The sequence below is a fragment of the Notamacropus eugenii genome, chromosome 5 (genome assembly GCF_028372415.1).
Source record: "Notamacropus eugenii isolate mMacEug1 chromosome 5, mMacEug1.pri_v2, whole genome shotgun sequence".
Taxonomy (NCBI): domain Eukaryota; kingdom Metazoa; phylum Chordata; class Mammalia; order Diprotodontia; family Macropodidae; genus Notamacropus; species Notamacropus eugenii.
Genome location: NC_092876.1, coordinates 279,390,976 through 279,462,301, shown reverse-complemented (window position 1 = coordinate 279,462,301; position 71,326 = coordinate 279,390,976). Strand labels below are relative to the sequence as shown.

Here is a 71,326-nt window from a genome sequence, read left to right as displayed (position 1 = left end):
AAATTGTTTGGGTAAAAAAAATATGCTTTAATCTGCACTTAGACTCCATCAGTTCTCTCTCTGGATGTAGATAGCATTTATCATCATAAATTCTTTAAAATTGTTTTAGATTATTGTATTGATCAGAATAACTAAGTTATTCACAGTTGATCATCATGCAATAGTGCTGATACTGTATACAATGTTCTACTGATTCTGTTCATTTCACTTTTTATCAGTTCATATAAGTCTTCCCAGATTTTTCTGAAACCATCCTGTCCATCATTTCATATAGTATAATAATATTCCATCATAATTACATACCACAATTTTTTCAGCCATTCTTCAATTGATGGGCATCCCCTCAATTTCCAATTCTTTGCCACCACAGAAAGAGCTGCTATAAATATTTTTATAACTATGAGTCTTTTGACTTTTTCTTTCATCTCTTTGGTAGACAGACCTAGTAGTAATATTGCTGGGTCAAAGGGTATGCATAGTTTGCTAGCCCTTTGTACATAGTTCCAAATTGCTCTCCAGAATGGTTGGATCAATTCACAATTCCACCAATGGTGCATTAGTATTCCAATTTTTCCACATACCCTCCAACATTTATCATTTTCCTTTTCTGTCACATTAGCCAATTTGGTGGGTGTGAGGTGGTATCTCAGAGTTCTTAATTTGCATTTCCCTAATCAATAGTGATTTAGAGCATTTTTATATGACTATAGATAACTTTGATTTCTTTATCTGAAAATTGCCTGTTCATATTTACTTTAACTATCAGTTGAGGAATGGCTCATATTTTTATAAATTTGATTCAGTTCCCTATGTATTTGAGACCTGGGCCTTTATCAGAGAAACTTGCTGTAAAAATTTCCCCTCTGTTTCCTGCTTTCCTTTGAATCTTGACTGCATTAGTTTTGCTTGTGCAAAAACTTTTAAAATTTAATGTAAGCAAAATTATCCATTTTAATTCCTGTGATCTTTTTCACCTCCTGTTTAGTTCTACCCTTATCCATAGATCTGACAGGAATAATTTTCTAAGTTCTGGTAATATGCTTGTGATACCAACCCCTGTATCTAAATCGTTTACATATTTGGACCTTATCTTGGTATATGATGTGAGATGCTGGTCTATATCTAGTTTCTGCCAAACGGCTTTCCATTTTTCACAGCAACTGTTGCCAAATAGTGAATTCTTGTTCCAAAGGCTTGGATCTTTGGGTTTAATCCAATACTAGATTACTGTGGTCATTTACTACAATGTATTACATACCTAATCTAGTTCTCTGATCTACCACTCTGTTTCTTAGCTAGTACTGGATTGTTTTCATGATTACTACTACTTTGTAAAACAGTTTGAAATCTGGTGCTGCTAGGACCTCTTTTTCATTGATTTCCTCAATATTCTTGACCTTTTGTTCTTCAGATGAATTTTGTCTCTATAAAATAAATTTTGGTAGTTTGATTGGTATGGCACTGAATAAGTAAATTAACCTAAGGAGAATTGTCATTTTTATCATTTTGGCTCAACCTACCCATGAGCCATTGATATTTCTCCAATTGTTTAGATCTGTCTGTGTAAAAAGTATTTTGTAATTGTGTTCATATAGTTCCTGGGTTCGTCTTGGCAGGTAGACTCCCAAGTATTTTATATTGTCTATAGTTATTTTAAATGGAACTTCTCTATCTCTTTCAGCTAGACTTGAGATGTTTTATTGATTTCAGAAGGAAACCAGAAAAGATGGAGTGAGTAACATTATAGAGGATTCCAAGAGGAATAAAAGTGATAGGAGTGTAAGGAGTAAGTTAGGAAATAGAATAAGGAATGAGAAGAGAGTGTAGGGGAGGTTTTGGGAGGTGACAAACAGCTGTTTCCTAACTCTGTAGAGCTGGAAACAGGAAAAATTAGGTTAAATAGTGTGGTGTGAGGGAAAGCACACTGGCTTTAGAGTTAGGAGACAGGTTTAAATCCCAGATGCTACATTTATTAACCTGTTTGATCTTAGATAAATCACTTCACCTCTCTGAGCCTTAGTTTTTATATCTGCAGAATGGGAACAATAATAGCTATAATTCCTATCACAATGTGATGTTCAAATGAGACAATGTGTATATTTTCTAAATCTTAAAGCCAAATGTTATTATTGTTGTTGCTACTGTTATTATTATAGCAGGAAGGGGTACAGTTAAGCCAAAGAAAGTGGAAAAAGCACAGGAGTAAGAGACTAAATCCTGTCTCTGACACAACTTATAAGTGACTTTGGACCAATTATTTAATCTTCAGGGCCTCATTTTCCTCATCTGTAAAATGAAGGGTTTGGACTCAATGGCTTCTGAGGCCATCCACTTACCTGCAGCAAGGCAATCTTTTTACTTCTCTCTAAACAATTCATTCTCTCACTTACCACAATGGCTATTCTAAACTTCTTCATCTCTCCTCAAGGCTCCCCTGGCATCCCTTTGGCCCATCCTTCCAGAGGAGGAGTTCATCCATACGTCAATGAAAAGCTGATGCCATTTGCTGAGAGTTCTTTTCTCATTTCATATCATTTAGGAATCTTCCCCCACTATCTCCTCCAGCCCTGTCTCTCATGAAATGATGGCCCTTCTTGACAAGACAAATACTTACACGCACCTTTGATCCTTTCCTATCCCAGTCCTTCCCAGTCTATCCTGCCTTCTTCACAGGATTCTCCCCTTGATCAGCACCCTCTTTAATCTTTAACTCCTTTTCTCCTTAACTACTGGATCCTTTCCTGCTATGTGCAAACATACTCATATCTCTTCTACCCTTAAAAGAGCCTCTCTTGATCCTACCATTCTTGATTGGCTATAGCAGCTCCCATCCTATGTCTCTCCCTCCCTTCTTAGTTAATGAGTGGAAAAAATGATCTACATTCAAATCCTCTCCTTTCTGTCCTCTAGCTTCTAAACTCTCTGAAATCTGGCTTCCAACCTCATCATTCAACTAACACTTCTCTCTCCAAAGTTCCCAATGATCTTTTAATTGCTTAATTTAATGGATATATTTATTTATCCCTAAACTCTCTCTTGACCTCCAATCTTTGCATCATCAATTACTTTTTGTACATTTTGAACTGCTTTCCACAGACATCTTAAACTCAATATATCCCAGATTGAACTCATTATTTTTTCTCCCAAACCTTCCCCCCTTTTAAAGTAACCCAATTACTGTCAAGGGTGTCACTATTCTCTGCATCACCCAGGCTCACAACCTAGGTGTCACCCTCAGCTGAGCCTCATTCTCTCTAACCCCACATATCCAATCTGTTTGCCGACACCATCTTCTGCCTTCACCATATCTCTTTTATACATATGCTTTTCTACTCTGACATTGCCCCCCTCTATGGTGGTCCTCATTATCTCAAATCTGAACTTCTTTAATAGTCTCTGGATGGGTCTCCCTACATCAAGTCTCTCACTACTCCAGTCCATTCTCCACTCATCTGATAGTGCCTGCAGATTTGATCCTGTCACCCTCCTACTCAGTAAACTCCATTGGTTTCCTATTGCCTCCAGGAGGAAATACAAAATCGTGTTTGGCTTTTAAAGCCCTTTACAGCCTGACCTTTTCAATCTTTTTACACTTGACTCCCTTCCACATACTATATAATCTCATTACCACCAACCTCCTTGCTCCACCTTCCTATTCCAAGCCTTTTTCTCAGCTGTCCCCCAAGTCTAGGATGTTCTCCCTTCTCATCTTCTGACTTTATTAGTGTCCCTTCAAGACTCAGCTCAAATCCCACCTTCTACAAGATGCCTTTTGTAGTTCCCTTTCACTCTCTCTACACACACACTGACTACTTTCCTTCTGAGATCACCTCCAATTAACCCTGTGTATACCTTGCATATACATACCATAATTGTTTGCATGTTGTCTTCCCCAGTAGAATGAACTCCTGGAGGTGAGGGACTATTTTTGTTTTACTTCATATCCCAGAGCTTAGCACAGTGCCTCATTCACTTAATTAAATGTTTGTTGACTGACTGGCTGATTGACTATCACCCTATGAAAGAACTTCGTAAAAGCAGAGGTTGTAATATGCAGAGTGTGTTATTGGGGAGGCTCCTTTTGAAATCTTCTTAGGGTATCTCTAAAGCCAAATGAGACTCATCTGTGTGAGCTGGATTAGAAGAAGTCCACACTAGAGGCAGAGGATTGGATGAGATAATCAAATGGAAGCAATATTTTAATTCCATGCCTCATTATTTCTTCCCTCTGTCAGGGGAATAAGTTCACTTTCTCTCCCCAGCCTCTCAGAGCTTAGCCAGATGGGGAGTTTCTCAAGAACATAAGAGCCCAGAAGATTGGAATTACTTTTCTGTATCTGTGGGATTTGGCTGGATTGCAAATTAGGAAACTGAGGCAAGCACCACAGCTTCTGTCCAGTCTCCATTCACAGTCTTCCTTTCTGGTGGAGGTGAGAAGCAGGGAAACTTATACTGGGAGTCTAAGAAAGCAGTTGGGAGAGGAAGTTGGTTGAGATAGGTTTTAGGGTCCAAGGGAATTGAAGATGTGGAAAAGAGTAGCTGTTTGCCCCCCAAAAAACTCCCACCCAGATCGTCTCATCTGGGGGCTCACTAATGTTGAGTTGGGTTTCCTCCTGGTTCTCCCATAGGCTTCTACATTTTCTATAATCATAAGGTTACCACCCTTCCGATAGGAGTAGAGGGGACATGAGAGTGGGAGGGAGGAAGGAAGCTCCAGCTGATAAAGATGAATCTGCAGCTGCATACCACAAATATTAAATGCCTACATAGTACGTGCAAAGAACAATTAGGAGTCAACTCGGACAGCTTCCCATGAAGTCCTAGGGGAAGGCTTAGGAACTCCCAGCAGGAACACTGGGATGGAGAAGACTGAGGCAAGAGGGTGGGGGGAGAGATTTCTTTGATGGGGGTTGTTTGGGGGGAAAGAGGATGGGGAGCAAAAAACAGGGTGGAAGGGGAGTGGACAGCTGCTGCAGTGGTCATCCTTGGGGCCAGGAAACAGGACACTGAGACTGTGTCGGGGAGGAGAAAAGTAGGGAAGAGATTGAATGGGGGGAAGCAACGCCCCCTTCCCCTGCTCCAGATAAATGATGTCTCACTCATGTCCTCTGCACCTGAGCCAGGGCAGGAGGAAGGAGAGTGAGGCTTATCTGGAAGGGCATCCCCAGGAGTGGGGGGCCTCTTTGGGAAAAGGGGGGGCATGCTATTTTTAAACTTGGAAAAACCATGAGTTCATCTCTTAACTGAGTGCCAGAGGCAGCAAAGGCTCCATTGTGCAAGGGACTGGGTCTGAGGGGGGCAGAGAGGGACTGTACAATAGTGAGGATTATGTTGAGATTGAGAAGGGGAAGCAGGGGGAGGGGGGACGCTGCCCAGCATCTTCGTCACAGCTGGCCTACTGAACTCTGGAGTCCTGCCAGGCATGAGTGGGTGGGGGACCCTTCTCCTGCCTCCACCACAAACTGAGTTCTTAAGGGGTCCCTGGCATCCTTTGCCCTCATGGCGAGGGGAGATTTTCAGTGGAATTCCCACTGCCTGCCTTTCCCAGGGACCAGGAAGGCCTGTTCCCAGGCTCCCGACATTCCAGCTGCTCCCATGGGAGTTGCAGGCTTCTTGATTCCCTCTTCCCTAGTGTGAGAGAGTGTGTGTGTGTGTGTGTATGTGTGTGTATTTTGGGGGTAGAGGTAAAGGAAAGAGTGGGGAATTGGAGAAAGAGTCTCTAGTGATCCATCTGAGATTTATGGGTCTGGGCCCCCTCAATTTGGGAGGCAGCAGCTACTTTTGGATATGTCCTTCAGTGCCCACTCCTGATTCCTTGTTACCTCTGAACTTAGATGAATCACTCTTATATTTGGGATTTGGCACGGGTCATCAGCCCTTAGGAGTACAGGGGCTCCAGCACATACCCCTTCAAGGAAGGGGAAACCAAGCTCTCATATCTGCTTCCTGTGTCTGCTCCTGATATCCAACCTGATGTCCCCTCTTCTTGTTCTCCCTTCTCCCAAGCCTCCCACCACTGATTCCTTCTCTCCAAGCCTTGCCCCAACCCAACCCAACCCACCTGTTTGGACCTTTCCTTGGAACCTACTGCAGTTCTCATCAGGAACTCTGCTCAACCTGGGAAGAAAACATCCTTCCTTAAATCAGAATTGTCCCATAGGAGGAAAACGAACAAAGAAACGTCCCTTGTGGATGGGGATCTGATGGGGCACGGTTCCAGCTTGTGAGTACTCCTGCATGACGGAATTTCTGTGGTCTCACCTAGAACTTTGAACTAGGTTCTTGCTTAGCTGCTGGCCAAAGGGGAGGGAGGGCAACCGGGCAGCCGCTGCTGCTCTCACCAATCCAAACATTACCTTAAATGCTCACAGCAGCTGTCTCGGAAGCCTGGAGGAGGGGCTGGGATGGTGGGGGGAGGGTGAGTGGGAAGACACTAAACTGTGAGGCCCATTCGGAAACCTGGGATCTGGTCTTCTGCACTTTCTGAGGCTTATTCAGTTTCCCTCTTCCCACCCACTGTGGAAATTCAGAAAGATGAGAAGTTTAGGGAAGGGGGGGTAGTTATTTGTCCCCAGACCCTCATGTCTAGCGTGGGAAGTGGAGCTCAGAAAACCAGGAGATTGCTCTGACAGCAGCCATACAAAACAGCAGAAACCTCTACTCATTAAGGAAGGGAAAGTAACCAGAGGGCTTAGGTTCCAGTTGGGGTTAGTGAGCACAGGTGTATGGGTATGAGGGGCTGGGGTGGGGGAGGAGAAGCACTTGGGTGTTAGAATAAAAGTTGGGGTACTCATTCTACCAATCCCCACTCTCCACTTGCCCAAGCTTCTCATGTTCCTACTCTTCCAGCTGTTAGTTTGGGGATACCCCACATGAATGCCTGGGTCCTATCCACAGCACAATAGTACTTGTGGATGTTCTGGCTTGGGAAATCAAAAGATCATAGAATGTTAGAATTGGAAGGTGCCTTAGAAATCCAATTTTCTCACTTTTATAGATGAGGAAACTGAGGCTCCAAGGATGGAGTAACATGTGCAAAGCTACTTATCGAGTTTGAGTGTGGTTTCCTCTACTCTGTAAACCGTGTTCCCTTCAGTTCTAAAGGGAGGGTGCAGAGCTTGTGGTAGGTGGACAGACAGGGATGTTCAGGACTCTTGCATGAGCAGGTCACATATACTCCCAATAATAACAACCCTGGACAAGAATGTCTTCTGGTGGATTGCTTTAATCAGGCATAACAGGGGGAGGGAAGGAGCAACAGCTGGTCCAGGGAGCAAAGTCTGTGGGAAACCTGCAGAGGAGGTGACCCCTAATGCATTCCTTAATGGGATATCTTCTGTTTGTTCTCCCTCTCCCTCTCTTTCCCACCTCTCTCCTCCACCCCCTTCCTGTCTCTCAGTCTCCCTGTCTCTTTCCCTCCCTCCTCTCTGGCCACTTTCCCAGCTCCAAGGAAATTCTCTTCTCCCTTAAGCACCAAGGATGTTGGAACCCAGGATTTCCACTGGAGGGGGAGTGTGGTTCCACCTTTCTTCCACCCCCCCTTCTCATTCCTTCAGAAGACCACCATGTCAGGGGCAGAGCCAAGATGGTGGAGTAGAAAGACACACATATGCTAGCTCCCCCCCCCATAGCCCATAAAATATCTGTAAAGAAAGACTCTTAACAAATTCTAGAGCAGGAGAAGTGGAGAACAACAGAGTGGAGGAGATTTCCAGCCCAGGGTGACCTGAAAGGGTGGCGGGAAACATCTGTCACACCACCCGCGGAGCAGAGACCAGCCCAGCCTTGGCCACTCAGCGTGGCTTGGCTCTGGGAGGAGGCTGTGAGCAGGCCTTGGGGCGGAATCTCCAGTCCCAGTAGCAGTGGTTCCCAGATCCCTTGACCCACAGGTGCCAAAGGTCAGTGACAGGGTTTTTTCAGCTGTCTGAGAAGGGAGAAGGGCCTTCCCATAGCTCCGGCCTCAGGCAGCAGCCACAGAGGCCACACTGGACAGGCAGCAGCAGTTCCCACAGCAGCCCTTACAGCAGCGTGCATCCATTGTTGGAAAGTAAAACCCCTGGGGGCACTGAGCAGTTGATTCTTACCTCAGCCCTACGTAGAGGCCCTACAGCAGCTGATCTTTATCTCACACTGAATGGCGGCCCTGCCCATGCAGTTTATCTGAGTCTCAGCCCCTAGTGCTGGCTTGGTAGAACTGGAGGCAAGGTGGTTGTGAAGAGGAAACTCTGCTAAGATTCTGGGCACAAAAATCTCTTCGTGCTCCCAGACCAGTATACACGCTTGATTGTGCCACCTTGGAGGAACTGAGATCCCCAGAGTATACCCTATTCTTGACAAAGGACCCAAAGGTCAAGTAACTGGTTGGGAAAATGCCCAAAAAAGGGAAAAAAAAAATAAGACTATAGAAGGTTACTTTCTTGGTGAACAGATATCTCCTCCCATCCTTTTAGATGAGGAAGAACAATGCTCACCATCAGGGAAAGACATAAAAGTCAAGGCTTCTCTATCCCAAACATCCAAAATAAATACTCAATGGGCTCAGGCCGTGGAAGAGCTCAAAAAGGATTTTGAAAATCAAATAACAGAGGTGGAGGAAAAATTGGGAAGAGAAATGAGAGAGATGAAAGAAAAGCATGAAAAGTGGGTCAACACCTTGCTAAAGGAGACCCAAAAAATGTTGAAGAAAATAACACCTTTAAAAATAGGCTAACTCAATTGGTAAAAGAGGTTCAAAAAGCCAATGAGGAGAAGAATGCTTTCAAAAGCAGAATTAACCAAATGGAAAAGGAGATTCAAAAGCTCACTGAAGAAAAGAGTTCTTTCAAAATTAGAATGGAACAGATGGAGGCTAATGACTTTATGAGAAACCAAGAAATCACAAAACAAAACCAAAACAATGAAAAAATGGAAGATAATGTGAAATATCTCATTGGAAAAACAACTGACCTGGAGAATAGATCCAGGAGAGACAATTTAAAAATTATGGAACTACCTGAAAGTCATGATCAAAAAAAGAGCCTAGACATCATCCTTCATGAAATTATCAAGGAAAACTGCCCTGAGATTCTAGAACCAGAGGGCAAAATAAGTATTCAAGGAATCCACCGATCACCTCCTGAAAGAGATCCAAAAAGAGAAACTCCTAGGAACATCGTGGCCAAATTTCAGAGTTCCCAGGTCAAGGAGAAAATATTGCAAGCAGCTAGAAAGAAACAATTTAAGTATTGTGGAAATACAATCAGGATAACACAAGATCTAGCAGCTTCTACATTAAGGGATTGAAGGGCATGGAATAAGATATTCCAGAAGTCAAAGGAACTAGCACTAAAACCAAGAATCACCTACCCAGCAAAACTGAGTATAATACTTCAGGGGAAAAAATGGTCTTTCAATGAAGTAGAGGACTTTCAAGCATTCTTGTTGAAAAGACCAGAGCTGAAAAGAAAATTTGACTTTCAAACACAAGAATCAAGAGAAGAATGAAAAGGTAAACAGTAGAGAGAAGTCATAAGGGACTTACTAAAGTTGAACTGTTTATATTCCTACATGGAAAGACAATATTTGTAACTCTTGAAACTTTTTTCAGTATCTGGGTAGTTGGTGGGATTACACACACACACACACACACACACACACACAGACATACACACACACACAGAGCACAGAGAGCACAGAGTTGAATAGGATGGGATCATATCTTAAAAAAATGAAATTACGGGGTGGGAAATATATTGGGAGGAGAAAGGGAGAAATGAAATGGGGCAAATTATCTCTCATAAAAGAAGCAAGTAAAAGACTTCAGTGGAGGAAAAAAGGGCAGAGGTGAGAGAAAAAACATGACGCTTACTCTCATCACATTCGACTAAAGGAAGGAATAAAATACACACTCATTTTGGTATGAAAACCTATCTTACAGTACAGAAAAGTGGGGGAGAAGGAGATAAGCAGGGTGAGGGGGATGATGGAAGGGAGGGCAATGGGAGGAGGGAGAAATTAGAAGTCAACACTCTTGGGGAGGGACAGGGTCAAAAGAGAGAATGGAAGAAATGGGGGGCAGGATAGGATGGAAGGAAATTAATTAGTCTTACACAACATGACTATTATTGAAGTCATTTGCAAAACTACACAGATATGGCCTATATTGAATTACTTGCCTTCCCAAAGGGGATGGGTGAGGAGGGAGGGAGGAAGAGAAGTTGGAACTCAAAGTTATAGAATAACTGTTGAGTATTGTTCTTGCATACAACTAGGAAATAAGAAATACAGGTAATGGGGTACAGAAATTTGTCTTGCCCTACAGGACAAAAGAGAAGATGGGGATAAGGGCAGGGAGGGATGTTAGAAGGAAAGGCAGATTGGTGATAGGGGTAATTAGAATGCTCAGAGTTTTGGGGTGGGGGGAGGGGAAAAATGGGGAGAAAATTTGGAACTCAAAATTTTGTGGAAATGAATGTTGAAAACAAATAACTAAATTATAAAAAAAATTTTAATTCAAATAGAAAGCAAGAAAATTAAAAAATATGTGTTGTGACAAATATTTCCAATATAAAAGTTTAATTTGATATGAAGTAGTTGGGAAAAAAAAAGACCACCATGTCTAGAGTCCTATTCTCTTCCTGAATGACACCCCACAGCAGGACTTGGTAGAGCTCAGCTACATGGTATTTGATTAGATCCTCAGCTTCCTCTTCCTTAAAGCCAAGGAGTTCACCCTCACCCCCCCAATTAGGAGACAGTTAATTTTTACATAGAATTTTAAGGTGTTCAAAGTGCTTACCTCATTTTATCCTCTCAACAATCTTGTGAGGTCAGTGTTATTATTGTCTCCATTTTACGAGTGAGGAAACTGAGGCAGTCTTAATCACTGTTAAATGACTTGTCCGGGTCTCACAGCTATGTCTAAGGCAGGATCTGAACTCTAATCTTCCTGACACCAAGTCCAGAACTTTATCCACAGCACTACATATCAATATGCCAGCATGTCCTGTACTAAAAGATAAGACAAGGCCACTGCTCTCCAGAAGACTACAGATGGTGAAATGGAACTAACAATTAATGGAAGACAAATCATTAAAGAAGGGTTAAAGTTGCGTGGTGCACCCTCTAAGTGCTATCGGAGTTCAGAGAAAGGAGGACAGATCAATGTGGGAGACTTCATAGAGAAGAAGATCTAGCCCAGGGGCTGGGAACTTTAGCCTCAAGGCCACATGTGGCCCTCTAAGTCCTCAAGTACAGCCCTTAGACTGAATCCAAACTTCACCGAATAAATACCCTTAATAAAAGGATTTGTTCTGTAAAACTTGGACTCAGTCAAAAAGCTGCACCTGAGGACCTAGAAGACCACATGTGGCCTCGAGACCGAAGGCTCCCCAACCCTGGTCTAAGTTAAACAAGATATAAATAAGGGAAGATAGAGAGAAGAACAGATTGTGTATGAAAATAAAAACATGAACCAAGACAGGGCTGGAATGGGACCTGAGGGCTGCCTAGGTGGAGAGCTTCTGCTAAGATCTTCCTGAGTGTGGTGTGCAAATGAATGTGGACCAGAACAGATGCTAAGTAGACATAGTCATTCCTTGCTCCCTACCCACCCAGCCCTCATTTCTCTTTTTATTATGCATCTGTCAGCAGCAAATCTTATTTGGTGTCCTATTTTGGACTGGGAAGATACTCCCCACCTCCCTCCACCTGTCTCAGGTCTGCTTCTAGATTATAAACAACTTTAGGACAGAGTGTTATTTTTTATTTGCATCTGCTATAATGTGTCATACGTCAGAAACACTGAGTACTTCACAGAGTCAGGGTTGAGAGGGAGTTCAGGTGCCCAGCCTCTACACTACAGAATAATCCCCCCTACAAGACATTCAGCAAGGGGCTGGCCAGCTTTGCTTAAAGATGGGTAGTAGTGGGAATGCGGATAGGGCTAATTGTGAGGAAGTTTTTCCTGGCATCGAGCCTGAAGTTACCTACTCACTTCCACCCATTGTCTGCCTTTGAGGGCCAACACGTCTAAATACCTCCTTCATACAACTGCCTTTTAAGTACTTGAATTCGACTATTGGCTATCACCGTCCTGAGTCTAGTCTTTACTTCTGACCAAACATCCTCTGTTCTTTCAACCAGTTCTTATAAGGCCCATATGGACTCTCAGGCCTTCACCACTCTGGTCGACTTTTTCTGGATATTCTCTAGCTTAACACGGTCCCAGAACTAACAAATACTGTAGGTGAGGTCTGACGAGAGCAGAAGACAGCAGGATTCTCCTACCTCCTTATTCCTGGAAGCTAAGCCTCTCTGAAATGTAGCCCAAGATCATGTCTTTTTTTTGACAGTCATATCACATACTAGCTTGCAGTTTACTGAAACCCTGTGCCCCCTCCACCCTGCCCCAAATTTATCATACAAACTACTTTTTAACCATGTCTCTCCTATACTGGATTTAATAAATTGACATCAGAAGACTTTAATTATGTATTGATTTATCCCCAATAAATTTCATCTTATTATATATGACCCAGTGTTTTAGTCTGTCAAAATCTTTTTGGATTCTGACTCTGACATGCAATATATTAGCTATCCTTCCTAGTTTTATAACATCTATAAGTCTTATTAGGTTACATATTTAACAACATGTAGCCTGGGCCCACTTGAGAGCTACTGCAAGTTCAAGGTGTGCTTTGGGATATCTCCTCAAAATCATAGTTTCTGAGCCTTCACTGGCATTTCTTCTACCACACCAATCACATGTTGAAAGCAAAAGATATTTCATTAAATAGCAAAGCAAAGTGAATGACAAGGACAGTTCCTTCCAAACACACAGAGGCACATTCTTCTGAAGATTACAGCTGCTGGGAGAAGGAACACATGAGGCCAGAATGACAGGGTAATCAGAACAACTCATCTGGGTCTTACAATGTCATCAGACTATCAGCTGTGTTCTGAGCTAATATATGTTGCCATGGTCCTCTGCTTCTTCAGTCTCTGTTATACTGCCATTTGTGGCTGTTCCTTGGGAGATGCCATCTGGGTCTAGGCTACTGCCATTTATAGGTTCTCTGCTGAACTGTATGTACCCAATATAGGGACTTTTCTCCACAGGAGCAGGGTCTCTCAGTTCTTTTGTTTTCAACCCCAGGAATTCTTTAAATTTCTTTTCAAACCTAGCCAGGCAGAGAAGTCCTCAGGTATTGAATTTACTCTTGACCTGCTTTTCTGTCTCAGTACCTACTCTTTCAGTTCAGTTTACTCTGAGTAGAGTGCAAAAATTTCTTTCAGTTTCTATTATGTCATTGGTTGCTACTTAAATCAATGCAAAGCACTGGTGAGGGCGTGGGGGTTCACTTACTGAGACTGGATGGGCTTAAGGATAGAAACAGAGACTTTCTGCTCTACGTTCCTGCCAACAAAAGCATTGCTCTTTCCACAAATAAAAGGAGCATTTATTGATTGATTATCAATCAATAAGCATTTATGAAGCACCTAGTATGTGCCAGGAATAAAGGCTGGGGATGTTAGTACAAAGAATGAAATAATTAATCCTTACTCACAAAGGATTTACATTCTTTAAAAATTTTTAAAAATTATTTTAAACTTAAATACAAAATAACAAAAGAACATGTACACAGTACAACATAAAAAGAAGATTCAATATGAAACCATGAATTTCCATTTCACACTGCTTACTTGTTTAAAAAATATGTAATAAATACTAGACATTGTTTTCAAAACTACCCTGCTCTTTTGTGCTTCCTTCTAAGTTTTCTTTTGTTCACTGCTGTGCACTTTTTTCTCCCTCTTTCCCCACCCCATCCTATGAAGGCTGCCATTAGACACAAATATGTATGTGTGTACATATATACATGCACATACATTACAATGTATGTATTCATATATGTACATACATATATGTATGCATGTGTACATGTTCACATTGTATATAATACATATATGTGTGTGCATATGTACATATGTGAAAAACCATACTATACATACTTCTATTTATCAGTTCTTTCTATGGAGGTGGATAGCATCTTCCTTCATAGGTCCTTTGTAGTTGATGTGAATATTTATAATACTCAAAATGATTTAATTGTTCAACGTCGTTCTTGTAACAATACTGCTGTAACTGTGTATGATGTTCTCTTGGCTCTGCTCATTTAGTCTTCATTATATCATGCAAGCCTTGCCATATTTTGCTAAAATAAACCTGCTCATCACTTCTTACAGCACAACAGTATTTCAACACAATCATATACCACAACTTGTTTGGCCATTCCCCAACTGATGGGTATCCCCACAATTTCTAGTTCTTTACCACCACAGAGTGGCTATCAATATTTTAGAACATATCCATTCTTTTCCTTTTGCCCTAAACACCCTGGGAAACAGACCTAATAGTGTTATTGCTAGGTCAAAGGGTATACATAGTTTTATAATTCTTTGGGCATAATTCCAGATTGCTTTCCAAAATGGTTGGATCAGTTCAAAATTCCAGCAACACTGAATTAGTGCCCCAGTTTTTCCATATCCCCTTCAATACTTGTTGCTTTCCCCGCCTATCATTTTAGCCTATCTGATGGGTAAAAGATGTTACTCTGTGGGAGTCCTCACTCATAGAATGAGATCTGAGCAGAGTGGTTTTACACCTTAAAGATGAGCTTTGTTGAGAACAGGTAATCATGCCAGACACGGACCCAGATGTGGTAGGGAAATCCTCCAGGTCACTTAATTGATACTAGGCTTGGGTAGGGGGAGTCTCCTTACTGGTTCCAGAAATTGGGTAATGGTACAAATCCTAACTAAGCATTCCAAATATCAGAGCACAGTCACTGTAGTTGACAATCAGGAGCTGTGATGGTTTGCATGTTTGACATGGCAGATGAGTCAGGACAGTGGAAAAGCAGAGGCTATCTGTCATTAGGACCACTTAGTCTAAGTGCCTCCATATTGTAGTCTTATCACTTATAATTACAACTTCAAACAATACATTTTTTTAAAAAAAATCACAATGATTACAAGTTGATATCAACAAATAAATATATAGAAAATAAACAGAGATAACATTACATTTTAAAATGAAGTCTGTGGCCTGTAGGGATCCTTATATACCAGTACTCATTATATGCACTCCACTGTTGGCTCATCATTCCTATATTTTAAGTCATGTTCCAGAAATTCAAATCCCCTTTTCACAAAGCATCTTAACTACCCAGTTGTTCTATTTGAGTTTAACAACATTGGGGTAGAGAAGATGTACGGCTGAGGGGTGTCTCCTGGCCTTGGGAAACTCCACCAAGTTTACTTCTGGATGTAGAATGGCTACTGGATGAGTTGATCCAGTGCTCAGCTGAGCTGGACCTTTGCAAGGCTGGGTCAAGCAGGTCATTCTATTCTTGTGCTGGCTTTATCACCAAACTTGGCTAATGTGGGTATTGGCAGACTCTTTTACTGACACCCACGATGTCATAGCCTGATCTGTTCTGTCTCTGGATACTCATTCACCCAAGATCCAGAAAGAACAAACAAAAGAAATGGGCACCATTCATTCAGAGACACATGGCAACCAGGTGTGAGGGGCAAATAGCCAGGTTACCTTCCTTACCCCACCCCCAACCCAGTACCTCACAGAATTCTTCCTTCTCACTCAAAAGTGCCAGGGAAGACACAGGAAGATTGTCTGTTCAAACCTTTTACATGCACTCCCAATTCTGGAAGAGCCTTTACTGACTTACTCTCAGTTCTTCAGTCAACTAGAAAACTTTTCATTATCATAGTCATTCATGGTTCCTCAGCCACTTATGGCTGGGAACTGGCTCCCCAGAGTTCCACACGTTAGATTACCTGCAGAGAAAGTATATTGTCCATATTCTGTATAAACCACAGAGAAGGACAAATCCATGAATTCTCTAGAGACTGCGTTCTCTTTGACTAGTCCCTTGTTTTACGGTGTAGTTTTGGAGGGGAGTTGGAGAAGCTTCATGTAGGAGATAGGGCTTGCATAAAGCAAGAGAAGTATCCTAGGAGGTAGAGGTAAGGGGAAAGTGCATTTGAGGCATGTAGGTTAACAAGTGATATCATCAGAAGGAACCTACAAAACATTGCAAAGAATTATCTAGTTTTCTGCAACAGGGACACAGGTGATTTTCATTGCTACTGCTAATTAGAGTTATGGGCTTTGGAAAAGAAAATCATATCTGGGAAATAAACAACTGATTAAGAAAATGCTTTGTGAAAAGGGAATTTGAATTTGTGGAACATGACTTAAAATATAGGAATGATGAGCCAGGGGTGGAGTGCATATATATAATAAATACTGGTAGAACACTTCACTGGAATCCTGTAAATCTGATCGAGTGCTTTAAACTGAAAGGGGAATGGAAAGAAGAAATCTGCTTCCACATGTTTGCCAAACCAGATGCCACAGATTATATTAGGTGCAAGAGGAGAAGTAATAGCCCTAAGGAGGACCAAAGATTCACAGTAGACAATATCCAAGAAGGAAGTCAGCAATAAAATCCATGATTTAAGACTTCTACAAAGAAATACACGAAGTATAGGCAATAAACAAGACATGTTAGAGATCGTAACACAAGGAGGGAAACAAGCATGTTAATAAATATTTATATATTTTAAATAACAAATTTAGAAATAAATAATATAATGAAATAAATATATAAACAAATATTTAATAAATTTAATAAAAAATTTAATAAATAATAAGTGGCTACTATATGCTAAGCACTTTTAAAATCTTATCTCATTATATTCTCACACCCACCCTTGAAGGTAGGTACTCTTATTATCTTCATTTTGCAGTGAAGAAACTGAGCCAGAGGTTTGTGACTTGCCCAAGGTCACACAGAGAATAAGGTTCTGAGGTCAAATCTGATCTCAGATCTTCCTAAATCCAGGTTCAACACTATCCATTGTAACATTTACAGTTAACACTGTAACTCAGAAAAAAAATTGACCTCAGATCAACAAGACTTGGTGAGTTGTGATATATATGACATAGAGATATACTTGGCTACATCTGTGATCTAATTGATATGGGTCCCTTTTCTATCAGTGCAGATTCCAGCCTATCCATGCCTTCTTATCCTGCTTGATTCTTTTCTTTTCTTCCCATAAGTCTTCCGCAGAGGATCTATGGTGTAGGAAGCCTTTCTTTTGGTTTTGTAAAAATTCTCTGGGTATCAGTACTTTGTGTGTGCTATCCATCTGTTAACACAAGGTCTTTCCATGTGTCTGACCCATTCATTCCTTTTCCAATCATGCATTTGTTGGATATTTTTTGCACCATGTCTTGTGCACAAATTATTATTATTTTTTTTAAATGAGTTTAAGCTTTTATTTAGGATTTAGTTATTATGCCTTGTTCCAACTTCCATATCGTATTGTTTGGCAATTAGAGTTAGATCAATATGTCTGCTATTTTTTTTTTTTTATTTAGCTTTTAACATTCATTTTCACAAAATTTTGGGTTACAAATTTTTCCCCTTTTCTCCCCTCCCCCCCCAAACGCCAAGCATTCTAATTGCCCCTATGACCAATCTGCTCTCTCTTCTATCATCCCTCTCTGCCCTTGTCTCCGTCTTCTCTTTTGTCCTGTAGGGCCAGATAGCTTTCTATACCCCTTTACCTGTATTTCTTATTTCCTAGTGGTAAGAACATTACAGTTGATCCTAACACTTTGAGTTCCAACTTCTTTAGCTCCCTCCCTCTCCACCCCTTCCCTTTGGAAGGCAAGCAATTCAATATAGGCCAAATCTGTGTAGTTTTGCAAATGACTTCCATAATAGTTGTGTTGTATAGGACTAACTATATTTCCCTCCATCCTATCCTGTCCCCCATTACTTCTATTCTCTTTTGATCCTATCCCTCCCCATGAGTGTTGACCTCAAATTGCACTCTCCTCCCCATGCCCTCCCTTCTATCATCCCCCCCCACTCTGCTTATCCCCTTATCCTCCACTTTCCTGTATTGTAAGATAGGTTTTCATACCAAGATGAGTAGGCATTTTATTCTTTCCTTTAGTGGAATGTGATGAGAGTAGACTTCATGTTTTTCTCTCACCTCCCCTCTTTATCCCTCCACTAATGAGTCTTTTGCTTGCCTCTTTTATGAGAGATAATTTGCCCCATTCAATTCTCCCTTTCTCCTCCCAATATCTTTCTCTCTCACTGCTTGATTTCATTTTTTTTTTAAGATATGATCCCATCCTCTTCAATTCACTCTGTGCACTCTGTCTCTATGTGTGTGTGCGTGTGTGCATGTGTGTGTGTGTAATCCCACCCAGTACCCAGATACTGAAATGTTTCAAGAGTTACAAATATTGTCTTTCCATGTAGGAATGTAAACAGTTCAACTTTAGTAAGTCCCTTATGACTTCTCTTTGCTGTTCACCTTTTCATGGTTCTCTTCATTCTTGTGTTTGGAAGTCAAATTTTCTTTTCAGCTCTGGTCTTTTCATCAAGAATGCTTGAAAATCCTCTATTTCATTGAAAGACCAATTTTTCCCCTGAAGTATTATACTCAGTTTTGCTGGGTAGGTGATTCTTGGTTTTAGTCCTAGTTCCTTTGACTTCTGGAATATCCTATTCCATGCCCTTCGATCCCTTAATGTAGAGGCTGCTAGATCTTGTGTTATCCTGATTGTATTTCCACAATACTTGAATTGTTTCTTTCTAGCTGCTTGCAATATTTTCTCTTTCACCTGGGAGTTCTGGAATTTGGCCACAATGTTCCTAGGAGTTTCTCTTTTTGGATCTCTTTCAGGCGGTGTTCTGTGGATTCCTTGAATATTTATTTTGCCCTCTGGTTCTAGAATCTCAGGGCAGTTTTCCTTGATAATTTCATGAAAGATGATGTCTAGGCTCTTTTTCTGATCATGGCTTTCAGGTAGGCCCATAATTTTTAAATTGTCTCTCCTGGCTCTATTTTCCAGGTCAGTTGTTTTTCCAATGAGATATTTCACATTATCTTCCATTTTTTCATTGTTTTGGTTTTGTTTTGTGATTTCTTGGTTTCTCATAAAGTCATTAGCCTCCATCTGTTCCATTCTAATTTTGAAAGAACTATTTTCTTCAGTGAGCTTTTGAATCTCCTTTTCCATTTGGCTAATTCTGCTTTTGTAAGCATTCTTCTCCTCATTGGCTTTTTGAACCTCTTTTGCCAATTGAGTTAGGCTAGTTTTCAAGGTGTTATTTTCTTCAACATTTTTTTGGGTCTCCTTTAGCAGGGAGCTGATTTGCTGTTCATGCTTTGACTTCATGTCTCTCATTTCTCTTCCCAGCTTTTCCTCCACCTCTCTAACTTGATTTTCAAAATTCTTTTTGAGCTCTTCCATGGCCTGAGCCCATTGAGTGGGCTGGGACACAGAAGCCTTGATTTCTGTGTCTTTGCCTGATGGTAAGCATTGTTCTTCCTCATCAGAAAGGAAGGGAGGAAATGCCTGTTCACCAAGAAAGTAACCTTCTATAGTCTTATTTCTTTTCCCTTTTCTGGGCATTTTCCCAGCCAGTGACTTGACCTCTGAATATTTTCCTCACACCCACCTCACCTCCTGATCCTCCCAGCCAGTGTTTGGGGTCTGAGATTCAAATGCTGCTTCCAGCCTCAGGGCTTTGGGCGGGGGCAGGGCTGCTATTCAGTGTGAGATTAAATTCAGATGCTCAGGTGAGGGCAGGGCTGCCTCTCAGGCTCAGTTCCCTCAGGGAGTTTATGCACAGACCTTCAACAATGGATCCAGGCTCCTGCCTGCTTGGGGAGCCCTGGTCTGCCGCTGCCCCTCAGCTTCTGTCTCCCGAGGGGGCCCGAGCCATGGGGGCACCCCACTCCCCCCTCGACCCACCAAAGGGACTCTCTCACAGACCCCCGTCACCTGTGGGTGGAGGTACTTGTGTGGCCGCTGGAGATCCCGTCCCTGAAGCCCGCTCGGATCTGTTCCTCTCGGTGCCGCGGCCACGGCAGGGCTGTACTCAGCTCCCAGTCCCAGCGCCCAGTCCGCAGCACGAAGGACCTTTTAGGAGAGGTTTGCAGGTCTCTCCGGAACAGAAATCTCCCTCGCTCCAATGTTCTGTGGCCTCTGGGTGCAGAATTCGCCGTGAGTTACTTCTTTGTAGTTGTTCTATGGGTTGTGGGTTCGGAGCTATGTGTATGTGCGTCTTTCTACTACGCCATCTTGGCTCCGCCTCTTGTGCACAAATTATTGAAAATATACTACAACCTATTTATACCTACCTCACATTCCTCCACTGCCCTTTAGTTCATCTATTTAGAGTTCCAAAGAATCCATGTTTCATAGCCATCACTGGGAAATATTTTTAAAAGTTTGAAATGGACACTATAATTTCAGTTTTTACTTAGGAATTTCCATTCTATTAAGGCCCACCTCTTTGCAATTTAGGATTTTAGAGGATTGCCTGGGCCACTGAGAGTAACTTGTTCAGAGTTACCACTGGGGAAATATTGGTGTTAATTTTTTTTTGTTTGTTTTGAGTCAAGAAGCAGCTTTGGGATTCTTGAAAGTAAGGTACCGATTTATTAATGTAAATTAATTCTCTTATCCAATTCTGGCTCTATGTCCCATCTTTAATACTTATCCTTGATAGTAAATACTGACAGATTAAATCAACGCGCATCCAACTGTAAGAGAAATTATTATTATTAATAACCAATGATTTGGAGAGATCCAGAGTTCACTCCCCTTTTCTAAAGTCCTGATTTGAAAAAATTCAGTCTCTTGGAGGACATTGCTGATAATGTCCTAACTTTCTTGTTTAGACTTCACCCAGGTGCAGTGAACAGCCACTGTATTCTGCTCAGACTTTGGTGAGTCATAAATTCTTTGAATAGATTGCCCAAGGCTGGAGGTGGTCTGTGTACAGAGACAGTCTCTCTGTCCAAGGGTGACACAATGTCACTCTCAACTCCTCCCTGTAATATTATTCTCTCATTTATTGTTAACCAATCAGGGTTGATTCCCATCCTGGGGAACTCCTACTCTTAGAAGGGCATATAAACTATGAGCCCGCCTGCAATGATTGTTTTTGGTCTAAGAGGGATGGCCAAAATGACTATCTTTTTACTAATAAATGTGCTAGCCTTGTTAATAAAATGATTAAATTACCCAGAAATTATGTCTCTTGAACCTTTTAAAATTCCACAGTGTGTGTATTGACTTAGGCATTTTTCATCCATTTGGTTTTTCTTACCTGAACTGTCAGGACATCTTTGAGCAGCCAAAGATTTCATTAAGGAGTCCCAGTTGAACTCTGGGACTTGACAGAATCAGCACACTATCATGCAAACAAGAAGCCTCAGGAGGACTTACTGTAATCCTTCTTCCATTTGGACTCAGCATAGAACACTACCGAGGACAGTGATGGACGGATGCCTTTGGCAAGCATGTGTTTCCATTTCATGTCTGGCTTGATGTTGGTAACCAGATAATCAGTAAACAAAGCCAGCTATGGCTGCATCTCTTTTATTTGATGCTTCATTAACTTTTCTTTTATTCCATGTGATAATCTACTAGATCACCTCTAAAACTCTACTTTGGAAAAAACATCTGTCACATGTTGACTTATAAATAAAAGAAATAAAGCAAGTCATCAATATATGGTTTCTATGAGACAAAACACACAATCAATTATATCCTCATGCAATGTCTGCTGTTACACAATGTAAAAAAATAAAGTATTTTTAAAGGATATTTTGAGATTTACATTTTTCTGATCATTTTATAAACTTTATAAATATACTTCTTTGTCAAAATCCAAAGTGCCCAAATGTTTATCTACCAATTCATACATCCTTGTTCTCTTACCACTGCACAGCAACACAGAAATTTACTTACATCTACTATTACAAACATCTTTTGACTTCATATTTTAACTTTGTCACAAACATTCTAATACTATTATGTTTACAATGCGAATTCCATTCTATTGACTTTCTGTATTTTCAAAGTAAGTATAATGTAATCATACTAATATGATTTTCAGTGCAACAAAACTAGATGTTATGTTTGTTGTTGCATCTACATTTATCAATTCTGCATTTACCTAATGCCATGAAATACTCCTCTAGAACTAATAGCTTTTATATGTATGCATTCAAAACTAGTTTTGATTATGGATTTTATTAAGCATTATTCTAGAGGGTCAAAATATTAGCCTTAAAAAGGCTTACCAAGCTTACCAAGCTTAGCTTGTCAGTTATTTCTGTAGTTAATGGGCCAACTTCAGCTAAGACACTAAATAATGAAATGAACAAGAGCAAGATGACTGAATTTTTTAGTTTTGCTGGCAACTGATTGGATTTGGGGAGTGGGAGTAGGAGAGAAGGAGGAATTGAGGATACCACTTAGATTTCAATCCTAGATGATGGTGGTACTCTCAAAAGTAATAGTGAGTTATGAAAAAAGAACTGCTCAGGGGGGAAAGAAAGACTTCAGCTTTGGATATTTTGAGTTTAAGATGTCTGATACAGCAAGTTTGAGATTTTTTTTTTCATTTAAAGAAATTTATTTTAAATTTTCAACATTCACTTCCATAAGTTTTAAATTTTCTTCCTCTCCCTTTCCCCTCTATCCCCCCTATCTCCCCTAGATGGCATGCAATATGATTTGGCTCTACACATACATTCCTATTAAACGCATTTTCATACTAGTCATGTTGCATAAAAAATTATAATTAATGGGAGATAACATGAGAAAGAAAAAACAAAACAAAAAAGAAAATAGTCTGCTTTGCTCTGCATTTCCACTCCATAGTTCTTTCTCTAGATGGGGATGGCATTTACCATCATGAGTCCTTTGGAATTGTTTTAGGTCCTTGCATTGCTGAGAAGAACGAAGTTTATCAAAATCAGTCATCATATAATGTGGCTGCTTCTGTGAACAATATTCTTCACTCAGCATCAGTTCATACAAGTCTTTCCAGGATTTTCTGAAGCCTGCCTGTTCATCATTTCTTATAGCACAATAGTATTCCATTACATTCATAAACCACAACTTGTTTAGCCATTCTCCAATGGATAGGCATCCCTTCAATTTTCAGTTCTTGGCCACCACAAAAAGAGTTGCTATAAGTATTTTTGCACATGTGGGTCCTTTTCCCATTACATTTGATATTTATAATAGGCAATTGGAGATACAAGACTGAAATTAGGAGAGAGGTTAGGGCTCGACACATAGATCTGAAAATCATCTGCATAGAGATGATAATTGAATCCATGTGAATTGATGAGATCACTAAAGGAAAGGCCAAGGACATACATTAGTACACAGCCACAGGGAAGATGAAGATCCAGCAAAGGAGACTGAGAAGGAGTAGTCAGGCTGGTCGGAGGAGAACTAGGAGAGAAGAGTGTTGTGAAAAACTAGAGAGAAGAAAATATCAAGGAGAGAAGTATGACTGACAGTGTCAAAGTCAGCGGAGAGGTCAAAGACGAGGATAGATAAAAGATTGTTAGATTTAGTGCTGAAGAGATCATTGGTAGCTCTGAAGACAGCAGTTTCAGTTGAGTGAAGGGGTTTGAATCCAGACTGTGGAATTAAGAAGGGAGTCAGAAAAAAGGAAGTAGAGGCATCGATTATAGGTAGCTTCTCAAAAAGTTTAATCACAAAAAGGAGAGATATAGGATGATAGGATGGATTAAATAAGAGTTTTTGAAGATGGAGGAAACATGGACCTGTTTGTAGGCAGTAGGGAAGTAGCTGGCAGACAGAGAAAGATTTAAGATTGGTGAGAAAGTAGGGATGATAGAGGGAACAATCTGTTGGAAGAGGTGGGATGGGATGGGATCACTTGTGCATTTAGAGGGATTTACTTTGGCAAGAAGAAAGGCTATCTCTTCATATGAAACAAGGTGAAGGAAGAGAGAGTAGGGAAGGATCGAAATGATGTGAGAGGAAGAAGATGGGAGAGGTTTCACTTCAGGTTCCTAAAAAGTTAAATTCCTAAGTCCTTCTACCTTAATGTTTCTCAGTCTTGGACATAAAGTTTTATAATTCTCTGAGGTGTTTTCAGTCAAGCTCAGCCCCTTGTCCCTTGATAGAAATCCCTGTTCTTGCTCCAAATAGAAGATGAGTGGCTAGAAGGACTCTCTTTATTGACCAGCTCCTCAGTTCCTAATTTCTCAATTCTCTAGAGATCCCACTCTCATCCCTCTGACAACCTGGCCAGAAGAACTCAGAGCTGCCACAGAACTCTTCTGTTGGAGCACACACTTACCCTTTAGCTCCATTCTCTGTCACTGCTAGCCTCACAGTTCTGGCCTCATCACTGCCCAAACTTCTTCCTGATGCCTGTCTGCTGGACACCCCATAACACCCATCTGATCCTCACTGATCTCAGTCTTAGTCTTAGTAGGATGTGATTTCACCTGTAGAGATGAATGAGCTGCACATTCATGTTAAGTATGTGCGGACTAGCCCTCAAGTCACTTTGCATGAGGCTCTCCTCACTGGTGAAGAGTGATTCTACATGCAAACTCCATTCCTGAGGGAAGGCAGAGTTGGTAAGAGCTTTGGAGAAAAGTTCCAGCCTCCAGCTTTAAGTTCCAGGTCCTCCTGATTACACATTATAGACATCTTGTTGGAGAAGGGTTCTCAAAGACTGTGCTTTGCTCTGCTGAGATAGATGTTTTTGTAGTCAGTCAACAGACAACAAAGACAGTGGGATTTTGTGCTTCCTATACCTTTTAGTCAACTGCATGACTGTGAAGTTGTAATCTACTATACAAAGTCATTTATGGAGGCCTATTCTTTTTCCATGTTTTCATGAAAGATTCTCTCAATACAGGTACAGCTCATCAACACAAAAAAATTTATAAAGTTAAGAAAATAGAGGCATAGGGGCAAACATAGACTACTGATTACTTTTTTTTCTTGGTATTATACCATCTGCTATTTCTTTCCTCTTCTTGAAGACAACATTCATTATAAACATGAATGTGGCTAATAGGGTCTACAGGCCTTTCATTTCTTAATCTTGAACTAAGTTTACCAATATATGTTTTTTACCTTCTCTCCTGGGTCTAGCTGAAATCACCAAGTATTGGTGACTGTGTTGTATGTTGACTTGGTTTGGAGGATCTTTTCAAGTCTGTCATAGAATGCTTCCACCTTGATGCTAACCTGTTGTGTGCAGGCAATCTCTACTGTAGCTTTTAAGTTACATTTATGACAAAAGTCCTTGAAAAAAAATAAAATCTAGGAATTTGATGGAAGAATTTCTTTAAAAGGGAACAGGCAGAAGTAGGTCATCTGGAAGACTGAAGAGAAGCAGAATAAGGGAGAAATGAAATAATGTTTATTGCAATTATGTTCCAGGACTGAAGGCTAATCAAACAAGGAAGTGAGAGTTAGTGGGGAGAGGGTGATTTCTAGGCCATATTCTTATCTGATCCATAAGAGAAAGGATAAACAAAATTAAAAATACACACACATATGTGTGTATGCATATATATATTATATATACATATATACATACAAATAGATAGATATCAGAAATAAGTGGTTAAATTATATGAATAGTTTCCCCCCTGAAAATACTAGATTTTATTCACATTTCCATGTTGTAAGGCTTCAAAATATTTGGTATCGGTAGCTGCTGTGGGGATGAGACAGCCGTCTCTGCACAGGCAGTGAGTGTCTGGGTTGTGGGGGTCACCTGGTTCCCATAACAGCTACAGATAGCTATTATTCAGAGGTCTTACAACATGGTAGACATTAACAACAAAGAATGCACTGAACTTAATCAACAAGATATTAAGGACATTGAAAAAGTGGAAGGAACTGGGAAGGATCCAAAGAAAAAAGTTTGAATTCTTGAAGCCCTTCAAGAAAGACTGGATTGGGCAGGGATGGGAGTGGGAGTGGAGTGAAAGGAGAGAAGGAGGATGAGGATAAGAAGCCCTGAATAGATGACGCTAAAAACGAATCATGAAAAGTTTTTGAAAGAAGAATTATAGTTTGCAATCAATGCAAATGGTAATGTAAATGACTATTTGAAAATGCACTCTAAGTTACTAGTAGTGAAAAGGAACACAAAGCAACTTTAAGTTTTCATCTCACAACTTGCACACTGGCAAAGATTATAAAACTATGGGAACAGTTAATACTGGAGAGTCTCTAGGAGGATAGCTCAATTGGTTCAACCATTCTGGATATCAATATAGTATTTTTCAAGAAAACTGACTAAACCGTCAAGGGTGCTGAAGCGAGCTCTTACCAGCTTACTAAATTTTCAGCGTGAGCATTTACACCTCAGAAATCAGCAAATGCTCCAAATCAGGGCTTGATTTATTGTTTTGTTGATCCTCTAGACTTAAGAGAGTGGTGGAGAAAATGTCACTAATGCAGATTAAACTTAAAGTGTATCCTGTGTTTTTGGAGAGCTAAACATTTACCCATACACCCCTTTTAATCTGTGATTCCACTGTTGGGAATATTCCCCAAGGAATTCAAAGGTCCAATATATATACCAAATACCAATATATGCCAAAATGTTCATAAGAGCAAAGAACTGGAAACAAAATGGGCACTCATCAATTGGGAAAAGGTTGAAAAAACCATGGATTATGAATGTAATGAAATATTATTTTTTGTTAAGAAATTTTGAATATAATTTATGACAAATTCAGAGAAGCATGGGAAGATTTGTATGAACTGATTCAGCAAAATAAGCACAGCCAAAAGAGCTGTATATGTGCAATGGCTATAACAAGGAAAGGCACAGCTAGGCGATGCAGTGGAGAAAGTAAAATCTAGCCTCAGACTCTGACTAGTTTTGTGACCCTGGGCAGTTTCCTCATGGCAAACCACTCCAGCATCTTTGCCAAAACAACTCCAAATAGAGTTAGAGTCAGACACCACTGAACAACAACATAACAATATAATGAAAAGTCCCTAAGAGGAACCTAATGAGTTATTTTAAAAACCAGTGAAAATTTCCTGGAACAGAAAATGAAATACACCTTCCTCCTCATGGCAAGAGGTAGGGGATTGCTAGAGCGGAATGTTGTGTAGCTTGGTAGATGTAGTCATTGCATCGGTACTTTTGTTTAACTTTATCACAATGAAGAGTACAGTCTGGAGAGAGGGGAGGCTTTCTTCTTCCCCCTAATAATGACTATTTCACAAAGACAAAAGGAATCAATGAAACATGACATAATAAAGAGGAATCCTGTGGTTTTCCTCTGGTTGTTATTTGTCTTTCATTCTCAAAGAGTACCCATGACATCAGGAGGCTGACATCTTGACTTGCAAACAAATTGGATTCAAGTAAGGTAGAGCTGGGCAAAGTCATCAGCCTCACTCTCTACTCCAGAGTCATCAGAGTCCAGTGGCACTGAGAAGGTCAGGCAGTGTGGTGGGTGGAATCAGGAGGACATGAATTCAAATTTGGCCTGAGACACTTACTAGCTGTATGACTCTGGGCAAGTTACTTAACCCTGCTTGCCTTAGTTTCTTCATCTATAAAATGAGCTGGAGGAGAAAATGGCAAACTACTCCAGAATCTTTGCCAAGAAAACTCCAAATGTGGTCATGGAGAGTCAGAAAACAGTTTATAGGAAGTGAACTAAGATGCTTGTATATTTGTTATTATACCTTTTGAAATATTCTTTTGTAAAAACTCATCTGAGTAGTTAGTACTGTACTTTTTTTAGACTATAAATGTATAATTGATCCTCCCCACCCCTGCTTAATATATGTTCCCTTACAAATCAATTTCATTGGTGTACTTTTATAAACTTCTGATTGATTGCTTGACTATTTCAATATTGATGTTTTGTACTATTGAATTCTGATAAGTATTATTATACTGATATATTCAATATCACTGAGTACATATACTCAGTTTGATGTCAGAAATTTGGAATCCCTTCGATCTCAGCTGCCCAGGTGAAATGTTCATATTGTTCTTTTTGCATGATCTTACCTAGGCTGCTTCCCTTGTGTGAAAGCAACATATACTATGGACTCCTAGAGTGAGATGTCTGCGCCTAAAATCCACAAGTAGCTGACATACTTTTCTATTTCTTTAACTAAGCCTTCTCTAAATTCTCTTGTCCTAACAAGTGCATTTGCAATTCCATCTGGTTTTCCTAGCAGGGAATTTTGGGTACCTTTTGGAATAAGGATCCTGAAGAAGTTATCTGGATCTTTATGGGGATTGCCTATGGTACAGAGGGGACCCCTAGAGAATTGTGGTGTACTCTGTCCAGAAAGAGACGCTTTTTGTCCATACCTCAGTTAGATTGCCTTATACCCTGAGGGAATCACTGGAAGAGTTTCCACCCAATACAGTTTTCTCCTATGAGAAAGTTGTGACCCTGAGTTGACCCTATACCCCATATCCCTATGGGAAAAACTCCATGTAGTTTGGAAAGCTCAGTGTGGACCAGGTTTCCATCTGAGATAGGGAGCCAGTTATCTTTGCCCATCTTTAATGTTTCTTTTGCTTGTGGGTTGAGATGCGCCCTATAGGGCTAAGGCTAAGCAAGCAGAAATATGCGGCAAACTTTGCATGATGTTCTTTCTTTTGTTGGATTTGGAAAGCTTTGTATTTACAGATAATTGGGATTTTCATTTGTACAAGTGGTGATTGTATATGATCATGCAACACTGGCTATTTTAAGACCTTACTGTAAGACATTGGGGAAACAAGTGAATGGACGCTGCTTATGCCTCCCCAGAGATCACAGAGAACTGTTCTGAATTTGGGACAAGGACTGTATTTAAAAAGAAAAAAGTACCCCTGCTTATTTGCTGGGGATGGCAAATTTCAAACAGTGAGATCTGTAAAGGGCCCTGCTTTCCTGAATTCCCCTCCCACATGGGTGGGCATAGCCTCCTTTGATGGGCCACAGCCGAAATAGGGAAACTTTGTCCCTCTGGGTCCTCAAGGGCGGCCCTTTAATCAATCAAAGGTCTGCAAGTGAGAACCTAGAGGGCCACATGTGGCCTTGAGGTCACAGGTTCCCCACCCCTGGGCTATGTTGTTAAAAAACTGTCCAGGCTGGGATAGTCTTTCTCATTCCTATTGTGTCCAGAGGGTGAAGATCCCAGTTCATCCACATCGAAGGCACCATGATTACAACCCTGGTTGGGGGAGGGGAGGGTTATTTCCCTACCCCTTTGACTCCTTCGCTGAGAAATGGGCCTGACAGTGTCTGTTTCTGTTCCATTTTTATCCTTTTCCCTTTAGGTACCTGGGGCCACTAGAGCCCTGGTGAAGGCCTCCAAGCTAGGATTGTAGGCAAGGATATTGCTGCCAGCCAGCCTGGCAGGGGAGCCTAGGGCAGTCACGATGTCTGGGACTCAAGCTTGAGGGAGGCTGTAGGCTTAGAGCTTGGACAAAGATCTATAGGAACTGAGCTAAGATGTTTGTATATTTGTTAAGTTAATATTCCTTTGTAAAGGCCAATCTGACTGGAAGAGGTTAAATGGAAATGGGGTACAGTGGACTCCCCTCTATACTTGAGGGAACTGCAGCCAGTGGTAAAGATTCTCCCTTCTCTCCTCTCTTCTCTACTCCTCCTAATCCCTTCAAGGATACTGAAGAATCCTAGCAGAGGGATAAGATACAGCATACCCAGCCTTCAGGCTGTAAGGGTCAAAGGAGTCAGTGACAGATTTATAGCACCCTTCAACTGTACAACTCTACACTTCTAAACTCCTAATCTCTTGCTTGGGCAGCTCGATGGCTCAGTGGATGGTGCTGGGCTTGGACTCAGGAAGTACAAATCTGGGTGACACTGGACAAGGCCCTTAACCTTATTTGCCCCAGTTCCTCATCTATAAAATAAGCTGAAGAAGGAAATGGAAAACCACTCCAGAGTCTTTGCCAAGAAAACCTCAAATGGGGTCATGAAGAGTCTGAAATGACTCAACAACAAAAATCTCTTGCTCCCTATAGAATTGATGCTCATTCCTTGCCAAATACCAACCCTGGGTTACGCCCCCATCCCCTCCCCTCATTGGCTTCTCTGCTCCTATTCCTCTGCTTGGTTTTTAAAGCCTTTTATGACCTGGTCCCTCCACCTGCTGGCTTCCTTGCCTTCCTTTAAGGTTAGCTAAAATTCTACCTTCTGCAAGAAACCTTTCCCAGTCCACCTTAATGATAGTGCCTTCCCCCTAATAGTCTCCAACTTACCGTGTGTGTATAGACATACACTACACACATGTATCTATGCCTATCTATCTACATCTTGTTTGTGCACAGGTATCTTCATGTTGACTGGCAGCTCCTGTCTTTTTACCTTTCTTAATATTGCCAGTGCTTAGCACAGTCTCTGGCACGTGGTAGGTGCTTGATACTTGTTTGCTGACTTGACCACTAAATGCAACAGGACTGTCACATAATTATGCCATCTCATCCACTAGAAATCATTTATATACCTCACTTCACCCACTGCTGTACTGTGATCTTTTTGTTCTTCTCTGATTGATTCCTGACAGTGGCTGTTTCAACAGTCTTCTTTCATTAGCTCCACTACTACCACTCCTCTTTTTCCTCCTCTTAGCAGACGACCTCATCTACTATTTTATTAATAAAATTGAGGGGGGAAGGGACCATTGGAGTCAAGATGCTGGAGAGGAAATATTTTTGCCTAGCTTTCCCAGCATACTTCTTCTATAACAACCTAGAAAATGTGCCAGACTGAATTCTCAACAGGAGAGCCAAGAAAAAGTCACAGTGAGCCATTTTTTCCTGCCCAGGATGTTTTAGGAGGATAGACAGAGAGGTCTGTAGATACTGAGGTGGCTGCTGGTCAGGAGCAAGGCGTGACAGTAGGCAGCATTCCAGTGCCCTGGGACAAAAAGGGGGCCAAGACAAAGTACCAGGGCAAGAAGCACTGCAGCAGAAAAGGAGCCCTGAGGACTCCTGAGCTGGCATGTGGAGCAAGAATGGACAAAATCTGGCAGCTCTGTTGCCCATTACCCAGTTCTGTGTCACAGATCCAGGATGGAGAGGAGTGAAATCTGACTGAGCAAAGGAGCCTAGATGAGTATTGAGTACAAAACACATTCTGGAAACTTAGTACAGCCTAAGAACATAGGAGTGACTTTTAGCTTAGGCATAAGCTTGCAGTGCAATAGCCAGGGTGCAAGACCAAGAGCAAAGGGCAACTAGCAGTTTAGTTACAATGAACTTTTAAATTCAACCACATACAAGTCAGCATACTCAAACTTGGGTCAAGAATTTGCAGATCTCAAAATAGGAAGGTAGTGAACCTCCTCTTGGATCATACCACTTCATTTCCGCCCACCCCAATTTATTAATTTGTTTTCAATTTTCAATAATCACTTCCATAAGTTTTAAATTTTCTTCCCCTTTTCCCCCTCTTCCTCACCAAGATGGCAAGCAATTTTATATGGGCTCTACACATACATTCTTATTAAACACATTTTCATATTAGTCATATTGCATAGAAGAATTAAAATGAATGGGAGAAACCATGAGAAGAACAAAACCAAATGTAACAAGAGAAAACTGTCTGTTTCATTCTGTATTCCAACTTCGTAGTTCTTTCTCTGGATGTGGATGGCATTTTGCATCATGAGTCCTTTGGAAAAGTTTTAGGTCCTTGCATTGCTGTGAAGGGCTAAGTCTGTAAAAACAGTCCTCACACACTGTGGCTGTTGCTGTGCACAAAGTTCTCCTGGTTCTGCTCACTTCACTCAGCATCAGTTCATATAAGTCTTCCCAGGCCTCTCTGAAGTCCTCCTGTTCATCATTTCTTATAGCACAGTAGTACTCCATTACATTGATATACCACAACTTGTTCAGTCATTCCCTAGTTGATGGGCAATTTCCAGTTCTTGGCCACCACAAAAAGAGGTGCTATAAATATTTTTGTACATGTGGATCCTTTTCCCATTTTTATGATCTCTTTGGGATATAGCCCTAGAAGCAGTATTGCTGGGTCAAAAGGTATGCACACTTTCGTAGCCCTTTGGGCATAGTTCCAAATTGCTCTCCAGAATGGCTGGATCAGCTCACAGCTCCACCAACAATGAATTAGTGTTCCAACTCTTCCACATCTTCTCTAACATTTATCATTTTCCTGTTTTGTCATGTTAGCCAAGATCATAACACTTTAAAAGCACCGAAAACTTACAGGCCCACAGATTGATCTATGAAAGTAGTAGAAAGTCAGGTCAGACATCCCCCTCCTACCCCTGAAGTGAGAAAAGCCCCCAAACTAACACAAAATCTCAAATAAAGAAGTAGACTAGAAGGAGAAAGTAAACCAAAAAAGAACCCAATCATAAAGAGCTATTACAGGAAGCTGAAGACACAAATAGAAGAAGAGAATGAATTGAAAATATCTACAAGGGAAGTCTCAAAGAAAAATGCAGATTGGACATGAACCCAAAAAGAATTCCTACAAGTTTAAAGAGATTTTTAAAAAAGAGTTAAAAAAGATTTTAAAAACCAGATAAAAGTGACAAAAGGAAAAAGGAGGCGGGATGAGCGATATGCAAGTAAGTTATGAAAAAAGAATAGCTTAGTAAGATAGGTTCAAAACCTCATCGAAGGAAATAACTACTTGAAAATTAAAATTGACTAAATGGATGCCAATAATGCAATAAAATATCAAGGAATAATAAAACAAAGTTAAATGATGGGAAAAGCAAAAGAGAATATGAAATATCTCTTAGGACAAACAACTGACCTGGCCAATAGATTGGGGAGAGATAATTTTAGAATCATTAGACTGCCTGAAAGCCATGAACAACAAAAAAAGTGTAGATATCATATTTTAAGAAATTATAAAGAAAACTATTCAAATATCTTAGAACCAAAGGACAAAACAGACTCAAAGAGAGGACTAGGTAAAAAAACAGAGAGAGAAAGACAGGGAGAGAGAGAGAGAGAAGCATAAGAAAATAAGATGGAAGGAAACATCCAGCAATTTTAACTGTGAATGTGATGAGACTTCATATGCAAATTTGTGGGATGCAACCAAAACAGTATTTAGGGGAAAATAGATATCTCCAAATGCTTATATAAGTAAAAGAAAGAGTATATCAAATGAATTGAACATGCAAATAAAAAAATACCCTAGAAAACCAAAACAAACCAAAAAACTTCCAATTAAAAACCAAAATAGAAATTCTAAAAATATAGGAGAGATTAATAAAATGGAAAATTTTAAAAAATCATTTAACTAACAAATAAAACTAGGAGTTGATTTAAAAAACACACAATAAACAGATAAGCTATAAGCTAATTTGATTTTTAAAAAGAAAAACAAATTACCAGCATCAAAAATGAAAAAGATGAATTCACAATCAATAAAGAAGACATAAAACAATCATCAGGAGCTTCTTTGTTCAACTATATGCCATGAAAACAGACAATCTAAATGAAATGGATGAATATTTAGAAAATATTAAATTGTCCAGATTAACAGAAGAGGAAGTAGAACATTTAAATAACCCTATCTTAGATAAGAGGAATCGAACCAGGTATAAATGAACTCCCAGAGGGAAAAAACAACAACAGGAAAAGATGATTTTACAAGCAAATTGTAGCAAACATTTAAAGAACAATTAATTCCAATGCTACATAAACTGCTTGAAAAGAAGATAAAGAAGGATCCTACCAAATTCTTTATATAATACAAATACGGTCTTGATACCTAAACCAGGGAGAGTCAAAATAAAGGAAGAAAATTGTAGACCAATTTCTTTAATGAATATTGATGCAAAATTTTTAAATAACATATTAGCAAGGAAAATACCGTAATGTATCACAAAGATCATAGACTATAATCAGGTGGGATTTACACTAGGAATGCATTGCTGGTTTAATGTTAGGAAAACTACCAGCATAATTGACCATACTAATAACAGAAACAACAAAAATCATATGATTATTTCAATAGGTGCAGAGAAAGCTCTTGACAAAATACCATACCCATTCCTATTCAAAAAGAAAACAACAATGCCAGAAAGCATAGGAATGAATGGAGCTTTTCTTAAATTGTTAACTAGTATCTATCTAAAATCAAGAGCAAGCATTATCTGTAATGAAGATAAACTAGAAACCTTTCCAACAAAATCAGGATAGAAGCAAGGATGCCCATTATCACTGTTACTATTTAATATGGTACTAGAAATAGTAGATAGAGAAATAAGAAAAAGAATTTGATGGAATAAGCATAGACAAAGAAGAAATAATCACTTTTTATGGGTTATACGATAGTTTATTTAGAGAACCCTAGAGAGTCAACTAAAAAACTAATTGAAACAATATCAGCAAAGTTGCAGGATATAAAATAAACCCACACTAAACATTTGCTTTTCTTCACATTATCAACAAAATCCAGCTGGAAGAGATAGAAAGAGAAATACACATATACCTATGTGTATATATGTATATCATAATCATATATAACAAATATGCTTTGGTTCATCTCAATCAGTATGATAATATACTTATATGTATGTATATGTATATATGTATGTACATACATATATGTATTATATATAAAATGTTTATTTTCTTCTCTTTGTGAGTAGTGATTGTTTCATTCTTGTACTTGTATCCCTAGCCCCTTAGCACAGTTTCTGACACATAGAAGGCTGGTAATAAATACTTATTAACTGACTGATTAATGAATGGAATTGAATTAATGGAGAGAAAATCAAACCCAGTCTTTTAGTAGGCTAAATTCTCCAATTACAAAATAGATTAGAAAACAGAAGGATGTAGAAAACTGTTGTCATAATGGTCTTTAGTCCACTGCAGGAGAAGGCTATCCATGATAGTCTTGTTTTGTGAGAAGTTGCACCCAGGACTTGTCCTACTGTTATACCAGTCCTTAGATGAGTGTTCTTAGTCCATCCCATGCATCAGACCAACTCAGGGAAGTTCATAGGGAACAGGTGGGGTTCACCTAGGCACATCTGATTGGTTTTCCTCTTCTGAGGTTGTAAGTAGAGAGGCACCAAGTTAGCTAGGAAGAGAAGAGTTACTAGCCTAGAAGATTCTAGACTTAGAAGATTCTAAATTTCGGGGGGGGGGCGGGGAATGGTATCCAAAAAGGGCAGGGTAGTAGTGAAGCATAAAGGGGTATCAAGTAGGAAGAGATGATGTAGACAGGGCAGTGACAGCCTATGCCAGGGGTCAGCAACCTTTCTGTAAAGCGCCAAGGAACAAATATTTTGGGCTTTGTGGGCCAAGAGGCAAAATTGGGCATTTACATAGGTACTTTATAGACCAAGAGAGAAAAATTTCTACATTTTTGACAAAATCCAAAATATAATAATAATAATATACAACTTTTTTGTAATACAGATCAACTAGTAAAAAGAATGGAATTCTTTTTGGGGGATAACATGTTGCTTAATTGGGGGACAGCTCTCTCTATCCACCATCCTGGCCTTCTCTTAAAGACAGAGAGACTAACCCTGACCCCCTAAACCCCAACCCTAAATAATGAGGTCAAAGATTAAATCATAAAAACAATTTAAAAATTGACATGAAAAGAAAATGTAATAATGAGGCAACCGACCAAAATATGGGAAGCAGATAAAGCAGTCTTTAGGAGAAAATGTATGTCTATGATCACTTACACTGACAAAAGAGAAAAGGGGTTTAATGAATTGAGCGTATAATTAAAAAAACTAGCAAATTAAGAATCCCAGAATTAGTGCAGGAAAGATTTTGAAAATTAAAGGCAAAATAAACAACTGAAAAGAAACAAAAAGCCAAAAATCTGGTTTTTTTGAAAAGACTAACAAAATTGATAAATCATTGGCTAGGTTTATTTTTAAAAATGAACCAAACCAAATTGATAAAACAAAAAAGAGAGAGGTCATAATAATGGAAAAGAAGTAAAGAAATTTATCAGAATTTATTATGTCAAAATATGAGGCATGAAAACTTATAGCCAAAACAAAATGGATTAATATCTATAACAAAAATATGAAACAACTAAACTAACAAAACAGAAACTAGATCATACAAATCACTCCATCTCAGAAAGAGAAACTGATTGAGTCATAATTAAAACTCCCAAGGGAAAGAAGTACAGATACAAGTACAAAATCCATATGAATTCACAAGTAAATTGTATCAAATATGTGAACAACAAATGCTCCTAGGTTTAACAAATTTTTCAAACATAAAGAAATTTTCTTTATGTAACAGGTGCCTGCAAATTGTCCTCTTATTTATTTGAATTACTATTAATTTTCCCTGGGAAGAGTAATAATAATGATGATCTGGAAAGAGAGAATGGTAAGTAACCCAGTTTCTGAAGACTGCCCTATCACTTCTCATTAGCAGTGTGACTTTTGCTGATTACCATTTTCTTTGCCCCAGAAATCTGGGGAAAAGGGTGAGAAGCAAGGAGAGAGGACACAGAAAGACAACTTCGGTGTGAAGGCACATGGGGCTGGAGTTGTCTACTTCCATTTCCTTTGCCCTTCAGAGAGATTTCCCATCAGTCATTTTTTAACAGGGAGAGAGGAAAGGGCAACTGAACTAGGGCTCCTTGCCCTCCAAGTGAGTGAGCAGCCACAGCCTTCAATTTCTCAGAGGCAAAATTGGCTGCCAAAGATGAGCAGCTTTGAGAATTTTATCAATTGGTAAACCAGGATCAGGGAGGAATGATCTTCATACTCTTCACCAATCCCTAGTTTTCATTGTCCTAATCTAAGACCTGATGGGGGAAGGAATGAATTAGTTTATCTCTAAGGTCCCTTCTTTTATTTTATGTTCTTATGACTTATGAGGTCATTGATTGAGAAATAAAAGTCCAGATGCAGAATAAAGGAACTAAAGATTGAAAACATTCCCCCCACCCCCGCTAATAATCCTGTGTTATATTTCACCATCTTATAGTCTCAGTAGACAAAGATTTCAACTTTTCCCCCAGTGCCGTTTGACTAGCTATGGGCACTAGAGGGATGGCACATGCCAGCCTCTGATGAAATCACTTGGTTGGTGGCTTGAATATAGCACCACCTGGTGTACAAATATAATATTACACTCCCTTGCTGGGTACTTAATAAAGTGATAACATGCCTTCCCTGGGTTTAAGGAAGTCATCATAGGAACCCCTGTGGATTTTGATTACTTTTGAACTACTCCAAACATCATATATGTACCTACAGGGTGCACACACAGCTTAATTTGTGTTACAAAGATACTTTACCAAAATCTTTCAAGCTTGGTCTTGATATCCAAACCAAGAAGAAATAAAGCAATAAAAGAGCTAGAGAATAAAATCACTAGTCAACATTGATGAAAGTACATTAAATAAAATACTGTCAAAGAATTTAAGAAATACATATCCTCAAAATTTATACGACCAAGGTCTTTATTCCAGGAATGCAAGAATGGTTTAACCTTATGGAAACAACTAGCATAATAAATCATATTAATAACAAAACCTATATTATCTATTTCACATCAATAAATGCATAAAATAATTTGATAAAATATATCACTTAAAATCTAAAAAGCAGATGAATCTGCTTAACATGATCAGGAGCATTTAGCTAAATCCAAGACCTAGCCTTACTCATAAGTGAGAAACACTGAAAACTTTCCTGATGTGATCAAGAGTGGAGCAAAAATGCCCACTGCTGGAATTATTTGACATTCTGCTAGAAATACTTGCTATAGCATAGCTTTAACACTAAGATAAAAAAAAGAAATATACCACCTTGCAAGAAGATCCCATGGACTTCTGCGTGGGTAGGCCTCAATGGAACGAGGGTGGAAAGAGGTGGAGGGAAACAAAGAAGAAACAAAATTTTAAAACTCTAGAAAAAAGGGTAAAGATAATTGCTTGGGGGAGGGGAAGGAATAAGCGTTATGAAGTACCTACTATGTTCCAGGCATAGTGCTAAGCGTTATCGTCATCATCATTAATTTCATTTCATCCTCACAACCATCCTGCAAGGTCGGTGCTATTATTATCTTCACTTTCCAGCTGAAGAAACTGAGACCAACAAGGTTAAATAACTTGACCACACACAGAGCTAGTAAATGTTTGAGGCTGGATTTAAACTCAGATCTCCCTGACTCTAGGCCTAGGACTCTGTCCACTGAACCACCTAGCTGACTTTTAGCCAACATGTGAAGAAAGCCAGCAAAGCCAGGAGCCAAGAGATGAGGAGGGAGAGAATTCCAAGGAGGAGAGCCAATGAGACATTTCAGTAGGGTAGGGGGTGCTTTATTTTATCCTTGTAGGTCACATATGTCCACATGGGTCTGTCTGGATGGGGCTTGCAGGGAGGCAAGAATAGTTCTCTCTGGAGTCTCCTCTTCTCACCCTTTTCCTAGGGAGACCTTGATTCTTTCCAGGAAGGGAAGCAGGAGGTTGGGACCAGCAGCTTGTTACTCTAAGAGTGAGAGAGAGAGCGTACCAGGTAAGAATTATATCTTTCTGCTCCTTTAAATACTACTAGTTTAGGGGAAATAATTTTAGGTTCCCCAAAAAAAGTCTGCCAAAGAGCTTTGGGAGGTTTTAGAAAATAGTATGTGGAATATGAGCCAACAGTGTAACCTTACCTCCAACAAAGGGAATGTGACCCTTTGCTGTGTTAAGAAACATAGTGTCCAGAGAAAGGGAGATTCTACTCAGCCCACATTTGGAATGTTTTGTTCAGTTTTGGAAACCACATCCAGAAGAAGGCAAGCAGGATAGTTAGGGGATTATAGACCATGAGGAAAATTAAAGGAACCAGGAAACTTTAATCTGGAGAATAAAAATTAGAGGTGGTAGAGTGAGAAGGAGAAAATGGTTATTGAATCTTAGTAACAGAATCTCCAGGTTGCAAAAGAGTGAGAAAACAAAATTATACCTAAATGAGGTTCCCCTCTCCAATATACCTAACAAGTAGTCATCCAGCCTTGGCCTGAAGACCTCAAGTGATGGAGAAAGCACTGCCTCCTAAGGTAATTTTTGGATGCCTCTAATCACTAGGAATCTTTTTTTTGTGTGTCCAGTCTAAATCTGCTTACCTACAATTTCTTTTTTTAAAAAATATTTATTTTTCCACAATTACATATAAAACCAATTTTTAATATTCATTGTTAAGTTTTTAGTTTCATATCTATCCTTTCTTCTCCCCCCTCTCTCCTGCCTAAGACGGTAAGCAATCTGATATAGGTTACACATGAGCAATCATGTAAAACATTTTCCTATTAGTCCTTTTGTGGGAGAAAACTTGAACAAAACAAAGAAAGAAAGAAAAAAGGAAGAAAAGCAGAAAGAAAGGAAGGAAGAAAAAAGAGAAAAGAAAGAAAAGAAAGGAAGGAAGAAAAAAGAAAGATGAGAAAGGAAGGAAGAAAGGAAGAATAGTATGCTTGGTCTATATTCAGATTTCATCAATTCTTTCTCTGGAGGCGGACAGCATTTTTCAACACAAGTCCTTTGGGATCATCTTGAATCACTGCATTTCTGAGAATATCTAAGTCATGCACAGATGTTCATCATACAATATTCCTGTTACTGTGTCCAAGTCTCCCGGTTCTGCTCACTTCACTCTGTAACAGTTCATACAAGTCTTTCCAGGTTTTTTTTTCTGAAATCATCCTGCTTGTAATTTCTTATAGCACAATAATATTCCCTTACATTCATGTACCCCAACTTGCTCAACCATTCCCCAATTGATGGGCATCCCCTCAATTTCAAATCCTGTGCCAGAGCAGAAAGATCTGCTATATTTTTGTACGAATAGGCACTCTCTCTCTCTCTCTCTCTCTCTCTCTCTCTCTCTCTCTCTCTCTCTCTCTCTCTCTCTCTCTCTCTCTCTCTCTCTCTCTCTGATACAAGCCTAGGTATGGCTAGATCACAGTTTGATAGTCCTTTATACATAGTTCCAAATTGGTCTCCGGAATGGTTGGATCAGTTCATAACTCCACCAAAAGTGTCCCACTTTTCCCATATCTCCTCCAACATTTATCATTTTCCTTTTCTGTCATACTAGCCAATCTAGTGGGTGTGAGGTGGTACCTCAGAGTAGTTTTAATTTGCATTTCTCAATCAATCATGATTTAGAACTTTTTTTATATGCCCATAGATAGCTTTGGTTCCTTCATCTAATAACTGCCTGTTCATATTCTCTGACCATTTATTAGTTGAGTAATGATTCGTATTCTTATAAATTTGACCCAGTTCTTCATATATTTGGGAAATGAGGTCTTTATCAAGTGTAAAATGTTCCCCCCAGTTTTCTGCTTTCCTTTTAATTTTGGTTGCATGGGTTTTGTTTGTGCAAAAATTTCTGCCTACAATTTCTACCATTGCTCCAGATATATTATTTATGTGTTTGCAGAGTTGTTATGTAGGAAGGTGATTAGATGTATTCTACATGGTTCTAGGGGACAGGACTAGGAGTGACAAGTAGAACTGGAATGCATGGACTCAGAAGGTAGGTTTCCCTAGAAGTCTTCAAACTTGGACTGATTGACTTCTTTTCAGTGATTTTGTAGCAGAGATTTTTGTTCAGGTATAGGTTGGATTCTATACGGCCTCTTTCATGCTTTCTAACTCTGGGATTTTGCAGCTAGGTGGCACTGTGGATACTGGACTGGCCCTGGAGTCAGCAGCACCTGAGTTCAAATCCAGCCTCAGATATTTGACATTTACTAGCTATGTGACCCTATGCAAGTCACTTAATCCCTTCACAAAACCCCCCAAAACCCACTTTTTTAAAAAAAAATGAATTTTTTTTTTGGTGGCAGAGAGAACTTATGACATAAATGGATAGAGAGCACACCTCGGAAGCAGAAAGACCTGGGGTTAGGGCAGGCCTACCACTGGCATCCTGTTAGTTCAGTTACTATTTGGGAACTGAATAAGACATTCAAATAGTTAACAAAAGGAGGCCTATTTAGTTCTAACATAGCAAGGACATGCAGTGGGCGGATAGTGACACTTGGCTTTTCTATACTCAGCCTACTTCATCTCCACGTGGAAGCATGTCTTTTGAGCAGGAGCAGGGCTGACTCACATGATCTTCAGACACTCACCAAGTGACCTGAATTCATGCTGTACCTCTAGGTGATCATGAATTACCCTCAAGGAAGACCAGGGCCAATCAGGTCCCAGGGCTACAGTTTTGCTAACTTTTAAGGAAAATGAATCCCTGTTTTGGGGAATTGGAGGGAAACCCAGTCCCTACCATATACCATACCTATGGTGGCAAAGTCATAGTCATCTTCTAGAAGGTTTTTTCATGGTCTCCAGAAACTCATCATCCTATAAGATAAAATCAACTCTGGAACTCACATCTTTTCAAATTATTTCCCATTCTGACTATAAGACTTCAATAATACTGGGCTAATACTCCCTGCTACCCTACCAACTTTTCATCTTCTTTTTATGTACTATTTTCCCAATCAGACTGTGAGCTCTTGAGGACAAGTCTGTCTCATGCCTTTCCTTGAATCTCCAGGCCTTACTTATTAGTACAGTGCCAGACACACAGAAGATGCTCAATACTGGCCTGCTATGTAAATGCTTTCAGGGCTTTTACTGGACAGTCCTCATATAGTTACTACTAAGGAGAAAAGAACAAAGGAAAAAAAAGTAAAGTCTCCCCCACCCAAAAAGTCACGTAAAGAAAGAGAAGAAAGAAAAAGAAAAAATATAGGGGAGTACAAAAGCCAGAAATCCTAGGCATTTTCTCCTCCATTTGGAAGAAGTGTGTCTTAGATCTTCACAATGAGAAGTTCTAGCTTTCTTTATCTCTATCACTAGAAATATCTTTCAATCCCCCCAGCTCCATCCTTCCCCCCGCCCCCATACTGTTTGTTCTTAACTGCATAGTATAGTTTGGGTAACTCTAAGGGTTTCCATTTGACCCTATCCCAAGGCCACTGGCATGAGACTCTCTCCTTATTGGTGGAGATGAATGCCCTGCTCTCTGTGAGGGATGGGGCAGAACTGGTGACAGGCTAGAGTTTCATTTCAAGGCCAGTTCTCTTCCAGACTCTTCAGGTTTCAGGTCTTCTTGGGGGCTCTCCAAGTATTTGGTCCATGTGGGCGCTTCTACCTTCCAGTTTCATGAGAGAAGATGGACAAGACCAAGGCTACTTTAGGCTGCTGAGGGAAAAGACTGGGGTGGGGGGCGGGGAACATGGAAAGAGCTGGGAACCTCTGTCCTGTCTCTCTCCAGTTTTCTACTCTGGAGACTTGAGGAAGTTTCCCTTTGGGTGAGATCAAAGACTTTCTTGGTTGAGCCTTCCTCAATTCCCATAGGAGGGCTCTTTCACTATGTTTTATCTGGTATATATTCTCCTGTGTAAATCTTTTCTGATGTCTGTTCTGCTACAATATGGATAAATGAGTTGCTTTCCTATAAATTATATGTGTTCACTATGGAATTGGTCTTAGGTGGGGAATGGGTCAATCCTTGGATATAAAGCATGGGGTTCTCCTTCCACCAATAATGATGACAAAGTGATCAGAAGTTAGAAGTACATCACATCTACAAGATTAATAATATTTTAGGGAGCAGATAAATATAATTCTAGCCTAGTGTCCCCTCTCTTTGAGGAAAGCAAACTAGAAGCCTCCAGGCCTCAACTTCCTGCTTCTGGCCCTGGAAGGAATGAAAATCTCCTGTGGAGAGGATGGGGAGAAAAGAGGACTGGAGATGTTTGTTCTGCCTCCTTCAGCCATACCACAACAGCCTTCGCTATAGATGGGCCTTGAAACCCACGGGATTTTTCCTATACAAGGGGCACTCTCCCTACCCATGCATACAGGTTGCTGGAAGGGAACACATACAGTCACACAGAAAGTGACTGCAAAGAGCCCATAACACCTGGCCTCTGTAGCTTTCCTGAAAGATCCAAATGGGGCAGGCTCCTCAGAGGATGCCTTAGGCTTTGGTGCTAAAAGCTTTACCAGCAGTTGAGTAGGTTAGCCATCGATTGCTTTCTTGTCAACTCTATGTTTCAGATATGTTGTTGTTGTTGGCAGCTACATCCTCAGTGGATACAGCACCAGCCTGGAGTCAGGAGGATCTGACTTCAAATCTGGCTTCAGACCCTGGGCAAATCATGTCACCCTGTTTGCCTCAGTTTCCCCATTTGTAAAATGAGCTGGAGAAGAAAATGACAAACTACTCCAGTATCTTTGCCAAGAAAACCGCAAGTGAGATCACAAAGAGTCAGACATGAAACAACAACTGCCCACCTAGCTGGGTAGGAGATTCTGCAACTCCTCCCTCCATTCTCAGGGAACCTATTCAGAATGACAAAAGCATTTGCCTAAACCACTGACTGTCCTTACTACCTGCTCAGATTTCACCAGTTGGTAATCTGACCATATGATTGCCCCATCCTCCATATCTGCAGCACTTTTCCCCCATTTCAATCATGATGTGAGCCATGAGGTCATCAGTTCTTGTGGAAACCCAATTACTGACTGGACCAAATGTTAGGGGCTGGACTCACTGGCATGCTGATATTTCATGTCACATTTTGGGAGTAAATAAAGCTCTTGTAAGTTACTGAAGCTGATAAAAGATTTACTTAGTTATAATATAGCAAAGATATGCAGCAAGAATATGGGGACATTTAGTGTTGGTAGACACATCACCCTATCCTTCATGTGGAAACTCATTTTTCTGTTTACCAGCAGAGTATACTGACTCATGTGGTCTTTAGACATCCATCAACTAGGAGGGTCTTGACTCAACATAGATTCCACATTGGTGGAACTTTTTATACCCCTCGGTGACCAGAAAGTTTATTAAGGGAGGCAGGGACCAATTAGGTTCCAGGAGGAGCTCTATTGCCTTTTAGGGAAAATAGAATACTGCTGCTGGGAATAGGGTGAACCCTGGTCCTATTGTACTAGAGTTCAAATTTGTTTTCTGGCATACTGACTGTATGGCTGGGCTGTAAACCTCTTAGTTCCCTGGCAGTTAACTCTTTAAGACATCTGTTTTAGAGAAGGTACTGATTAACTTTGATGGAAGAATGGAAGAAGATATTGATCAGGAGCCCATTACACTGATGAATTCACAAGTTAGGTAATGTGTGTGTGTATGTGGATGTGTGGATGTGTGTGTGCATATATGTATATCTGTGTGTGCTGTATATGTGCGTGTGTGTATTCACATATATGCATATATATATGGAGGGGGGGAGGGAGAGAAAGAGAGAGAGAAACATACACACACACACATTTTTACAGATGTCATTTGTTTTTATATCACCTTTACCAGTGCCCAAAAAGCCATTCTTTGTAACCAGGAATAAAAATGAAAGGAAAAAAAGACAGTTTGATAAAACTAACCAACAAGATCAACCAACACTGATAGTACCTGCTACGTTCTGTGCCTATAGTTCTCCACTCTCCCCTTTGCATCTGTAGTTTAGCATAATCTCAACTCTAAAAAACAAAATGCTCTTCCCAGGATAAGCTGATCATCAGAAATTTCATCAGGCTGTTTGATTCAACTTGGATGTAACCAACATCTTCCCAACTCTCTCTGGCTCCTGTCCCCTCTGATTGGATGGTTGTCGGGTGGAACACAACTCCACCCAAAGCTTTCCTTAATAAAGGGCAGGATTTGGACTTTCCACCCCACTCCACTTTGCACCTGTAGCTCCGCTTAGTCCCAACTCTATGGAATAAGATACCCTCAAGTAGGGTACTCCTATCTCCTTTGCTTTCCACCTTCCTCTTGTGTGTCATCCTCTTGGAATTGATTGTGTGATATGGGAGAGAGAGGCTGGCACAGGACCACTCAGCATGGAGAGCCCACATCAGAGAAGGTTCTGTGCTCTATGAGCAAAGCAGAATTGGGATAGCTAAAAAGAAATGTGAGATGCTCAAATTTAAAGAATCCACCCCAAATGTTCACACAGACTATTTGTGCCCCACCTGTGGTAGAGAATTCTGAGATTGTGTTGGTCTGATCAGCCACAGCTGGACACACTGAAACTTGACTCTAGCATAGTGTTGTCATTGTGGTCCTCTTTGAGAACCAACGACAACCACCAACCACCAACTCTCTTCCCCCGTTACATTATGAGCTCCTTGAGGGTAGGGAGTCTTTTCCTCATTTGTATCCCTAGGGCTTAGCACAGTTCGTGGCACACAGTAGGTGCTTAATAAGTGTTCACTGAATTTAACTGGATGATCCTCCACATCCATAAAGAAGACAGGGAGGGAAGGGGGCTATTTTTCACCTCTTCAGATTCTGTGATTATGTGGAAGGAAAGAACTGGTTTGGTGACAGCAAAAGTTAAATGTTGGAGCTGTGGGAAACAAGGTTAGACAAGGAGAATAGGGTCAGGTTATGGATAGTCTTGAAATCGTTGCAGGTTTGTACTTGGTGTTGAGGAAAAGGGGGAGTCGGGCGTTCTAGAACAGGACATTGTGGGAAGAAAACTAACTAGTTTTTGCCTATCACTTAGTCCTTCCTGGCTCTTTGGCTCCTCCTAGTGGCCATCTCATAAGCTTGCTACTCTTGCAACGTTACAAGTTAGGGCTGTTAGGTTTGGGACTCTGAACACTTGGATTATTATTTTGGACCTCTGTGGTGACTAAAGCTGTAACAAAGACAGTTTTGACACAGTTTTCTCCACGGCAAGATATCAGTTTACTAACAGTGACGAGTAAACTTAGTAAAGTGGGTGACACTGAACACCTGAGCCAAAAAGCCAGGGACTGAAGAATGATCAATTTATTAGGTATTTTTGGTTGTTGCTGAGACCAACTCTTCATGGCATAATTTGTGGTTTTCTTGGCAAAGATACTGGAGTGGTTTGCCATTTCCTTCTCCAGCTCATTTTACAGATGGAAAACTGAGGCAAACAGGGTTAAGTGACTTGCCCAGGGTCACACAAGTGACCCAGCAAGTGTCTGAGGCCAGATTTGAATTTAGGAAGATGAGTCTTCCTGACTCCAGGGCTGCACCACCTACCTGTTCTATTGCTAACTATAGCTAGTTAGGCTAGCAATAACCAATAAATTCAGTCAATGACCAATGGGAGGGCCAATGGAGGGTGTCTCCCTTTTGATTGGCCTGACAGGACATTATTTGGACCTTTCCTGGAAAAGGTAAGACAATCCCGATTGGTAGATATTTGAATGAGGAGGCGGGTTAAAAAGTTACCTCAGCTCCTCCTTATTATATCCTCATTTGGAGACTGGGAGTAATCCTCAGGTGATGGGATTAATCTTTGATGCTGGGGAAACTGGGTTGGCCTTCAAGTGGGACTGATCACTGGGCTGTCGAATTAAGGAATGCTAATTGTTTTATGGGCCTCAGCTGCCTCTAGTAATCTCCACCAGAAAATCACAACCATCCCAATCATATCATCCTCCTTTAGTCTCCCCATTAGAGGCTGAATCATCCCTAATTTTAACAAGGAGACAGAAGGACAGGTGAGGTATTGCCTTTGGAATTGCTCAAGATGGTTGTCTGTTTAACTGTAAATAGAGGCAAGGGTCCCACTTTAACTGGTTAGCTATGGAGGGGGGAAAGGTAGGAGTGATCACATTACTCTAATGCCTTGTGAGCTAGACTGAGAAATGAGGTCTAAAAACTGGGGAAAAGGATGGATTACAGAGTAATATTCTTCAACTTGGAAAGGCTACAAGCCAAGACTAAAGTGGAGGGAGTGTTGGAGCATGATTTTTTGTTTGCAAATGATTGGGCACTCAACGCATTTGCTGAAGCTGAGATGTAACAAAAGTATGGATTGATACTCTGCTGCTTGTGCTAATTTTGGCCTAATAATTAACACTAAGAAGATGAAGGTGCTCCATCAGTCAGCATCATGCCATCCATATGTGGAACCAGTGGTTACAGCAAATGATTTATATTTCCATGGCCTTTGATTACATATAAGTGTTACTGCATTATGATCTGAGAAGAATGCATTGACTATCTCTGCCTTTCTGCACTGGATTGTGAGGTTTTTATGCCCTAGTACATGGTCAATTTTTGTATAGCACCGCTGAGAAAAAGGTATATTCCTTTCTATCCCCATTCAAAACCTTATGCAGAGTTCTATTCACCTCCTTAACTTCTTTCTTGTTTATTTTGAGGTTAGATTTATCAAGTTCAGAGAGGGGGAGGTTGAGGTTCCCCTCTAGTATAGTTTTGCTGTCTATTTCTTCCTGTAACTCCCTTAACTTCTCCTCTAAGAATCTGGATGCTATACCACTTGGAGCATATATGTTTAATAATGAAATTGCTTCATTGTCTATGGTGCCTTTTAGCAGGATATAGTTTCCTTCCTTATCTCTTTTGATTATATCTATTCCTGCTTTTGCTTTGTCTGTGATTAGGATTGCTACCCCTGCTTTTTTTACATGAGCTGAAGCACAATATATTCTGCTCCAGTGTTTTACCTTTACCCTGTGTGTATGCCCCCCATTTCAAATGTGTTTCTTGTAAACAACATATTGTCGGATTATGGTTTTTAATCCATTCTGCTATCTGTCTGTTTTATGGGAAAGTTCATCCCATTCACATTCACAGTTATGATTACTATCTGTGTCTTTCTCTCCATCCCCTTTCCCCTTGTTTATGCTTTTAGTTCTCCCTTCCCCTCCACAATAGTTTTAATTTTTGACCACCACCTATCTCAGTCTCCCCTTCCTTTCAGCCCCCCTCCCTTTTAATCCCCTTTTCCCTTACTACTTCTTCCCTTTCTTTTAGCCTCCCCTCCCTTTTCTTTCCCTCTTCCCCTCCTAGTGCCTACAGAGCTAACTGTATTTCTAAAATTAACTGAGTTTGTTGTACCCTCCTTGAATCCAATCAGATGAGAGTACCTCTCAAATAATATTCATCTTCCTCCCCTCTTTCCCTCTATGGCAATATATTTTTGTGCCTCTTCCTGTGATGGAATTTATTTTTTTCTGCCTCCTCCTTTTCATATCTCCCATTACAATCCCTTTGCGCACCCTTAAATCACATTTGTTATCATCACATCATTTAATTTACACCCACTCCCTCTATCTATGTATATCCCCTTTACATTTCATAATAAACATACAATTCTCAAGATTAACAAGTATCATCTTCCTTTATAGGGATGTAAACAGTTTGCTCATATTGTGTAACAAGTTGGTTTTTTTCCCCATTTACCTTTTTATGCCTCTCTTGAGACCTGTGTTTGAAGATCAAATTTTCTGTTGATTTCTGGTCTGTTCATCAGGAAGGTCTGGAAATCCCTTATTTCATTGAATATATTGCCTGAAATATTATGCTGAACTTTACTGGGTAATTAATACTTGGTTGTAGTCCCAGCTCCTTTGCCTTATGGAATATCATATTCCAATCCCTCCAATCTTTTAATTTAGAAGCTGCAAGGTCCTATGTGATCCTGACTATAGCTCCTCGATATCTGAATTGTTTCTTTCTGGCTGCCTGCAGTATTTTCTCTTTCACTTGATAGTTCTGGAATTTGGCAACAATATTCCTTGATGTTTTTAGTTTGGGGTCCCTTTCAGGAGGTGAACGGTGGATTCTTTCGATGACTATTTTGCCCTCTGGGTCTAGGACTTCTGGGCAATTTCCTTGATGATTTCTTGGATGATATTGTCCAGGCTCTTTTCTTCATCATGGTTGGTAGACTAAGAATCCTTAGATTTTCTCTCCTGGATCTATTTTCCAGGTCAGTTGTTTTCCAATTAGATATTTTACATTTTCTTCTATCTTTTCATTCTTTAGATTCTGTTTGACTGATTCTTGATGTCTCATAGATTCATTAGCTTCTACTTGCCTGATTCTATTTTTTTATCAAATTGTTTTCTTCAGAGGGGAGGGAGCCAAGATGGCAGAGTAGAAAGATGCACATATGCTAGCTCTTACCCCATAGCCCAAAAAATACCTGTAAAGAAGAACTCTCAACAAATTCTAGAGCAGCAGAAGCCACAGAACCACGGAGTGGAGGAGATTTCTATCCCAGAGAAACCTGAAAGATTGATGGGAAAGGTCTGTGGCGCACCGGACGCAGAGCAGAGCCCAGCCCTGCCTTGGCCACAAGGCACTGAAAGGAGCAGATCTGAACAGGCTTCAGGGACAGAATCTCCACTGGCAGCACAGATCCCTCAACCCACAGGCACTAAAGGTCAGTGACAGGGTCTTTTTGGCTGGCCAAGAAGGGAGCAGGGTGTCCCCACAACTCAGAACTCCTTAGAAGGCAGCAGTAGAGGCAGCAGTGGACGGGGCTTCCAAAGCAGGCAGTAGCCCGCATCCATTGCTGAAGGTCTCATCATAAACCCCCTGAGGGAACTGAACCCTGTGTGGTGGCCCTGCCCCTTCCTGAGCAGCTGATCTTAATCTCTCACTGAATAGCAGCCCCACCCCCACCTAAAACCCCTGACGCTTTGGAGCAGCTCATGTGAATCTCAGCCCCCAGTGTTGGCTTGGTGGAACTGGAGGTGAGGTGGTTGTGGAGAGGAAACTCAGAAGTCAAGTAACTGGGTGGGAAAATGCCCAAAAAAGGGACAAAAAAGAAGACCATAGAAGGTTACTTTCTTGGGAAACAGGTATCTCCCCTAATCCTTTCAGATGAGGAAGAACAAGGCATACTGTCAGAGGAAGTCAAGGCCTCCAAAGGGAACTTAAATTGGGCTCAGGCAATAAAAACAAGTTAGCATCTTACTAAATGAGAACCAAAAAAATGCTGAGGAAAATAACAGCTTTAAAAAGAGGCTAACTCAATTGGAAAAAGAGGTCCAAATTGTTTTCTTCAGTTAACTTTTGCATCTCCTTTTCCATCTGTCCAATTATTCCTTTTAAGGAATTATTTTCTCCAGTTAGGTTTTGTACTTCCTTTTCCATTTGTCCAACTGTCCTCTTAAATTCTTCTGTGATTTCTTTTTTCATATTTTTTAAGTCACTGATCAGTTTTTCTTGTATTTTTCTAATTTGAGTTTTAAAATCCTTCCTGAGCTCTTCCAAGAAGGCTCTTTGTCCTTCAGAGCAGTTCATATTCCCTTCTGAAGTTTCAGATGGGAGTACAGTCTCAGTGCTGATCTCTTTGGTATTTGTGTTTTGGTCCTTGTGACCATAGAAAGATTCTATGGTCTTTTCTGCTTTGCTTCTTACTCATGATAATAACTCTTTGCCTGGCTTTTAAAGTAGATATCTGTATCTGGGGCACAGGGAGCTCTGTCTCCTAGTTCTTGTGCCTAAAACTTGAGGTTTTGTGTGTTGTGCCTCTGGTTCTTTCAACTAGAAGCTAAAATGCTGCAGCTTACCTGGTGCTGGGCTTGCTGGTGTTGGAAAGCAGAGGCTAGGTGAGGTCTTTTTGGGTTTCCCTGCAGTTACCCTGGAGCTAGCTTGTTAAGTGTGGGGGAGGGGTGGTCTGGCCACAGGAGGTCTCCTCTGCTGAGCTAGAGCATAGGCAAGCTCAGCGGTTGGTGATCCCACCTGTGCTGGTGTCTTCCTGATTCCCCTGGGGTGCTGAGGCATGCCTGGGGTCCTGGTGCTGGCAGTTGCTGGCTTCGCCCTCCTGGGGCTCAGGATCTTCTCCCAGTTTGTGGAGGTGGGGCTGTCTGGAATAGCTCTGATCCTGCATTGGTCCCCTTCAGTTACAACAAGAGGAACCCTCCTTAGCAAACTTTCTAGCCTCACGGGCTAAAAGTCTATTTACCCCTTCTGCTGCTCCCACTCTTCCAGGATTTTTCCCAGGGAGATATTCTCTAGGCTCTTTAAGGTCAACAAGGGGAGGGAGATATCAATTACTGATCATTCTGCTATCTTGGTTTCCGGAACCAGAAATCTCCCGGTTACAGCAAATGGAGAAGTTTTGAATGCTGTGGATAAGTTCAATCAACTTGGCAGTGTACTTTCCAGGGGTGTACACATTGATAATGAAGTTGACACATGTATTGTCAGAGCTAGCTCAGTATTTGGGAGGCTCTGAAGGAAAGTGTAGGAGAGAAGAGGTGGTAGACTGACTACCAAACTGAAGATCTACAGAGCCATTGTGCTGACCTCATTGTTGTATGCCTGTGAAACCTGGACAGTATACCAGTGCCATGACAGGAAATGGAATCACTTCCATTTGAACTGTGTTAGGAAGATTCTGAAGATCATCTGGCAGGATAAGGTAGCAGACACTGAGGTCCTTTCTCCAAATAAATTGCCAAGCATTCAAACTCTGCTTCAGAGAGGGCAATTCTGATGGGCTTGCCATGTTGTTCAAATGCCAAACATACAAAAAGTTTTATGGAGAACTCACACAGGGCAAGCACTCACATGGTGGTCAGAAGAATCAATGCAAGGACACTCTCAAGGTCTCTCTTAAGAACTTTAGAACTGATTGTGTGACATGGGAGACACTGGCCCAGCACCAGTCAGCATGGCGTGCCCACATCAGAGAAGGTGCTATGCTGTGTGAGCAAAGCAGAATTGAAACAGCTCAAAGGAAACCGGAGGTGCACAAATTTAGAGAATACAAATGTTCACATGGACTATCTGTGCCTGATCTGTGCTAGAGCATTCCAAGCTCATATTGGTCTGATCAGTCATAGCTGGACACATTGAAACTTGACTCTAATACAGTGAACACACAACCACAGAGTAATATTAATTATTAAATGATACAGCATAATAATAATTGGGGGAGAGTGAAATACATAGATATGGGAGGGGAGACTGAGGGATTTGGAATTCAGGAAGGGAGGCTGAGAAACATAGAGTTGGAGACTGAGGAACACAGTAACAGAGGAGACTAAAGAACATGGGATTGATCTGAGGATAAGACAAAAGAATGGGGAGCAAAGGGGGCCCTCTCCAGTAGTCCTGATCTATGTCTCACCACTGAACCCTCATGGCTCTGGAGGAGAAAGTGAGGCTGGTAATTGTGCACAGCCTTGCCTCACTTAAAACCAATTCGTTTGCAAGTCCTGGCATCACTTTCCTGATGTCATGGTCCTCTTTGAGAAAGAATGACTAACAACAGGGAGCAAAACAAGCTGAGGTTTCATCAAGTAGGTGAGAGCACTGAAGTGATTCCTAAAATGCAGGTCTGAACACATCACACACCCCCAGGCCCCACTCAATAAACTCCAGTGGCTTCCTATTGTCTCCAGGAGCAAATAGAAAATCCTCTGACATCAAAGTCCCTTCATAACTTAGCTCCCTCCTACATTTCTTATACCTTACTTAATGTATTTTTCTATCCAGTGACAATGGTCTCCTGGCTGTTCCATGAACAAGACACTCTATCTCTCATTTCCAGTCATTTTCTCTGATTGTCCCTCATGCCTGGAACCTCTCCTCCTCTAAACAGACTACTGACCTCCCTAACTAAAATCCCACCTTATACAGGAAGCCTTCCCTACCTCTCTTAATTCCAGTGCTTTCCCTCTTTTAATTATTTCCAATTTATCTTGTTTATAGCTTGCTTTACATATATTTATTATGTTATCTTCCCCATTAGATTATAAGTGCTTTCAAGGCAGGTACTCTCATTGACTTCTTTTTGTATTCCAACACAATGCCTGTCACATAGGCACTTTAAAAATGTTTATTGATTACTTGGAAATCTACTTCTTCCTTCCAATTCACAAGTTAAAAAAAGCAGCTGGATTTCTGAACACTGCAACTTGCAAAGGAGATGCCAGAAGTCTTTTTTTTGCAATTTTAAACCTACCTGGTGTGATTGTTACTCTGGTCAAGAAAGACTATGAAGGATAAGTCAAAAAGATGCTAGAATTAATGGAAAACATCCTGGATAGGGGGAGAAGATAGAGGGACACAGAAGGTGGGGGAAGACTGAGAGATGCAGAGCTGGAACACGGTACTAATCAAATGTGACTACAAAAACGAACAATTATTTTTTTTAAGTGACATTTTAAAATATTTATTTATTTTTAGTTTTCACCATTCACTTCCATAAGATTTTGAGTTCCAAATTTTCTCCCCATCCTTTCCCCCAAGATCGCGTGCAATCTGATAAGGCTCTACATATATTCATAGTAAACATATTTCCACATCAATCATATTGTTAAGAAGAATTATAATCAATGGGAGAAACCACGGGAAATAAGATACAAACAAAAAAGACAGCGAGCAAATGGTACGCTCCCATCAGCATTCAGATGCCACAATTTTTTTCTGGATGTGGATAGCCTTTTCCATCATGAATCATTTGGAGACGTCTTCATACTAACAATTATTGCAAAGAATTATATATACGTGTGTGTATATCGATACATTCTCCCCCCCCAACCCTACCAACATGAATTCATATGACCAAGCTGCTTTCCACCAGGAATGGGTTCAAAAGCAGGAAAACAGTGAACATAACCACATTAATACAAACGTCAGTTTTAAACGCGCATCTGTGACGAGCCCGGCCTGCGCCAGGAACGGGGCTGGGTGCCGGGGTGACATCCCCGTTCACGAGTGGGCACTAAACCACGCGGCCAGGTCAATGAAGAGATGCGGACAAAGTCTGGGTGAGAGGTAGCGCTTCGCTGCACTGAGGGACGAAGAGAAAGGGGACACACTCGGACAGAAGAGGGAGACAGAGGAACATCGCGAGAAGAAGGGGAGGATTTGGGTGGAGAGGACACTTACGGTCATTTTAGGGACACAGCTGGTGGAGGGAGGGCACGCTCAGTAGGGTAGTACTTGCACGCTGGCTCCCTTCCCTTTAAAATCCGAATCTGGGCCTCTGTAGGAAGTCCCTAACGAACTGCCCGCCCTCTTGGTGATTTAACCAATCATCTTTAGGAGGGGGTGGAGCTAGCCTCGTCTTGACCCAGCCTCGTCCTTTGGAATGTAAACACGGCCGGGCGCCGTTCAAATAAGCCAATCAATTCTCGGTAGCCCTGGTGATTGGGCCGCCCCGATTCGCAGGTTTTTTTTTCCTGTGACCTTCGTTCCACGCCTTCGGCTCCTCCCCCGCGCGCAAGATGGCGGCGTCCAGCGGATCGGAGGCCGCTGCGGCAGCGGCTGGGGGCGCTTGAGAGCGGGGCGCCTGGCCTCTCGTACCCCTCCCTCCCCGCCCATCCCCCCCTGCCTCCCGCGAGGTCGCGATCCCGGAGGAAGGGGGCCGGGCGGGGACAGGAGCCTCCTTGCGGCAGCCTCACACGCGGCTCCCCATCCCGTCCCAGTCTCGGGGCCGGGGACCCCCCCTCCCCCCACGCCTTCCCTCACGTCGAACCGCTCCGGGCCCCGGCCCCGGCCCCGGCCCGGGCCCAGCCCTCACCCCAGCCTGTGTTTGGGTGTCTTGCCGGTCCTGTGACCCGTGCTCCGCTTCAGTCACGACCCTGCCCTAGGGCCCAACAGCTGACCGTGGGGGCGTCCCCGCCGGCCATGGAGGCCCTTTACCTGGTGTTGAACGGGATCGGCCTGGCCTTGGACGTGCTCAACTTCTTGCTGGACCTCAACTTCCTGCTCGTGTCCTCGCTGCTGGCCGCGCTGACCTGGATGGTGACCTTCGTCTACAACCTCCCTCACAGTGTTCTGACCGGCCTCCTGCACCTGGGCCGCGGGGCGCTGCTATCGGTGGCCGCTGTCGCGGAAGGCCTGGCCCGCCTGCTCCTCGGGGTCCTGCAGGCCGTGGGCACCCTGCTGCGGGGCTGCTGCTCGGGCCTGGAGAGCCTGACGGTGGTGGGCCACCTGGCCTTGCACGTGGCCACCAGGGGCAGGGAGCTGGTCCACCGCGGGGTTCTGAGCGTGGTCTCGTCCAGCCATGCCCTGCTGCGCCAGGTCTGCGACGTGTGCGCCATCGCCATGAGCTTGGCAGCCTACGTGGTCAACAGCCTGGTCAACATCTGCCTCATTGGGACCCAGAACCTCTTTGCCCTCGGACTGGCCCTCTGGGACTCAGTGATGGGGCCGCTGTGGAGGGTAACTGATGTATTGGGAGCCTTCTTTGCCCACGTTTCCAGCAGTGCTGTTGCCATGGCAATTCTCCTCTGGACACCTTGCCAGTTGGTGCTGGAGTTATTAGCCTCTGGCACCCGTCTTCTAGCCAGTTTGATGTTAGCTAATCTCTCAGGCTTGGTGTTGCTGGTGGTGGTGTTGGCAATGACGATAACCATCCTGCACCCGGATCTTGCCATAAGACTGGCAGTCCGGGCAACTGAACAGCTTCATGCTCTGCCTTCTTACCACCGGCTCCGTAGGGATGTGGTACGACTCTCCCGCTTGGCACTAGGTTCAGAGTCTTGGCGCTGGGTACGGAGCAGGAGTCTGCAACTGGCAAGCTGGCCCATTGGTGGTGGTGGAGGAGGAGGAGCAGCCCCTGGGGCCCCCCAGGGTGGGCCAAGGAGGGGGCCACCTGCCAGAATCCGGGGACATGAGCAGCTTGCTGACCCGGTGCCCAGGCTTCCGTTCAGGCCAGAGGAAGGGACAGGGGCTGCTCGAATAGGACCTGTTAGGGGCCGGGAAAGACTCAATGAGGAGGAGCCTCTACCTGTGCATGACCCATGGCAACTGCTGAAGGAACAAGAGGAAAGGAAGAAATGTGTCATCTGTCAGGACCAAAGCAAAACTGTTCTTTTGCTACCATGTCGACACCTCTGCCTGTGCCAAGCCTGCACCGAGATTCTGCTACGCCAGCCAGTCTATCAGCGAAATTGCCCACTGTGTCGCCAGGGTATCCTGCAGACCCTCAATGTCTACCTCTGAGGGCTCTGCGCCCACCCCAACACCCCTCACCATATTTTTTTTTCCTTTGGGGATTCATTCTGCCTTTCCCACTGCCCACTGAGCAGGTGGGTACCCCTGTAATCCTACTGATCCAGAGGCCATCTGGGCTCACATTCCAAGCCTTTGAAGCCATAAGGACACAAAGTTTCCCCTTTCTTCACCTTCTTAGGGTTAAGGGAACAGAGAAGTGGGGAGACTTCAGCAAGGCCAGGAAGAAGGGGGGGAGGGGGGAAGGTGATGACATAGTTTCTTTATGCCTTCTAGGACCAGGAAATTTTAGGGGTGGTGAGGACTGGAGCATCTGTATCACCTATGCAAGTGCCCCTGAGGCTACAACCCTTTGGGCTCCTGCCCAGATGCCAGGCTTTGTGTTGGGCCAAAGAAGCCCTGACCTTGCTTCTGGTTTTCCTTTTTAGGGCCTGTTATCTTGGCCCATCTTACTCCCCTACCAAGCCTTTCCCACCAGAGCAGATCTACCTGCTACTTATTTGGCAGCTGAAGATCTTTGACTTTTGTAGATCTTTGATCCATGCTATCAGCCCATTTCCTGCCTTCTTGGGGATCCAGGGGTAGGGAGATGTGGGGGTCTTTGCCCCTGCTCTCTCAGTATGACCTCTTTGATACCCAAAAGCTAACTTGGGGCCAGTGCTCGCCTGGGGAAGAAAGTCTGAGGATGATCCTAGATTCTTTCGGTGTTTGTATTTTGGTTTCTCTTGTGTCCTATCTCCATTGGGAGTCCAGAAGAAAGCAATCAGAGCTCCTATATCCCCATTGCCATAACTCCATGTATGAAAATGACATTTCCAGCAGTTCTCTCCCCTTTCTGGGGAGCACAGGTTCCACATTCCACATGAATTCTGGGTCCAGGCACTTCAGGAGGGAGGGGCTGATAGCATATTCCTGAACATTTACACTGTTAAAGTTTATTCCTGAATAAAAGTCTGTTCCACATCCCTCTGCTTTTGTGTGTGGCTAGGACTGTGAAGATGTCCCTATTGGCACTGAAAACTTCCATCTTTGGCACTTTTCTCCTGGAGCTGGAAGAGGGTGGCCAACGGGGAATTTGGCTTAGGTTAGCTTTTTCTTTTCTCCTCACCTTCAGACCTCATGTCTGACATGGCATTCATGGCATTCTGTTCCTTGTTTCCACAGAAACTCCTATCTCCTCAGGAACTTTGGAAAGTTTCACGTTGCATAGAATGAACTTTATGAGGAACAGAAGTTCAAGATCTCTTTTTTTACCTTGACTCCAGTCTCTTATCCCACTTCCTCCCAGAAGTTTTGAAGATTGCTCTCCTTACTTCCTAGGTCTTTAGGGGAATTGTTGCTCACCTTATGTCCTGTTGACCAGGAGCTACTCCTCTGGGCTGGAAGTAAGAAAAGGAAAGGAACTCTGGGTATCTCTGGAAAACCAGAGCTCTGTCCTGACCTCAATTTTCTTTTTAGACCCTTCCTCCCAGAGAATCTAGAGGAGGCTGAGAGGAGGTGGGTTTAAGGCACTGTTAATTAGTGAAAAGGTGGATGGCTGTGATGAAGGGGAGTAGAGAGGAGGGGATTAGAGGAGGAAAAGACTCCATCTCTGGATCTGAGGGTTTTTGTGATTATTCCCAAGATACAGACTGTGGCTCCAGTCCACCCAGCAACAGGCTTCCAGCTTGGAGGTGGGGTGGGGAAGGAACCCTCCCCTCAGTGGATGTCCAAGATTGAAGTTAGAGTCTCTTCTTGAACTAAATTTCAGAGTAGAGATGAGCTGAAGGAGGCTGGGGAAGAGGAGTGGGGGTGGGGGTGTGGGCAGGAGGGATGCGGAGTTCCCTCGTTTGTTTAATCAGGATAAATATTTATGGCAATAGATAAACTTCCTGAGTGTGAAGCAAAGACCCTTTTTTAAACCCTTTCAGCTTCTGGGCTGCTGGGCTTTGTGCCCAAACCAGAACGCTGAGGAGGTGTTTGTATTTGAGGCTAGCAGCAGTTGAGTGGGTTTGTGGGTGGATTATAATACCATTCCACCCTAATGTCAGAAGATAGATAACCTGGGCATACCAGAACAAGGCCATCACAGGTGGAAGAGCTCAGACCACTGTACTGAAGGACTTTGCTGTCTGTGTTCAAATTCATGACCCATTTTGCTCTATGGCCCTTGCACTATTTCCCCATCCATCTGAAACACACGCCAGGATCTAACTGGGGTGATGAGGCCAGATAATGTCTCTGTCTCTGATCTAGTTGGCCACCCTTCTCCCCAGAGCTGCTCATGCTGACTGCTGAGAATAGGAGCAGACCATGGGTTCCTGTGGTTGTTGGCTAGTGCCGTTTCATCCAGGAGGCAATTGGTACCATATTCCCATAACCAATATTAATAGCCCGTATCTGAATAGTGTTTCCATGCTTTACATTTCTCTCAATCCTCACAACAACCCTGTGAGTAGGAGCTATCCCTACATCATCCCTATTTTACAGAAGAGGAAATAGTCCTGCCTCCGGTCATAGAATCCAGACTCAGTAGTCTACTCCCTATACCGTGCTGTTTTTCAAGTTCAGGACCTTGTTGCCCTCTACTGTTTTCTTTGGGTTCTCTCATCAACTCAATTTGAATGCGAGAAATACTCCATTCCTCACCATAGCATGGTACAAAACTGGGTAAGCTGTCATTCCAGAAGGATGAAAATTCCCTAACCACCCAGGAGCAACGGGAAATGGGAATCCTCCTGGCTTATGTTCTAGTTCCAAAATTGTATTTTCATAAACGTAGAAGATGGAGAGGAAGTGGTACTCTCATTAATCCAGGCCTAATTTCTATATATGTCCTCTTCTCTCAGCTCACAGAGTTACCTCCCAAGTTCAGGTCCTTATCACCTCTCCTCTGGACTATTGTAATGGTCTTCTGGTTGATCTACCTGCCTCATATATTTCCCCGTGCCAGTCAATCCTCCACTCACATGCTAAAGTGATTTTCTTAGAACAAATCTTACCCTGTCCCTGCCCCTCATCCACACACACTCCAGTGGCTCTCCATATTACTTCCAGGATCAAATATATTCTTTGGCATAAAGCTCTTACATCCTTCCATGTCTATGCTTCAGCTACACTGGCCTTGCTCTACCTCCCATATGACATCCCATACCTATGATGCTTTCTGCTCATCCCCCCCCACCCAAATCTTAGCTCAGATGCCACGTTCTACAGGAGGCCTTTCCAAGTTCCTTCCCTCATGCTTTCCCTTTTGAGATTACCTTCCATCTACTCTGTGTGTTTCTTTTATGTACCTAGTTATTTACCTGTCTTCAAGCTCCTTGAAGGCAAAGACTTTTTGCCTTTGTATCCTCAGTGTCTAGCAAAGTGCCTGGCCCACAGAAAACACTTAATAAATGCCTTTTAGCTAATTATACCTCTTGACACAACAGCTAAATTTTACATCATATGCTCTGAAGCAAGTTAGAAGCTTTTCATTCCATCCCAACTCCCTTTCTTTGGTTTGACTCCCACTGCCATCCAACTGTTATGGTATCCTTACTCCCCAGATGGGCAGCTAGGTGGCGCAGTGGATAGAGTGCTAGGCCTAGAGTCAGGAAGACTCATGTTTCTGAGTTCAAATTTGGCTTCAGACGCTATACTAGCTGTGGGACCCTGGGCAAGTCACTTAACGCTATTTGCCTCAGTTCCTCAACTGTAAAATGAGCTGGAGAAGGAAATGGCAAACCACTCCAGTATCTTTGCCAAGATAACCCCAAATGGGATCACCAAGAATTGGACATGACTTAAAAATAACTGAACTCCCCAGATAATTAGAGGCTGGAACTAGGAAGATTTTTGTAGATTTATTGAGTGATGTCTAAGCACAAGACCCTGTTCCTGGGGTTAGGGAATACAGAGGGAAGGGCCCCAGAGGGGAAAGGGTGAGAGTCTCCCACCACCACCATTACCACTGGGGCTTTGGGCCCTGAAGACTGGGGAATCAAAACACCTGTGCCCATGGGGCATGATTGCCAGAAGCAGGTCATATGCCTTTCTCTTGGGTAGAAATCTGACCACTTCCCCATTCTACCTTCAGTGGGCACACTTCCCTGTCAATAATGCCCTCCTGTCACTATCAACTGTAAGACTGAGATGCCCCCATCTCCCTACTCACCCACACGAAGGGGGAGCCAGCCCTCCTCAGAGCAGATGCAGCTGGGGCAGTGACACCCTTCTTAGAAAAGAGGGTGTAGCATCCCAGGAAGGAAGAAATGAGCAACCTTCCTGGAGAGTGGGAAGCATCAGGCAAAGACAGGGGAACTGTGCCAGTCAGAATAAACTAGAAAGCCAGAGAAGGTACTGTCTGTCTTGACACTGGCATAGATGCCAATGTAGTCACCCACACCCACTTGTACCCAGACTTGGTCCTCAGGCTCCAGTCTTACTAGGGCTCCCCCAGATAATGAGGCTGGCTTTGGCCACCCCCCAAAGAACTGGAAGAAGGAAGCCACGGACTCGCCATTCTTCACAAGGTCGAACTGCAAACTAGCGCGGTAGACAGTGGCGTGGACGGCAAAGTAGTAGAGGCCAGGCACCTGGCAGGTAAACTTGCCCGTGGTAGGATCATAGTGCCCCTGCTCGTTCACCAGCACCCGGTCGAATGGCAAGGGTGTGTCAGCAGGTGGAGGCACCCGGCTTTCTGAGCGTTTGGCACTGAAGGCTGATCGGGGAGGCACTGCACACTCACCCGCTGGCCCTGCTGCTCCCATTGGCCCTGACTCTCCTGGTGGCCCCGGGTCCCCCCGAGGCCCAGGCAGCCCTGTGGGGGTAAGGGACAGTGTTAGGAGCAGGCATGATAGTTACAGCTGTGGAGGCAGAGGGACCTTCGAAAATTCTACCCCATCTCCTCCATCCCTCACCAGGCATGGTTGGTTCCCTCAGGAGATGTGGTTGACATGGAATAGGAGGTGTACTATAGTAGAAAGGGCAATGAGGACGTGAGTTCAAATTCTACCTCTCCTAATTACTTGAGTTTGACATGCCACTTGAAAATCACAGGGTTTGGAAATGTAAGATTTAGGGATTATCTAGTCCAATCCTTATCATTTTACAGAAGAGAAGACCGAGACCTCAAAAAATGAATCAACTGTGCCTGCTGAGCCTGTTTTCCCCTACGTAAAAAGATGGGAGGAGAGAGTATTGGGTCAAATGATTTCTAAGATCCTTCCCTGCTTTCTATTTTATATCTGTGAATCTGTGGGAACAGGTCTCCCCTCATCTTTCCTCTTTTCCCTCCCTATACCATATTTCTTCATTCAATTTCTTCTTCATCTATAGGTTGGCTTCCAAGTGAGTCCAAGTCCCATCATAGCTAGTGGAGCTTAAGGGATACGTTAGGCAGGGTTGAATGATGGGGGCAGGTCCCAAAGAAAATCCATTTCTGCTAAGGAATTCCTGCGCCCTCTGGCGTAGCAAGAGATACTGAGACCAACACTAACCCTCCAAGGGCTGTGCTGGGGCCAGTAAGTTAGTGAGTAGGGAGAGGGGTTGTCCTAGGGAAGGAAGAAGCGAGGAATGAGTGAATCATTGGGGAGGAACATACGAGAAGAAGGGAGGAAGAAGGGGGAAGGGGGACGGGGTGAAGTCTTACCCGGGTGCCCGCCGGCACCCTTCTCGCCCGGAGTCCCAGGCGCCCCATCTCGCCCATCTCGGCCATCGCGGCCAGGCAGGCCTTGGTTGCCGTGATGCCCGGGGGTGCCCGGGACGCCAGGATGCCCGGAACATAGGCTGGGGATCTTGTTGTCCTCCAGTGGGGGTGAACCGGCCACCAGGGCCAGCAGCAGAAGGGGCAGGAGCGGCCTCATGGCGCTGGGGCTGGGCGCCGGGACGGCTGGGTCCCTCCTATAGGAGGGGCTGCTGGGTCCCGCAGCCTGCGGGGAGGGGGGATAGGGGCAGGCTGGGAGTCAGGACCCCTGATATGGGATCCTGCCTCTCTTCTCTCCCCATCCTAGCCCCTCCTTGCATTTCAGGTGACAACCGAGAGGGATGAGAGCTGTCCTGGGACTATGGGGAGAATTCTTCTCCAGGACCCTGGAGATCGCAGAGCCCAGCCAAAAGACAAAGGAGGAGAAAGCAGAACATAGCTTCCTCTCTTTCCGCTGAAACTCCCCTCTGGTCCATATTTCCCCTTCTCTTCCAGGCTGTTTCCCTTCCGGCCCAATCCTATCTCTACCATAGCCCCCTCCCCATCCCTAGATACCTCTGGCCCCCTCCTTTATTATCCCCTGGGGTCCCACCTCCACCCTCTTCCTTGACTCACCCCTCTCTCTCTGCCCCTGAATCAACAGGCTGGCTCTCTCCGCAGCCTCCTACGAGATGCTGGCCTCCCTTGACCCACAAAACTTCGCCTATTCTCCCCACCCTGTCTGTGTTCTCCACACCCCAAAGCCCCCTTCTCCCTTCCCAGTCACCGGCTCCTGTACCCCTTGTCCCAGCTGCTCCTCCCAAACTCGGAGAGGAAACCAGCAGTCCAGACAGCCAAGAGTGACTGGTGGTGAAATAACTGTGTCTCCAGGGCACCAGGCCAGGGGATTGAGGGGCGGGAGAGGAGGGGGGAGGCGGAGAGCAGAGGAGGGAAGGAGACATGGGGAGAGAGAGGGAGGGAGGGAGGGGGGGGGGGGAGAGAGAGAGAGAGAGAGAGAGAGAGAGAGAGAGAGAGAGAGAGAGAGAGAGAGAGAGAGACAGAGAGAGAGAGACAGAGAGAGAGAGACAGAGAGAGAGAGACAGAGAGAGAGAGACAGAGAGAGAGAGAGACAGAGAGACAGAGAGAGAGACAGAGAGACAGAGACAGAGACAGACAGAGAGACAGAGAGACACACAGAAAGACAGAGAGAGACACAGAGAGAGACAGAGACACACACACAGAGAGAGGAGAGACAGAGAGCAGAGACAGAGAGAGACAGAAAGAGACAGAGACAAAGAGACAGAGAGAGAGACAGAGAGAAAAGAGAGAGACACACACACACACAGAGGTGGAGGGTCAAGGAAAACATAGGGAAAGGAGAGAAATGGAGCCTAACATATTACTGGTCCAAGACCTAGGGGCTAGCCCAGAATACACACATGCTTAATCAGTTTTGTAGAATCAAAATGGAGAAACAAGGTATTAGAGAGAGATGCAGAGAGTGAAACAGAGACTGACAGAAAGATGGAGCAACAGAGAGAAACCAGGAGGAAGTCAGGAAGGCAAAGATGTGGAGGAAGAATCTGAGTCAGGAGATATCAAAGGACCAGAAATAGAAAAAGGCAAAAAGAGGAAAAACAGAATAACAACAGAGGGAAACAGAGACAGTGAGGGAAGAGGAATCGGGTAGCTGGGGGAGGGAAAACCTAGGAAAAGAAGGTGGAGCAGCAGGAGAGAAGCCATTGGGGGGGGGGGGCAGGAGGATTAAGAGGCAAAGAAGACAGTCTGGCATTCCCCTGCCCTACATCTTCCCTTTCCCTTAGCTTTTGAAGGGCTTGGCATGGACAGATAATTGAGGTTCCCAGACTTGATAATGGTGGAGATAAGATGTCAAGGTGTGGTGGAGGATGGGGGGAGGCCTTCTCCCTGGCTCAGGGCCAGGTGCACCCTGCTGGGTCAGAGGCATCAGGCAGGCTTTTACAGTTGAAGGACCAGGAGATGCCCAGTGGCTCCAGATCAGGCTGGCAGTGGTGCTCAGCTTCTAGGCAGACAGGACGACAGGGTGGGAGGATCCCTCCCGAGGGGGTACAGTAAGGCAGGAGCAGCCCACATAGAAGTCTTCGGAAAGGCTGGTAACAGGGCAGGTCTGTCAGGGTCTGTAGTTTGTAAAGCAAGGGAAGTTATCGAGGCTGGGTGTCCCACTGCCAGCTCCTCACCATTCTCCCCAATCTAGCCTAGGAAATATCTATTCAGAACTGCTTCCCACCCTGGTCATTCTCAGCTCACTGTAATTCTTCTTAGTCCTATTCTAGCTTCCCCCACTCCCTACCCATTCTCCCCAGACTGTCTCTTTGACACCTTGTATCCTTTCAGCATCTCTTCAACTTCCTGTTGACTATCCAGAGTCATCAAAGTATTGGGGAAAGCTGTGGTGTTGTAGCTGAGGCCTTGGCACATTTCCACCTGAATAGGTTCACAGGCTGTTTCTGCAGAGGAGTGAGGATCAAATAGGCACTGGCTTAACATCACTCTGTTGTTCTGGGTATCACCTTGGGCACAATGGCCCTGACCTTCTGGCACTTTGGGCCATCATCCCATCAATCCCCCACTTGTTGGAGCTTCTCAGCTCCTCATGGGCCCTGTGGGTCAGAGGTAAGCAGGCAGCCCTACCAACATCCTCACCAAAGGCTGGGTGGGTGAGGCTGCTGCAGTTGAATTTGTCATCACTGCAGTTTCTCCAGCTGTCACACATCCAGTGAAGGTCTTTGCACCTTTCATCCTGGCAGGAGAATGCCCCAAGCTCACAGGGATCTGTAGGGGACAACACAATGGAAGGCTGAAACCCTGAACACACTTCCCTGATCTCTACCCTGCTCCCACAGCCAGGGCACAGACCTTCCTCCCGTCCCTACTGGAGCATTAACCTCTTCCCACTTCACTCTCCCATTTCCCTTGTGCCGTGACACCTACCGTCAGTAGTGTTGAGGGCCTGGTAGGTTGCAGAGAATCCCATGCTGTTGATCTGGTAATCCGTCACAAATACTACAGTCAATTCATGGTGTGAGGAAATGAGGGGTGGAGGCAGCTTGCTACCACAGAACCTGCTCAGAGTAGATGGTACCCAAGAGTGAAGGGGGATTCTGAAGCTTCTGGACACAGAATGGCTCCCTATTACTTCTGGGATCAAACACAAGGATCCTCTCTTTGGCACCTAAAGACCTTCATGGCTTAGCCCAAACCTGTATTGTCAGATTTATTTCATTTCATTTCATCTACTGCATGCTGGTGGTCTTATGGATTCTCACGTGTGACATCCCATCCCATCTCTACTTGCAAAGACTGAAATGCCCACCCTCTGTCTCTCCTCTCCTTAGAATCCCTAGTTTCCATTAAAGGTAAGCTGAGCTCTTACAGTATACCTTTCAACATCCCACCCCAGCTGCTGGTACCTCCCATGCTTTCTCTATATACTAATATGTAAGCAACTAAGTGGCACAGCAGATGAAGTACTATATTTGGAATCAGGAAAAACTGAGTTCAAACCCTGCCTCTTACACTTACTGGTTGTGTGACCCCGAGGATGTCACTTAACTTCTGTGAACTTCAACTTTGTCATCTGTAAAATGGGGATAATAATAGCTCCCACTTCACAGAGGTGTTGTGAGGACCAAAGGACATGGTGTATATAAATTGCTTTGCCGATTTTAAATTGCTACAGAATGCTAGCTATTGTTATCATAATTATGATTATTTCTAGTAGAGTTCTGATGCAGATGAGGCCATTTTAGCAAATCGATGAGGTCTGCATTTGTCCAGAACTGCACTACAGTAATTATTGTGTATTTTCATGTGTTTTCCTCTGACAGAATGTGAGCATGAATCATTTTACTTAGGGTTTGTATCCCCAGCACCTCATACAGTTCCACAATATCTAATACCACCCTGTGTGTCTTTAATAGTATATTTACTATTTACTATGGGGTCACCAAGAGTTGGACACACCTGAAAGAACTGAACAACAACAAGAGCCTATCCCAAACCTACTTTTCCAAGAAAGGGGAAACTAAGGGGCACCATGGGTAAAGCATGGGACCTGGAGCCAGGAAAACTTCAAATGGAGCCTCAGTTACTTAGCTCTGTGACCTGGGCAAATCACTTACCCTCTCTCTGCCTCAACTTCCTCATCTGTGAAACGGGATGATCATGATGTAAACAGTAAATAGGTATTGAAGATTTTGAAGCATGGGAGCAGTACAAGATCCAAGATCTACCGCCTTGCCTCCTATCTCACAGGTCCCTTCTTGGCCATGAGTAACCCTCCTGTCTTCCCCCAGCATAGCTCTTGGCACACAGTAGGCACTTAATGTTTGTTGGTGTTTTTGATAGCAGACCCATGCCTCCACCCTATCTCCTAGGCTTCTTCCTTTACCTGCCCACTAGGTTGAGGGCTCCTGTGTCCATGTTCTCATGGATTTCCACATAGTCAAATTCACAATTCTGATGGGCCTCCAGGCTGAAGTTGTGAAAATGTAGTTCAATGCCATGTCCGGCGGGTACTGAGATCTGCCAGAGGCAAAACTGTAGGGAGGAGGTACTAAGTCCATTCCGTGAGCTTATGGAGTATCTACTATGCTCCTATGCATTATGCATAGAAGTACCAAGTGCAAAGGAATTCCTGACATTGAAGTCAAGGGCATTTTCCCCTTGGATCTAAACTGGGCAACCCTGGGGGTACCAACCAAGGTGGCATCCCAGGCTAAGGGATACTGGTTCCTTGCCTTTCCTTGTCAGAGCCAAAGTCTGTTTAAGAGTCCTATGTTTTGGTTTACCATAGGTATCATTAGTATTAATCTAGAGTTAGTAGCAATAGGAGTATTTCTTTAGAACCAGAGTTGAAAGGAAATTTGAAGGGTGGTTAGGTCAACCTCCCACCTGATGCAGGAATCATCTCTCAAACCTCCTCAACCCCCTTAGTGCCCAGGAAGAAAAAAAAAAATTCGTTTTCCATCCAGATGTTATATGATCTTTTTTTTCTATTCACACCTCTGGCATCTAGTACCAGACTCACCTGCTGATGAGGGTAGGGCTTCGGGTAGTTTGGGGTAGAAAAGGTGCCATGGAGCCCATTCAGAGACCCTCCACAATCTACAGCAGGGAGGGAGAGAGCATGAGGTATTTTTACTGTCTGCCTTGGGATACCATTCACTTTCTATCCAAGTCAAAGAGGTGGTAATGCCTGGGAGAGCCCAGTGATGAGAGGGGGAGAGCTGCCATTTCCCCTCATCTCTGAGTATTTGTGGAAGAGGATAGTGGAACGTGGTGAAGGATCAGGAGGAACCTGAGCTCAGCAGAGATAGGATCCTCCACGGTCTATGTTCTCCCTCCCCACTGCTGGAGGTACCTGAGCTTTTGCTGCTGCAGTTGGCCTCATCACTGGAGTCCTTGCAGTTGGCGAAACCATCACATACAGCATCAGACAGTAGGCAGAATAGATGGTCACATGAAAACTCATCCTTATTGCATCCCCCTACCAGAGGGACATCCCTTGATCAGAGACTATCACTCCCTCCTCTCCCCCGTCTTTGCCTGAAATGCCCACTTCTCCATCTAAATTTTCACCATCCTTCAAAGGCCAGCTCAAATCTCACTTCCCTCATGAATTTTCTCTAGCTACTCTGAATCTAACTGCTCTCTCCCCCTGGACTCCATATGAAATTTTTTGTTGCTGTCATCCCAGCTCATATATTCAAACATTTATTAAGCGCCCACTGTGCTAGATGTAAGAAGAGCTACAAAGTTTGACAAGACATAGTCCCTGCCCTCATGGAATTTATAATCTAATAGGGGAAAAAGACACAAGTATAGATAATGCTAATACCACTAATGATTAGGGAAAAGGTTGGGGACAGACAACCTGGGCTTGCCCTGCCAATGGAATGGAATCATTTTGTTGACAAACTATGGAGTGAAGAGAAAGCACTCACCCTCTCGAGGGGTCACAGCCTGGTACCAGGCGTGGAATCCAATCCCTCCCACGCTACTATCAGAGACAAAGACTATACGGAGGTGGCTAGCATTGGCGTTGAGTATGGCTGGTGGCACTTTCCCACAGACCCTGTAATGAGCCAGGTGGAAGCATGAGAGAAGAAAGGAGCAGGCGGGGACAAGGTAGAGATGCTGATCTGTCCTCTACTCCCTTGGCCCTAAAAACTGCTATGAATAAGTATAGCAACATCTCGTGCTGGTATGCACTTTATCCTTTTTCAAATCACTTTTGTGACTTTTCCCTCATTTTTTTCACGTAACAACCTTGAAAGGTGGGCAGGGTAGGCACAGACTTTTTTTTCCTTACAAATGAGGAATTGAACCTCAGGTTGGTCACAGCTGCCTAATGCTAAAGACTCAAACTTAGATTTCTCTATTCGTTGTCGGGTGTTTGAACAGCCCTTGAACCATTAGGTCCCATGGTAGATCTACCCTCCCTCTGCTCCTTTTTTCCCTACATTGAATTAGTGAGTCAACAAGCATGTTTAAGGTATGGGATTACAAAAAAAAAAGGAAAAGACAGTCTCTGCTTTCAAGGAGCTCACAGCCTAATTATAGCAGAAGAGGAAATGTTTAGAGAGGATTAGGGTAGGGTAGGGTGAGAGAATATACCTGACCATGGAACTCCCCAGGCTCCTTTGTTCTTCTGGCTCTAGGGAGATCTCTAGCCAATCAAACAGGCAGGAAGCCACATCATCCATGCTGAATGCCTCTATTTTGAGTTGTACTACCTGCTCAGGTGCCACCTGGATATGCCACACACAGTAGGCATTGGGTGGGTATGGGTCCGGGTAGTTGGGAGAGGCAAAGGAGCCCTCTGGTCCAAGAAGGAGTCCCCCACAGGCTGAAGAAGGCAACAATCACAGGTAAGAGGTCAAGGGGTCAGAGATGGGCATCAGAGTACACAGGGGGAAGATGGCATCTGCTCTAACTTTAGGCAGGATTATCATGTGGAAGTGGGGTTAGACTTACTTTGTGTACAGTTCCCAAGGACAAAAGTAAGACCAATGGATGGGAATTAATAAGGAAGCAGATTTCAGTTCAAAATTCAGAAGGATGTTTTTTAACAATTGGAGCTGTTTAAATATGCAATAAGGCATCTTCCAGGGTAGTGAGCAACTAGGGATTGGTGCTTCAAGCAGAAACCAAGTGACTAGTTGTGAAAGATTTTTATTTTTAGTAAGAGTTGGATTAAACGGCCTCTAAGAGCCTATAACTCTGGAGTCTCTTTCTAGAGGGCTCTGTTCTGTTTCAAGAGACCCATCCTGAAGGCTCCCATCTCTAAAGACTGTACCTTTCCCATAACAGCCTGACTTCCAGGGGAATCTTGAAATTGGGGTGGGGGATAGGGCGAAGAAAAATGCCTGAGGCACTCACTGGGCTCAGGGGTAAGGTCCGTGGTCAGGTCTCCTTGGATGCCAGGGCTGATGATGTCTGTGACATTACTGAACCCTTGAGGGGACAGAAGGCTGGGAGGTACCCCAGGTGGAGATGTAGGCTTCAGCTCTGGGGATAGGAAGTCGTAGAAAAAGGTGTGACAGGGTCGGGGGTAGGGTGGGGTGGGGTCTGGACTCCCTAGGAATCCCAGAGAATTTTGAATACCCTGTAGTAGTATTAAAGAGAATGTCCAAAGGGAGGGGTTATGACTGCTCCAAGTTCAAGGTCCCACCTCCCAGCCCCTAGTCCAATCATTCTGCTTTCTAGCTGAAGACACTCACGGGCAAGGATAATGATGGTGAGAAGTCCCAGCAGCAAAAGTAGCAGAGTAGAGAGGAGAGCAGCACACAGCCAGGAGAACTGGCAGTCTGTCTGGTACCTCCAGGTCAGACCACCTGTGGGGGGAAGTCAGGGGTGGGCAAAGCCTGAAGATAACACCGACTGATCTAGGCTCATGACCCTTCTGCTGGTTAGCTCACACTGTTACCCCACCCCCAACCCCTTAACTTACTCTAATTCCTCTGGACTCCCCAACTCCTGTTATGAAATCAGAAAAGCATAAGATGCAGACCCGAAAGAGATAGTGACAGTGTAAAGTGCCCCGGGGTCAAGAGCTAGAGGACCTATGTTGAAGTGCTGCCCCTGTTGCTCACTCCCTCTGTCACTGGCTAGCGTCAAGTCATTTAAATTGCTTAGACATCAGTTTCTTCATCTATAAGATGAGGGGGTGGCACTGGGTGACCAAAGAAATCCTATAAATCATCTAGTCCAACCCCTCCATTTTACAGATGAGGAAACTGAATCCCAAAGAAGCAAGGTGACATGCACAAGATGGTAAGGTAATAAATAAAATAGAGCCAGTCTTTAAACCCCAGTCTCTTGAATCACTAACTGAGCTCTTTTCAGGAAGCCACAGCTGCTCATTCCCCAACCTCTCCCTGGCCCAGATTGTTACCATGGCAGTGAGCTCTAGGGCTGTTTCCATTTTCCTGATGGGCTCGAGATAGGGTGGGCAACCCAGCCTCAAGCTCAAAAGCTGGATTATAGAATTCAGGCTGCAGGGGAGAAAAGCAAACACCAAAAAGTTAGGCCAATGTCTCCAAGACAGTATCACTCACTGCTGCTTGGCACAAGTTTCCTTTGGGGGATTGCCCATCATCAGACGAGTCTTTGAACTTAAACCAAGTACTTGTCTCTTGCTAAGGAGTCATCATTGCCTCCCCCTACCTTGCTCCACTTTGCTGTCTCAGCACAGAGGGCAATATCTGTATAGTCTTTCATGGCCAGTGTCCCCTCATAGCTTTCTTGGTGCCTCCTGTGCCAACCTGAGGCCCTTTGGGCTTGCGCTTTGGCCCCCTGAGATGACAGAGGGTCAGATTCAGGAGATAGCTGGTGTCTTCTGTAACGGAAGTCTTCTTTCCTTCCCTGCACTCCACAGCTGAGGCTGACCTCAGCAGATGGAGTCCAGGCACTGACTAGCTACGGGTCTGGGTAGGGAGAGGGGGCAGCAGCCCACAAGGAATGTGCAAAAGCACCAAATCTCCTTTTAATCCAACTCAGCTGAGGATGCTGAGGTTTGTGCAACCCAAGCAGTTCTTAAAAGGGCAAGACTTGCAAAAGCTTAGCTGTGGAATGAAAAATAGCCAAAGAGAAGTCATTGAAAAAATAGCTACTAAAAACGAATGTTGCTCTCAGAAAAGGGAGCTCTCTGAACTAGAGAAACCAGGAAAGTCGAGGTCCAGAACCTGGGTCCAGTATCTGACATCCTGCAGAAGACTTGTGGGGATGAACTGAGGACTCAAGTGGGTTGGGTGAGAAACATAACCTAAATTCCTGGTTACTTGGGAAATTGGCAGGACAGTTTCAGGTAAAAGTGGGCACTTGGACAGGTGCCCATAGATCAGGAATGGTTCTGTAATAAGGATGTCCCCAGCTAGGGTCTAAGAAGACTCTCATGAGTCACAAGGGAAATGCTAAACAGAAGATTCTAAAACCAGCTAAGCAGAATACAGTTTGTGAGGGCATGAGAGGAAGCTGTGGAAAGATATTCTAGAGAAAAGGAGGAAGAAGTTGTTTGGGGATATGATCTGAATCTTTTTTTTCCTCTCTTCTTCAGTATATTTCCTTAGCAGTGAAGAAGAAGGAAGGGGAAGACATAGCACAGTATTTTACCAAAGGACTGATCCAAACTGAGAAACTAGAAAATGAGTTCAGAAGAAGGAGCAACTTTACTTCAGCCAGAGAAAAACTTGGAATCTTTTATTTTTTAAATAACATTTTATTTTTTCCAATTATGTGCAAAGACAATTTTTACAAAGTTTTGAATTCCAAATTTTTCTCCGTCCCTCCCCTCCTCTATTCCTAGAACAGTAAACAATTTGATATAGTTTATATATTTGCAATCATGTAAAACATATTTCCATATTAGTCATGTTATGAAAGTAGAAACAGACCAAAAGGAAAAAAACCACACACAGACACAGAAAGTGAAAGTAGTATGTTTGGATACACACACACACACACACACACACACACACACACATATATTCAGACTCACAGTTCTTTGG

General features: G+C 42.9%; 3 protein-coding genes across 5 annotated transcripts; 1 reads left to right on the top strand and 2 right to left on the bottom strand.

Moving 5' to 3' along the window:
* Positions 1 to 53,848: 53,848 nt before the first annotated feature.
* RNF26 (ring finger protein 26) lies at positions 53,849 to 56,593 on the top strand. Its single transcript, XM_072612963.1, has one exon. The coding sequence runs from the start codon at positions 54,302 to 54,304 to the stop codon at positions 55,619 to 55,621; it is 1,320 nt and encodes a 439-aa protein (XP_072469064.1). The 5' UTR covers positions 53,849 to 54,301; the 3' UTR covers positions 55,622 to 56,593.
* A 2,845-nt stretch (positions 56,594 to 59,438) lies between these two features.
* On the bottom strand, positions 59,439 to 62,160 carry C1QTNF5 (C1q and TNF related 5). 3 transcript variants are annotated; one of them, XM_072612960.1, is made up of 3 exons: positions 62,077 to 62,160; positions 61,245 to 61,524; positions 59,439 to 60,413 (listed from the first exon to the last, which is right to left on the bottom strand). In XM_072612960.1, exons 2-3 carry the CDS (start codon positions 61,456 to 61,458, stop codon positions 59,896 to 59,898), a joined length of 732 nt encoding a protein of 243 aa, XP_072469061.1. In that variant the 5' UTR covers positions 61,459 to 61,524; positions 62,077 to 62,160; the 3' UTR covers positions 59,439 to 59,895. The 3 variants fall into 3 exon arrangements, with proteins under 3 accessions (XP_072469061.1, XP_072469063.1, XP_072469062.1); XM_072612962.1 differs by having other exon boundaries at positions 62,065 to 62,114; XM_072612961.1 differs by lacking the exon at positions 62,077 to 62,160 and adding an exon at positions 61,914 to 62,002.
* Positions 62,161 to 63,116: 956 nt separating this feature from the next.
* Positions 63,117 to 70,227, bottom strand: MFRP (membrane frizzled-related protein). The gene is made up of 13 exons (XM_072612959.1): positions 69,987 to 70,227; positions 69,715 to 69,814; positions 69,041 to 69,154; positions 68,700 to 68,828; positions 67,935 to 68,166; positions 67,262 to 67,392; positions 66,679 to 66,804; positions 66,346 to 66,422; positions 65,707 to 65,855; positions 64,248 to 64,378; positions 63,960 to 64,088; positions 63,636 to 63,763; positions 63,117 to 63,433 (listed from the first exon to the last, which is right to left on the bottom strand). The coding sequence occupies exons 1-13, from the start codon at positions 70,038 to 70,040 to the stop codon at positions 63,209 to 63,211; spliced, it is 1,725 nt and encodes a 574-aa protein (XP_072469060.1). The 5' UTR covers positions 70,041 to 70,227; the 3' UTR covers positions 63,117 to 63,208.
* Positions 70,228 to 71,326: the final 1,099 nt, after the last annotated feature.

Coding starts and splice junctions, on each gene's coding strand:
- RNF26 (XM_072612963.1), top strand. CDS start 54,302: ATGGAGGCCCTTTACCTGGTGTTGAACGGGATCGGCCTGGCCTTGGAC.
- C1QTNF5 (XM_072612960.1), bottom strand. CDS start 61,458: ATGAGGCCGCTCCTGCCCCTTCTGCTGCTGGCCCTGGTGGCCGGTTCA. Junction 60,414..61,244: donor GGGTGCCGGCGGGCACCCGG/GTAAGACTTCAC, acceptor TTACCCCCACAG/GGCTGCCTGGGCCTCGGGGG.
- MFRP (XM_072612959.1), bottom strand. CDS start 70,040: ATGAAAGACTATACAGATATTGCCCTCTGTGCTGAGACAGCAAAGTGG. Junction 69,815..69,986: donor AGACAGCAAAGTGGAGCAAG/GTAGGGGGAGGC, acceptor TCTCCCCTGCAG/CCTGAATTCTATAATCCAGC. Junction 69,155..69,714: donor CCCTAGAGCTCACTGCCATG/GTAACAATCTGG, acceptor TTCCCCCCACAG/GTGGTCTGACCTGGAGGTAC.